This window comes from Peromyscus eremicus, chromosome 5 (genome assembly GCF_949786415.1).
Source record: "Peromyscus eremicus chromosome 5, PerEre_H2_v1, whole genome shotgun sequence".
Lineage (NCBI taxonomy): Eukaryota > Metazoa > Chordata > Mammalia > Rodentia > Cricetidae > Peromyscus > Peromyscus eremicus.
In genome coordinates, this window is record NC_081420.1 from 124,137,001 (window position 1) to 124,206,835 (window position 69,835).

At 49.6% G+C, this 69,835-nt stretch overlaps 3 protein-coding genes across 9 annotated transcripts; 2 read left to right on the plus strand and 1 right to left on the minus strand.

Annotated features, from left to right (window-relative positions):
• Positions 1 to 2,428: 2,428 nt before the first annotated feature.
• On the plus strand, positions 2,429 to 7,294 carry Ndufb7 (NADH:ubiquinone oxidoreductase subunit B7). Its single transcript, XM_059262655.1, has 3 exons — positions 2,429 to 2,612; positions 6,744 to 6,912; positions 7,110 to 7,294. The coding sequence occupies exons 1-3, from the start codon at positions 2,501 to 2,503 to the stop codon at positions 7,240 to 7,242; spliced, it is 414 nt and encodes a 137-aa protein (XP_059118638.1). The 5' UTR covers positions 2,429 to 2,500; the 3' UTR covers positions 7,243 to 7,294.
• An 82-nt stretch (positions 7,295 to 7,376) lies between these two features.
• Positions 7,377 to 50,061, minus strand: Tecr (trans-2,3-enoyl-CoA reductase). 6 transcript variants are annotated; one of them, XM_059264356.1, is made up of 14 exons: positions 49,880 to 50,061; positions 34,540 to 34,616; positions 9,946 to 9,996; positions 9,419 to 9,470; positions 9,069 to 9,116; positions 8,878 to 8,981; positions 8,683 to 8,798; positions 8,498 to 8,603; positions 8,348 to 8,420; positions 8,225 to 8,268; positions 8,072 to 8,129; positions 7,909 to 7,997; positions 7,693 to 7,738; positions 7,377 to 7,609 (listed from the first exon to the last, which is right to left on the minus strand). In XM_059264356.1, exons 1-14 carry the CDS (start codon positions 49,938 to 49,940, stop codon positions 7,482 to 7,484), a joined length of 1,053 nt encoding a protein of 350 aa, XP_059120339.1. In that variant the 5' UTR covers positions 49,941 to 50,061; the 3' UTR covers positions 7,377 to 7,481. The 6 variants fall into 6 exon arrangements, with proteins under 6 accessions (XP_059120339.1, XP_059120340.1, XP_059120343.1 ...); XM_059264357.1 differs by having other exon boundaries at positions 9,069 to 9,113; positions 49,880 to 50,060; XM_059264360.1 differs by lacking the exon at positions 9,946 to 9,996 and having other exon boundaries at positions 9,069 to 9,113.
• Positions 50,062 to 50,266: 205 nt separating this feature from the next.
• Positions 50,267 to 54,024, plus strand: Dnajb1 (DnaJ heat shock protein family (Hsp40) member B1). 2 transcript variants are annotated; one of them, XM_059264362.1, is made up of 3 exons: positions 50,267 to 50,640; positions 51,934 to 52,514; positions 52,711 to 54,024. In XM_059264362.1, exons 1-3 carry the CDS (start codon positions 50,430 to 50,432, stop codon positions 52,939 to 52,941), a joined length of 1,023 nt encoding a protein of 340 aa, XP_059120345.1. In that variant the 5' UTR covers positions 50,267 to 50,429; the 3' UTR covers positions 52,942 to 54,024. The 2 variants fall into 2 exon arrangements, with proteins under 2 accessions (XP_059120345.1, XP_059120346.1); XM_059264363.1 differs by lacking the exon at positions 50,267 to 50,640 and adding an exon at positions 50,654 to 50,899.
• Positions 54,025 to 69,835: the final 15,811 nt, after the last annotated feature.

Below are 69,835 nucleotides of genomic sequence, written 5' to 3' on the forward strand. Positions count from 1 at the left end.
GCCCTTAATAATTAGAAAGAGAGCATGGAGAGGTATATGGGAGGGTTTGGAGGGAGAAAATGGAAGGGAGAAATATAATTATATTATAAGCTCAAAAATTAAAAACAACAAGCCAGATGATGATGGTGCACGTCTTGAGTCCCAGCACTTGGGAGGCAGAAGCAGGTGGATCTCTGTGAGTTCAAGGCCAGCCTGGTCTACAGAGAGAGTTCCAGAACAGCCAGGGCCATACAGAGAAACCCTGTCTCAAAGAAACAAAAATAAATAAATAGAAAAAACTTTTTTAAAAAAAGAAAAAGGGACATAGAGATACAGATAGTAATGTGTGCATGTGTGTGTATGTGTGTAGAGAGAGACACACAGAGAGAAGACACACACACAGAGAAAAAGTGTGAGTGTGTTTGTGTGTAGCACTGAAAGAGAGAGACAGACAGACAGACAGACAGACAGAGACAGAGAGACAGAGAAGAAATGGAGAAACAGAGAGAAAGAAATGGCTCAGTCAATTTTAAAGTCCTGTCTTGGAACCACAAGAACCCATGTTTGACCTCAAGAAGCCAGGGTATGCTAGCTGATTTTTCTGTCAACTTGACATCACTTAGAGTGATTTCGGAATAGGGAACCTCAGTTGAGAAAATGCCCCCACCAGACTGGCCTGTGGGAATGCCTGCAGTACATTTTTACTGATTGATGTGGGAGGTCCCCATTGTGGGTGGTGGCACCCCTGGGGTGGTGGCCATGGGCACTATAAGAAAGCAGGTTGAGAAAGCCAGTAAACAGCACTCCTCCGTGGCCTCTGCATCAGTTCCTGCCTCCAGGTTCTTGACCTGTCTGTCTTACTGTCTTGACTTCCCTGCATGGTGCACTACAACTTGTAAAATGAACCTTTCCTCTCCAGGTTGCTTTTGGTCGCAGTGCTTCATTACAGCAATGGAAACCATAAATAAAAAACCATGTAAAGGCCGGGCAGTGGTGGCGCACGCCTTTAATCCCAGCACTCGGGAGGCAGAGCCAGGCGGATCTCTGTGAGTTCGAGGCCAGCCTGGGCTACCAAGTGAGTTCCAGGAAAGGCGCAAAACTACACAGAGAAACCCTGTCTCGAAAAACCAAAAAAAAAAACAAACAAAAAAAAAAAAACATGTAAAAAGGACGCTGGGCAAGGCAGCACATGCCCGTAAACCCAGCACAGAGGAGGCAAAGACAGGAGGATCCCTGAGGCGTGCTGACCAGCCAGCCTGGGGAACTAGTCTAGACTCAGGAAGGAGAAGTTCTGAAAAGAGAAGCTTCCCTGGTTCAGGACTTCACTTCAGTCTGAGTCAAATATGCTGTCCCTGATGCATGGATAGAGCAAGACACGGAGCAGGGAAGGACTCACCCTGACAGGTGGCACAGAAGAAGGACTCATCCATCCTTGGAAGCAAGGATGAGAGTGGTTTCTTCAGAAGCTTTGGGAAGACCCGGGGAAGACCAACAGGTCTGCTCACCTTCGTCAGGGTTTGCTCTCAGGGTGCCGGGGGAGAGCACTCGCTTACCGTGTTCTAGCCCAGGGTCACAAAGGTACTGTTTTTGGAACAACTGGGAGGAAGGCTCAGTCACGAACATGATTGCTTTACAAACCCAAGGACCTAAACTCTAAACTCAGTCCCCAAACCCCATGTAAGAAAAATTTGGGTGTGGTGGCACATGCTTACAATTCCAGAACCAGACAGGCAGATAGTTAAATCTCTTGGACCTCCTGGCCAGCCAGCATGGCCTACTTGGGGAGTTCATAGCCAGTGTGAGACACTGTCTCAAACAAGATGGACAGTGCCAGAGTAATGACACCCAAAGTTGACCTCTGACCAGCAAATGTACTCATATGCACACCTACACATGTGCATACACACCGGCACTCCTATGAAAAGTGTTTGGAGGTTGGGAGGTTGGAAGTGGTGGTGTACTTCAATGATAGAGCACTTGTCTACCATGTGCTAGGCTTTGGGGTCTCTTCCAACACCAAAAAGGAAGAAGAAGAAGAAGAAGAAGAAGAAGAAGAGGAGGAGGAGGAGGAGGAGGAGGAGGAGGAGGAGGAAGAAGAAGAAGAAGAAGAAGAAGAAGAAGAAGAAGAAGAAGAAGAAGAAGAAGAAGAAGAAAATTAATTTAAAAAAAGAATGAGCTTGGGAGTGGTTTCCGTCTATAAAATGCCTGCCATGCAAGCATGTGGAACAGAGTGTCCACAATACCCATGTAAACTGCAGGCTTGGAGGCGCACATTTGTAATCCTAGCACTGGGCAGAGAGGGCACAGACAGGCCGCCCCTGGAGCTCCCTGGATAGCCAGGCAGTCCAGCCAACTGGCGTCTGCCACACCTGCCCTGTCTCCTCCAGACCGCCAGGGGGTGCCAGCAGGCCAGGACGGCTTCCCCCACCACTCATCTCCATGACCCGGAAGCCAAGGAACAGTGCTTCCAGGTAGGAGCGAGGTGACCCCGGCTGCCAAAGGAGGGTGAGGCAGAGCAGCTATGGGGGCGCATCTAGCCCGGCGCTATGTGGGGGACGCCTCGGTGGAGCCTGACCCCCTGCAGATGCCCAGCTTCCCGCCGGACTACGGCTTCCCGGAACGCAAGGAGCGCGGTGAGCTCAGAGCGCAGGCGCGACTGCAGACCAGCGAAACTCGGCGCTGCCTGTGTGCAAAGGGTCGGGTCCGGTCGGGAGGGCGCCTGACCTCCATCAACGTGGAGGCTTTGCGGGCATGGCTGGAGCAAAGGGTTGGGACAGGACAGCCGATTGCGCGAAAACGAGGCTGCGCAGGTGCTCTTCGTCCGGGGCACAGCGCGGAGCATAGGGACGTGTTCTTTGCATCGCCATACAGGTGTCGCTCATATTTAGCTACGTACAAGAATACAAGGTCGGGGGTGGGACGGTCATGCCGTGCATCTGTCCCGTCTGGTGTGATGGTGCTGGGGGTGGAACCCAGGGCCTTTTGTGTACATGCACGGCTCTTGTTCTTCCTATGTGGGAAAATCACAGGCTTACAGAGTGACAGCTCTGGGCAGAGTCCCATTTTGGCACTTGGGATGCCCCATGGTAGCAGAGAAACACTGGCACTGTCTTCAGGGAGCCCACTGGGCAAGCAGATCTGACAGAAGCAAAACTTGAGGTGTGGAAGCAAAGGCTAAAAGAAGGATGTATATGGAACTGATGAGGCTCGCTCCAAGGACGGGTGGAGCCCTCACTTGTAAGCAGAGGAAAGACACAAATTTGCATTGCCAAAAGGTTTGTTGTGTAGGCTGGGAGATGGTTCAGTCCCTAAAGTGTTTGTCATGCAAGCATGAGGACCGGAGTTCCAGTTCCCTGTGGAACCGATAGCAGAAGTCTGTCTTCTCACCCCAGGGAGGGAAGCAATGGCAGAGCAAGGTAAGGATAGCACTGAAGTCCAGCTTGGTGAACCAGTGAGCTCTACTGCAGTCACAGGAGCAGAAATGACAAAGACAGCTGCCATCACCAAAAGCCTACCCAGCATGAGGGACCGCTTCTTTAATCTGCTTCCGCCAGGGAGCTTGGTTGAGCTGAGCTGGTCTAAGCTTGGGGAAGGAGTGGCCTGGTGAATCTGGTCCATTTCAGGGTTTCCTTAAGCTGTTGTTTACTTCCTGTTTAAGAAGCTCTGCTCCCTGGCTTGGTGGTGCACACCTTTAGTCCTGGCGCTCAGGAGGCAGAGGCAGGTCAGTCTCTGTGAGTTCCAGGCCAGTGTGGTCTACAAAGCAAATTCTAGGACAGCCAGGGCTACACAGAGAAACCCTGACTTGAAACAAAAACAAACAACCAAAAAAAAAAAAAAAGGTTTTATGTGGGAGAAAACTGTCACACACGTAAAAGGCTGGTGGAGCTATGCATGTGCTCCCAGTACAGGGGAGGTAGAGGTGGTTCCAGGGTCCTCTTTGGCCAGTCAGTCTAGCTAGTAAGTGAGCAAGTTCTGTGAAAACTTGTCTCATAAAATATGGTGGGTGAATAATTAGAGAAGACATCTAACTCGGTCTTCTGGCCTACACACACACACACACACACACACACAGGTCTTAGTGACTGCTCGGTAGGTGATGACTTGTATACAGGGAACCCTCCAAGGGATGGAGTCCAAGGACATGCATCTGGGTATGCTGGGAGGTCGTGTAATCACTCCAGAGTCCTGACCCCATGGAGTCCTTTAGTCCCAACTGAACCTGCAGCCCATCTATCCACCTGACAGCCTGCTTTGCCCACAGTCAGCCTTGAAAATGACCAGCACCAAAACCCTGGGCAAACTCAGCCAGCCCTATGGCCCTAGTATCCAGGTTCCTCCCTCATTGAACCCCTTTCTGTTTATTGTAGAGTCAGACTGGTCTAACTCACAGCCTTTCCCTTCAGCCTCTGGAGCACTGAGGTCACAGCCCCGTGTGCTCAGTGACGCCAGCCTTTGGATACCTCCACAGTTCTTTACTGCCTCTTCCTTAACCTTGGGTATGCTAGGAAAGCAGGAACAGCTTCCCCTCCCCATCCCATGCGTCCTCAAACTCCTCCTCCCCTGTCCCTGGCCTGGCAGAGCCCCCATTTCAGGTGAACCCCCTTATATCCACCCTCTACAACACAAGGACTCTGCTCTGGAATCCCTGCAGTCTCCTGTGGGCATGCCAACACACTGCCTATCCATGGTTAACATCCTCCTGGACTCAGATATGGTGGAGGGACATCATGAGTTCCTAGAGAACACAGCAGGCCTGTCTCAAAAACAAGTGTAAAATCCCATTCTGGCCCACCTCCTCCGGCTTCCCCTTTCACTGAAGGACTTCTTTCAAAGCTCCCCAGCCATATCACTAAGCCCATCGTCATTCCTCAGTTCTACCTTGATCACCTCCATCGCCCTGGACTTTCACTCACTCTTCCTCAGCTCCCTGTTGGATGCCTTGAAGCCGAGGCCCTGTCCTGTCCTGGAGACAGCTCACAACTGCCCTGTGTGCAGCAGTCCTGCCAAATTTCTCTCCAAGGGAAGCCTTAACCTTCAACTTGGGATGACATTGCTGGCTTTTGTTTTCTTTTATTGCTGTTTGTGTTAGTTTTAGTGTGTGAATGTGTACGCACCCATGCGTGTTGGCCAGAAGTCAGCATTCAGAGTGTCTTCCAATCACTCTTCACCTTCTCTCTCCCCAGGACCACCACGACCCTCCACTGCCACCTTAATTTTTAAGACAGGGTTTCATTCTGTAGCACAGGCTGGCCTCAAACTCCAGATCCCCCTCCGCCCAGCCTCTTAAGTGCTGAGATCACAGGAGAAAGCCAACAGGCCCAGCCAGCATTAGCACAGGCTAGCCTCAAACTTAAAATCCTCTTACCTCAGCCTCTTAAGTGCTTAGGTTACTGGTATGCACCCCTCTACTTTTAATGACTGACTCGGAGCTCTGCCCTCCCCTGACGCCCTTCTGTCCTCACTTTGCAGTCACTGGAAAGGACAGCTCCACCTTCCTTGGGTTCAGGCCCAAACCCAGGTGGTGAAGCCCTGACCCCAGTCCTATCGCCTCAAGGCTTTGTCACCGTTCTACCTGGAACGCTCTTTCCACAGGCGTCTTCTCATGGCCCCACTGTGGGAGCCCATTTTCAGGTTTCCTAATGGCTTTACACAGCAGGTCTGCATAGAGAGAATGATTGGACCACGGGCCTGAATGCAGGTGTTTTGTAACTAGCGAGGGGGAGGCCTTTTCTCCACCCCTTGGCAGTTATAAATAGACCTTTGGAATAAAGTTTCTGGGCTGGTGGATAAGGATCCAAGCCCACCCTGGATCTATCCTGTGTGTTTTCTGTGTCTCTCCCCTCTGTTTCTACCTAAGTCTCTTATTCCTCATCCTCAAGAGTCCTGGGGTAAATAAGTGTGGGGGCTGGTCCCCATACCCCCCTTTCCAGCACTCCCTACCCTTGGTTTTTGGTTTTATGTTTTTTTCTCCCCAGTCAGTAAGGCTGCCTTGAACCCACTCTGTAGCTCTCCTGCCTCAGCCTCCTGAGTAGCTGAGGTGACAGGCCTGGAACCACCAGGCCTTCTGTGAGAACATGTTTTAATGCAATCAAAGGGGGCTAGGACCAAGGCACAGGTCTGGAGAGGAGGTAGGCCTGCAGACCCAGCGAATCAGGTCCTGCTGGATTGACAAGGTATGGGGTGGTGGGGCACAATGGGTACACAGGCTGGGATATGACAACTATTCCTAATCCAGTGATGGCACATCCCAGCCCAGAGCTAGATACTTAAAATGTGCACCACATACATGGTGATGTTTATGTCAGCATCAGACCCCATACAATGACATTTCCAAGTCCTATAAGCTAGTGATGAGTCTATCTTGTTCAAGTACACTATGCTGGTTGCACTGGCCCACCTAATGATGCATTCCTGAGACACTTGTCACCACAGCTCTGTCTGGCAGCATGTCCATGCTGGAACTGGCATCTTTCTGTAGTGGGGAAGCAGGGGCCAGAAGGTGAACCCTGAGCTCCACCTCCATCGGGACTTTTTGGAAGACGACATCACTAGAGGAAGGGATGTGAGAGCCCTCTGTACTGTTAGATGCCCAAAAGGAACACTGGCACTCTTCCTTCTGCCAGGGCCTGGCCATAATCCGAATGGGTTCTGCTAAGCCAATGAGGGACACCCTGGTATGTGGCTTCATTTGTGCCATGTGCACCCTGGGGGTTGGTGGAGCTGGGGGCTGGCTCTGGTGCTGAGCGCCTCACCACTCCCCACAGTGATGGTGGCCACGCAACAGGAGATGAACGATGCCCAGCTGACGCTGCAGCAACGTGATTACTGCGCCCACTACCTCATCCGGCTGCTGAAGTGCAAGCGGGACAGCTTCCCCAACTTCCTGGCTTGCAAGCATGAGCAGCACGACTGGGACTACTGCGAGCACCTGGAGTGAGCCTGCCCTGCGCCTGTGCACACCACACCTGTGCACACCACACCTGTGCACACCACACGGGCGCCACATGGGGAGAGGGCTGGAGCCACCTGAGGGGCAGGCCAGAATTCCAGTGGGAGGGTTTCCTGGTGGCTGGGAATGGAGTCGGGCCAGCGCCTGTGGCACTGAGACCCTCTCTCTGTTCTGCCCTCAGCTACGTGAAGCGAATGAAGGAGTTTGAACGTGAACGGCGACTGCTCCAGAGGAAGAAGCGGAGGGAAGAGAAGGCGCAACGGATAGCCCAAGGCCAGGGAGAAGGAGAGGTGGGCCCTGAGATGGCCCTCTAGGGGTCACCCACCCGCCTCTGGACCTATCAGTGAAATAAAAGCTTTGGGTCACCTGCCCAACCCTCATGTGTACTGCTTCAAGGGTGGGAAGGAATGGTGTGGCCCCTGTACCCCTAAAGAACACAAAGCCCAAGTCCAGCTGGAAAAGCAGGTTTATTGTTGCTGCTGGAGAGCCATGGTCACCCCAGGTCAGGGGGAGTAGGTAGACAGTGCTACTTGGTGGGCCCACGAGGAACTGCTCAGAGCAGGAAAGGGATAATGGGCATGCGCAGGGGTGGGTAGTCACGGAACTCCTTCAGGTAGCTGCGATGCTTGCCTTTGGCCCAGATGGTCATCTGGGTGAAGCCCACCAAGGAGAAGAGGGCCACTGTGGGCAGAATGGGATATCAGAATAGGGATGCCCCGCCGGAAGGGAACCAGGGACTCACCACACAGGAACAAGGGACTCACCTGGAACACACTGCGTCATGATGGCAAAGCCAATCCAGGACCCTACCTGTGGACAGCACAAGCAGGGTGAGGGCACAGAGGCAAGCCCAGCATCACATGTATCCCTGGGGACGGAAGGCAGCAGTCTCCCCAAATTCAAGCTTTATTACCCCCCCCAACCCACCCCTTTACCTCATGTAGGACCTCAAACCTGGGATGAAGAAAGCCGTCCCTCACCTCATAAGTGTAGTTGGGACAGGACACCAGCAGAAATAGCCAGGTGAAGGGGTTCTTGGTGGGGTATGGGATCTTCCTGGTTTTGGACCCTGGCATGCAGGACGAGAGTAAGTCAGACCCCTTCCTTCCTTACCAGCTCACCCAGCCCCAGCAGGCCACTCACCAGCTGGCCGAAGGTCCCGAAGAGCCATGTGGATGGAGAAGTTGCCAAGCTGGCAGATCTATCAAGAAGAACAGGGTCAATCTAGAGCCCCTAGCCTCACCCGACCCAGCTACCTCACCTCACCACACTTGGTTGCCATCCCAGCCTCTTTACCACAAAGATGGTCAGCGCCAATTTAACCTGCTGGGCTCCGTAGGCTGCAGAAAAGGGAGAGCCCCGTAAGAGGAAGGTTCATGATGGGGTCACAGGGTGAGGGCACTGTCTGAGACCACTTACTAGGGGGTGTGTAGAGAGGGTGGTTGATGTAATAGGCCATCCATGCAGCAAAGCCCCAATAGTAGGTGCAGTTCTGAAAGAGAGCAGATGTGTTAGCCTAGGGTGGGCGGGTGCTGCTGGTGGGCAGAGCAAAAAGAGGAAGGTGCTCACTTTGAAGATGTTTCTCAAAGGCATGGTTCCGTGAGAGAAGCGGTGCACGAAGAGTGTCTCCAGCAGACGCTTGATGTAGTGGAAGGAGTGGCAGATGCAGGCGAGGCTAGTGGGGATAGCGGACTCAGCTGGGGCTGATGCAACCCTCCCCCCCTCCCCCCCACCCTCTTCCGGGCCCCACTCACTGCACCACTGTGTGCCGACTGGATGTGAAGTCATATTTGTGGCCATAAATGAAGGGTACCCGGAAGTAGAAGAGCAAGTAGATGAAAAGGGGCCCAGCATACTCAGTCAGGAAGACCTGGGAATACCCAGAGACAAGGTGAGGAGCCACCCTAGGGTGGCTGATGGCAGAGACCAGGGAAGGGGTCAGGGCTCACCGTCACCCAGCTGATCTGGGCTCCCAGGTCCCGGAAGAAGAGTGTGGCTGTGGTGCCCACAGGAAGCTTCTGCAAGACATCTTCATCTTTCAGCGACTTTCCCTCTACAGAAATGAGTCAGTATTCAGGTGCTGCCCTGGTATCTGGACCCCAGGAGCCCAAGGGAAAGGCTGGTGGACAGCTGTACTCACTGGGGTCCAGGCGGAGGGACTGTCGGGCAGGGTACCACTGCGGGTCTGCTAGGAGAAGGTGAGGGGTTGCAATACCCAGTCTGGCTGGGTTCAGTCTGCCCACCCTAACTCTGGGACCCCCGGCTCCTCCCACCCTGTGCAAGGACACAGGGCCAAACAGCAAGAGGATTTTGTCCTTTGGATAACAAGAGCATTCCTGCTGGTGGCCACACGGGGGCAGCCTGCACAGTCCGAGGGCCTGACTGTGCTCCAGTGTGCTGACAGGCCACCTCTACAAGCCCCTAAGGAAGCCCAGGTCCCTTCAGAAGGGTGACCGGAATGAGGACAGAAGTGTAGGTGCCTGGACTCACGTGTCTTGGTGAAGAGGGTCTTGATTTCAGCAATGGTGGCCTGAGGCTCCACCTAAGAGAAAACGGAATCAGCCCCACAGGAGCCTAAACCCAGGATCTGGGGCAGGGGTGCCAGGAACAGGCAGGTCAGGATCAAGCCGGCTGGCTTTACAGACACAGGGCCCTTCCAGGCGCCTTGTCCCTTCCCTACCAGGCAGCCAGCTTCCAGCCCCGTGCAGGGACCATGGCTGCTCACTCTAGCTCAGTGGTTCTCAACCTTCCTATGCTGTGACCCTTTAATACAGTTCCTCATGTTGTGGTGACCCCAGCCATAAAGTTATTTCGTTGTTACTTCGTAACTGTAATTTTGCTACTGTTATGAATCTTAAGGTAAATGTCTGATATGCAGGGTCGCGACCCACAGGTTGAGAACTGCAGCTGTCGATGAAGGCAATACCCCTTGTGTGCCCTCTGAAGGACAAGGGGGCTGCCAATCTCTGCACAGCCCTACAGCTCTTGGCGCTTCACCACCAGGGTCACAGTCCTACCTTGTCCAGGAAGCACAGCTTCTCCCTTGTCTTCGCATCCAGAATCTCCACCTCAAAGAAGAGAACCGCCTTTTTATGCTTCTTGGCTACCTTGTGAGGCATGGGCATGGGAAGAGCATCGAGGCCTTGGTGGGCCTCCTTGCCCGCCATGCTCAAGCTGATATCCATGCCACTGCCGGCCCTACTGCTCTGCCTACCAGGCTGTGATGCCCACTGCCAGCCGCCAGCCCCCACCTCCGACCTCCCCTCACAAAGCTGCTCTGAGCTGGGCTGGGCAGCATGATCAAATTCTGCCACGGTGCTGGAAGGAAGCCTGTGTCTGACCAGGCCCAGCCAGTTTCAATGCCAGATGTAACCTGAGTGGCACCAGGGCCAGGCCCGGCTAAATATAAAACCATCCCAGCCGAGTCCCCCAAAGGAGCCACACCACAGTCCTCCCCTGGGGGCTACCCTCATAGAGGCAGTTGGGTGGACACAGGTCCTCAAAAGTGCTAGGGGCAAGAAGATCTCCCAGAGAAGGAAGATCACTCCAGCCAGTGGCAGGGGGTGGCTAGCCCAACCCCAGCCCCAGTGCCCAGCTCTGGAGGACAGGTTACTGGGCCTGGGGAAATGCCAGCTATCTGGAGAATCTGTGAGACAGAGCTTCCATTTCCACTTCTAAGCTGTAAGGGACACTGGATTATTTCCCTTGTGCATCTGTGTTCCCAGGGAGGTGACAAATTCCAGAGTTGTTGGTGAAGCATACCTATCCTAAGTATGGAGAGGAAAGAGTGAGCAAAGCCCTCCACCCCTCTCCACCCACCTCACTTTTCACCAGTTCCACCACACCTGGTTCAAAACCACCTACACGGCAGTCTACCACATCAGGCTAACATCAATGTGCTCACCCATGGATGAGTCTTGCTCCAAAGCCTTCAACGCACAACCCAGGCGGCCTGCCTATACCCCTGGGGTCCACAGCCCCCAAAGGAGAAATCCTAGACTAGAGCTAGACAGTGGTACACAGGAACAGAGTAAGGAGACAGCCCCAGGGGATCTGAGCCATCTGCCCCAGAAGGTCAGAGGAGGCTGCTGGCTGGCACGGTGCTCTGCACTGCCCACGCTGGCCGGGAGAGACCTGAGGGCCCTATGGGGATCCACGACTTCTCATCCTAAAGGAGGGGGCATCACGGGACAGAGAAGCTGGCCACTGCCACCTGCATGCTCCCAACAGCAGAGTCCTAGGGCCCATCCTTCAGCCTGGCCTGCTAGGGGTCCCTGAGAGGATATGCCTGACCCACATGAAGCTAGCTAGCAGGGGGAAGCATGTGCATGTGTGTGTGCATGTATGTGGAGGGAGGCCCCACGAAGGTGACCCTACACACTGAGGCAGCCTTGCAGGGCCTGGGTCTGAACTGAGAGCAAGGCTCCTATGCCAGCCAGTGGCACCCTAGCTGGCTTGCTCATCGATGCCAGAGCCTACATCCTGCACACAGCACAGGAGAGTGCACAGAGATCACCTGCTATCAGCTGCAAACTCTGACTCACCCTGTGGCCTGAGGGGCAGAGGACGGAACCCCACAAGAACAATACCAGACCAAGAGTCATACATTGGACCCCACTAAAGAGAAACGAGAGGGAATGAGTACTTGAGGAGTGTGCTAGAAGGGGCTAAGCGGCAGGGCTCTGGGTTGCAGATATATTAATAGTTGCTGGACCCCATGAGCACTGTGCACATGCTCAGAGTCCATGTGAATCCCAGGAAGGCAGCACAATGTCCACTGGGAGAGAAGGCCACGGAGTTCCTGCTGAACCACTCAATAGCTTAAAATACAACCAGCCCCTCTCCCTACTGGGCCAGCTGCCGGGGAGGGCTGAAACCCTACTCCCTCCCCCAGCTGGGACTCTGCAACAAGGCCAGGAGTCCTGGTGCACCAACTGGCTGCAAGTGGGTGGCAGGAAAGCAGCATGGAGAGGGGCCACACCGAACAGCAATTCCCAAACCTGTGACAAGGACAGGAGTGCCTGAACCAGGTGAGTCAGGGGCCTCCCACGTCCTGCCCAGGCCCCAGATCCCCACAGCCGTCTTCTCCCAGTGGGCCAGAGGCCATTCTAGATGCGATTTTTGCAACTCCTTGAGCCTCTAGAATGATTTCAAAATCAAAAGCAGGATAAAAGCTATGTTAAGTGTACAAAGAGGTTGGCTGGGTGAAAGAAGACAGACTTCCAGGCTGAGAGTGGCCAGGACCAGCCCAGGGCAGACAGCAGCCTGCTGGTGCCTCCACGGCGTGGGGGAGGGGGCGTGGGGGAGGGGGCGGGGGGAGGGGGCGGCAGCAGGGGGAGATGCTCTTGGTGAGTGATGCAGAGGTGTACTGACACTCTGGTGGGGCTGCGCAATAGAATGTGCTGAATGCCACTGGTTGTGTACTTTTGGGGGTGGGGGTGGCACTCAGGGGCAAGACTGACTCTTTAGCCCATGATATCCTTAAACTCCAACACTGTCTGAGCTTCCCAAGTGCTGAGGAATTAGTTGTCTACCACACCCACTTGAACTGTGCACTTTTATTTACAGTCACAGGAACTCCAAAAGCTCTGGGATTGTATGTAGCGCCTCTCACATAGTGAGGCAGGTACTGTACCAGAGTTACACCCCAGCCCCCACAAGCAACAGACAGACAAAGTGTCCAGCAAAAAGGAAAAGACAACACAGCTCTAGGGAATGTAGGATCTGCTCTCTCCCAACTAAGGAGAGTGGGGGGAAATCCATGTGCACCTCTTAGACCTCAGTCCCCACTGCACCCCTCAATCACTGCTACCCCTACCCTGTACTTGACACACACACACACACACACACACACACACACACACACACACACAGGGATCAGCCTAAAGTACAACCCTGAGGGGCACCCGGGTCTGGAGTCAGAGCACAGCAGGGTACTGAAAGGTGCCCATACATGGGTCCTGAACGCTGAGGGCAGGCAGCCAGCAAGCTCTGGCCCCTCCTGGAGAGAAAGCAGCACAGCTGAGTTAAGGAAGGGAACCCTACAGGATAGCTACAGATAAGGGTAGTCCAGGAGGGTAACCTGAGTCCTCAGGCTGGGGGACCCCCTGCTGCTGAAAGCGCAATGGGCAGGGTCAAAGACAAGGGCAGGAGCCCTGGCACAGGGCACCCATGCTGCTTCTGCGATGACAGTTCCACTGTCTGTAAAGAATTCTCACCCACAGAGACTGAGATAACAAGGCCAACCCAGCCAACAGCAGCTCCTGCTAGCCCAAGGTCAAGGACAGCAAAGCAGACTGAGAGGCAGGAAGAAGCCCACCCTAAAGGACGGGAGGGGGATGGCCTTGGCACTCCACTGTGTGGCAAGATCAAGGTTGATGCAATAGAGAGACGCTTGTCCCTTATTCTGAGACTCGGAGGTCTCACTCTTGAGGTTGGCCCAGCCTGCACAAAGAGAAGCATCCCTGCATCACCTGTCCTGGGCCTGGATGTTTTCTGGCCCCTAGAGTGGCCCCAGGGGGAACACAGCTCAGCAATAACCCTAGGGAAAAGTCACCAGGGTCAGGCCTGAGGTCCCCGCACAGCTCCCCCAGGCCTGTTCTGGCTGCTCCTTCACCTCTGCAGGAGCTTTGTCCCGCCCAAAACCACATCAAAGGCAGCCATCTGGTAAGGGCCTCCTGCTCCCTGGGTGATTCTGAGCCTATACAGCACCCTGGTTCTGAGGCACCCTACACAGAGAATGGATCAGCTCACCAGGTGCCAGCCCCCAGAGAAACTGGGGTATCCCTCAATGGTGACCCAAGAGCTGATAGGCTCTGCATGGCCTAGAGGTAGCAACACACATTCCCTGGACACTAAGCTTTAAAAAAAACCACTTCCCATCTATGTGGCCTTGACAAGCTATCCACTTCCTCAGCTGCAAGGGGGGCTCTTTCCAACTGCTACCTCCCATTGTTAGTGTAGGAGTTAGAGATAACAAAAAAGAAAGGAAGCAAAGCACAGGAACACTTAAACATCTCCCATCCAGAATAAATGCCACCAAAAGCAAACACTGGGCCAGCCATGGCAGCACAAGTCTATAACCCCAGCACTGGGAGGTGGAGGCAGGAGGATCAGAAAATGGGAGTTACATACCAAAATTCTGTCTCAGAAAAAAAGGAACGCAGGAGAATACCATATTATTGGACTGACTGCAGCAGAAGGGTAGTGGCCGATGTGCAAGGCAGCCAGCCAGGCACTGGCTGAGCACTCAGGCCCCTGGTCCTGCAACCTTGACTGTATCCATGAAGGGACCCAAGGTCAGAGGGCTGTGAGAATTATGCCCTACCCAGCTGGTGGCAGTGAGCCTGACACAAGCAACAGGGGACCATGTGGGCGTAGGGGACTGAAAGGGGGCGGTGACAGCCAGGAGAGGCTGCAATACTTTCCACTGCCCCCTTGTGCCAACCGGTGGAAGGAGAGGCAGCACAGTCCTAACCATCATGGTCAAGTAAACAGCGGGGGTGCAGGATGGAACCGAGAAAGCCCGAGGCTTCCTCTCGCATCAGAGAGACCTTGGGGAGCTACCACCTGCCTCTCTTCTCTCTCCCTCCCCAGGCCTCGGGCACTGCTCTAAGTACAGACATGGGAACAACACTACCAAGCCTTTCTCTCACTTCTAGCCTCTGTCAAGGGACAGGGTCTAAGGGAAGAACAAACCGCAGCAACTTGTATTGTCACCAAGAGCTGCAGGAATCCAAGATGGAGAAGCAGAGGACAGGGACAGTTGCAGCTGGCATGGTAGCTCATGCCAGTAATCCTAGTAAGCCCTCATGAAGCAGGGTAGGAAGCCACCCAAAGTTCAAGGCTAGGCTAGTCAGAAAGACCTATCTCAAAATAATAATAATAATAATAATAATAATAATAATAATAATAATAATTAGAGCTAAAAACAAGGTAAAGGAACGAAAAGGCTGGCTAAGACCTCCCTGAGAAAGACCTGCCTGAGCACTGGGGAAGGACACAGCCATTCACCCATCTAGGGAAAGAAGTTCCAAGCAGAGGCAACAGCCAATCAAATACAGAGGCCCTAAGGCTGCACTGTGTCCAGCATGCCTGAGGAGCAGGGAGGGGGCCAACATGAGAAAGAACGGGAGGCCAGAGCAGGGAGAGACTCAGCTGTACAAGGCCTGGTGGCCATGGCGAGGCCTTGGCTTTGACCTGGGCTCCAACGGGACTCCCAGAGAGTTTCTGAGCAGAGAAGGGCCACAGTCTCTTTCAAGTGTTCACAGGTGCCGGTGCTGGCGGAACAGTCTGAGGGGATGAGGCAGACAGAGGCTAGGAGACAGTGAGGGATGGGAGAGGGTGCCTAATGGTTGATTCTAGACAGATGGACATGGAAACAACAGGCTCAAGAGAGTCTCAAAGTAGGGATGAAGGAGCAAGAGTGTGACCTGCTGAGCCCAGCAGGAAGGAGCAGCCCCACGAAGGCCAGGCTGAAAGAGTGGGGTCTGCAATGTCGGCATGCCACAAGGACTCAAGATGCATGCGCCTCTTCACAAATGTGCGGGCCCTGCTGCCCCAAGGTTCTCTGCCGATAAGCAGGACCACGGCTGCAGGGCTCCCGTCACAGGTCAGGTTGGTGCAGCCACCCAGTCTTCCAGGTCAGCCACTAACTCGTGCACCTAGGACTCTGGGTATTATTCAACTATGGGACCTGCTCAGTGACTCTAGGTGGGAACACGGGCAGTTACAACCCTGCCCAGACACAAATGCTTCACAAGTACGTCTCCTTTCATGCCCCAGTAGCCTGAGGAAGCAGGAACTGTAGGTGTCTTAGTTATTTTTCTACTGCTGTGATAAGACCAAGACCATTTATAAAATAAAGCATTTAATTTGGAGCTCATGGTTCCAGTGGTTAGAGTCCATGACCCTCACAGCAAGGAACATGGCAGGAGGCAGGAAGGCATGGCACTGGAGCAGTAACTGAGAGCTCACATCTTGAAACATAAACACGAGGCAGAGAAAGACAACTGGAAATGATGAGGGCTTTTGAAACCTTCAAGCCCATCCCCAGTGACACACCTCCAACAAGGCCACACCTTCTAATCCTTCCCAAACAGTTCCACCAGCTGGGGACCAAGTAGTAAAATATGTAACTCTGTGGGGGACACTGTCATTCAAACAACCACAGCAGGCTTCACATTCACATCCCAGATGAGGAAGCAAGGTCCACAAGCTCCGAAGCACAACCAGGTCACCTGGGAATGAATGCCTGAGCCAGGATGTCAGCCCTTCCAAAAGCTGGCCATGAGTTCACAGCGATGCAGAGAGCAAGACAACCCAGCCACAAAGCCAGCACCTCCATGTGGCAGAGCAGCATGCTCTCTCTGCTCAATGCTACAGAACCTCTCTGGTCCTTCAGCCAGCTGTTGCAAGCACTCATGAGGCATAAGGGCATGTACATTCTTCTTAGAGTTATTGCTGAGCCCAGACGACAGAGACCTGGCCCAACTGTTGGCCTAAGCACGGTGCAGGCAGCTTACCAGTCACAGACAGCTTCCCCGTGTTCACCTGAGACTCCAGCTCAGTGTTTCTGGCTGCCATTCCCTTTTACTTTCCAGAAATACCCAGTAACCCTAATAATGTTATGATAGCTGATGACTGGGACACAGCTGCCAGAAAACCAGAACAGACTGCACCTGCTCTAACCCAAACTCGCCCTTCCCTAGCGGTCTTGGCATTTGACTTCATTTCTCCAGGGCGCACCAGGGGCAAGGGAGCGTTCCTTCCCTACCAGGCTCTTGTGGAGACAGTAGTGGGAACAGGCTGCCCAGGGCAGGAACAGCAGAGACACTGGCCACCTATCTTGGCCTGTGACCAGGCCTTCGTCTCCAGTCCCTGTGGCAACATGACAGGAGCCAGGGTCTGAACACCATGTCCACAGGCTCTCAAGTCAGGACTGGCACCAAGTGCAGAAGCCACAGCAGTGAAGTGGAGGAGGGAAGGGTGTGGGGAACAGTGGCTGAGAGCTTACATCTTGAAACATGGGGGGAGGGGAAGGAAGAGGGGGAAGACTGGGCTGGAGAGACCGCTCAGCAGGTAGATGCTTGCCACCAAGCCTGATGACAAGGTTCTATCCCCAGGATTCACATGGTGGAAGGAGAGAAGAGATTACTGTAAAGTACCCTGACAGCAACATGCAAGCACACAGATGTCCAAGCACACCATAGCACACACACACACACACACACACACACACACACACACACTATTTTTTTCTGTTGGGGATTTCTATTTGTTTTGTTTTTGAGACAGGATCTCACTGTACATCCCTGGCTGGCCTGGAATTGGCCAGGTAAACCAGGCTGGCCTTGAACTCAAAGATCTACCTGCCTCTGCTTCTGCCCAACAACATTTTTTCTTTGTGCTGAGTGTAGCAGTATATACTTTTAAACCCAGTATTCTGAAGGTAGGGGAAGATAGATCTCTGTGAGTTTGAGGCCAGCCTAATCTACAGAGTGAGTTCCAGCCCAGCAAGGGCTACAGAGTAAAAGCCTATCTCAAAAAGCAACAAAAAGCTGCACTGACCTCTAGCATCACAAAGAATTAAATAAAAATAAACAAAAGTGAGGTATGGCTGAATGGTAGAGCATTTGACTAGTATATGCAAGGCTCTTAGGTTACATCCTCAGCATGGCACAGAGGTAGGAAGGGACATCCAAGACCCAGTTATCCAGAAGGCAACTCACACAGTCACACACATGGACACCAGCACTACAACACAGTTTACCTGAAAGGGCTGGCCAGTCTCCATTTTCAAATGCATGCAGAATGTATTACCTACACAGGGCACATGGGTGCTACAGAGGAGCCAAGGGCTGAACCAGAACCCCGTGTACCTACTTCTGCTAACCCAGCCTGGCACAGTGAGGCTATACCCAGGCCATCTCCTAAAACCAGAGAAGCCAAAGGCAGGGTGAAGCAACAACTCCATGTTTTCCTATGGCAGGTGAAGGCTACCCTCCCGCCTGGGAAAGTAGAGCTGTCTCCAACACTAGGTAAGGTCAGACAGGCAAATGGGAATGTTCACAATGACTGCTGTGGGCTAAGTGTGGCAGTCATGCCTGAAATCCTAGCACGGGGCAGAGGAAGCTGCATCCAAAGCTAACCTGGGCTACATAGCAAAATACTGTCTCAAATAAAATTAAAAATAAAAAGATTGCTATAGCACCACCCAGTGGACTGGCAGGAAGAACCCTGCCCTAGTTGCCAGAATCAGGAAGTCTAACAGTTGCCCAGCATCTACGGCTTCAAAGGAAGGGCTGAGACCTAGACTTCACACGCAGAAGGCCCTGAACTCAATTCTTACCAGAAAAAAAAAAAAAAAATCTTCCTGGTGGCTGGGCTATATCTCAGTGGACAGCAGGAGCTTAGTTGTGTACAAGGCCAGGGATTTTATCCTCAGCACTTCAGGGCCGGATGGGGCAGCCATCTCCAAACACCCCTATCACACTGATGTGGTCCACCCAGAAGTCCTCCCCAAGCCTACAGTCACTCCCTTGCTCTCCTTCTCTTTCCCTCAAGGGCGTGGCCAGGCAGTATGCACATCTGCCTTACTGCTCTCACAAGGCTGCTGGAGTGAGACTGTCACCCTACTGAGCAGAAACTGCAGCTGGGGAGCACAGGTCTCCAGCCCCAGGACAAGGCTAAGGACTCAGAGGGCTGGACCTCACCTGATTCTGTTCCTTAGTATGGATGAGCCCCCACTGTGGGGGCTGCAGCCTGGGCACCCTCTGCCCTCTCCAGAGGTGCACCTGTCCTCTCCCCGGGCCCTCACACCTATCACCCTCTTGCAATTGGTGATCTAATACAGGCCTCTCTCCATTACAGGAAGACTCTGGCAAGCCAGGAAGCTTAAGGAAGCCGAAGACGCTGAACCTGAGGATGGACTGACTCATCGGCCACTGTCCATTGTGCCCACTGCTGATTCCACCCAAGCCAGCAGGCAGGTGAGTCTGTCCATGAGCTCAGCTTGCCAAACAGCCCTCTAGGATCCTCACTCACAACTCATTCTTAAAGAAAGATTTCTTCTTTTTGTATGTGAAAAACCACAGCACATTCAGGTCTCTGGAGATTCAGCCATGGAAAGAGAGAAGCTTGCTGAGTATATATATAAGGTCTCGTTTCAACCCCAGTATAAAAGAGAAGCAACAAGAAAATGAATATAGTAAGTAGTTCTATATAATATATGAGAAGGTAACAGGACATCCAAAGTGAAGCATGAAAAAGAGAAAGGGGTGTGCTGTGTGCATGAGGCAAGTGTAGATTTTTACATAAAGTGGTCAAGAAATGCCTCCCTTGCCATACTGAAGGAGTAAAGAGCTCAAAGGCAGCCATCCTCAAGGGAAGAGCAGCTGTGCACAGACCTGAAATGAAGCACAGCAGGGGCTCACACTGTAGCCTACAGTCATGTGCACGAGAGAATGGAGAGGTGTGAACAGGTGACATGGCAGACGGGCCCCCAAGGGTGGGGTGAGGATTTGGTCTTCTACTGTGAGTGGGAGCTTTGGAGAGCTCTGGACAGAAGAGGGTAAGGCCTGACTTGAGTTTATTTTTGCTTGCTTTGTTTTGATTTTTAACACAGGGTTCACTGTGTAGCCCTGTCTGACCTAAGAGCTCACTCTATATGCCATGCTTGTAGTGATCTGCTGCCCCCTGAGTGCTGGGATTAAAGGCCTGAGCCACCACCCCCAGCTCTGGCTTGGGTTTTTAAAGGATCCTTTTGAAAATCAGTCTGGGGACAGAGTCCAGCTCAAGGCTGGGAAAATAATTCCCTCAAAATTCCAATGGTGCTAGGCACGGTAGCACGTAGAGGTAACTCCAGATAAGAAACCACATCTCAAAGACTCTTACACTGTACTTCCCTCAAGTCCTATGCATGTGTGTTACTGAAATTACTTTGGAGCTTGACAGTATAGCTCAAGAGTAAGGCACAAGTTGCATGCACAAGGCTCTGGGTACCATCCCCAGCAATGAGAAAAAAAATAATAATAACCAAAAAAAATTTTTTTTCCCCTCAGGTTAGGGTGGGAAAATGATGGCTTTGGTGAAGAAACTGGCTAGCTCTGGCTAACGGGCCAGCTCTGGCCACTACTGGGGTTTCACTGTTGCTTTTGTTTTACTTTTGTTCTTGTGGGGGAAAAAAAAAAAACCTAACTATATAGCCCAGGCTAGCCTTAAATGTCCATTCCTTCTGCCTCTGTCTAGAGTGCCGGGATGCCAGGCTGCTTACACCTGGCCCCACTGTACATTTTTATAAAATCAGGAACGACTTTTACATTGTTTGTTTGTTTGTTTTTCAAGACAGGGTTTCTCTGTGTATCCCTGGCTATTCTGGAACTCGATCTGTAGACTAGGCTGGCCTCGAACTCACAATGATCTGCCTGCCTCTGCCTCTGGAATGCTGGATTAAAGGTGTGCACCACCACTGCCTAGCTGACTTTTACATTTCTAACTGATTTATTTCAAGACACATGTATGCAAATGGAATTCCAACATCTAGGTCCATACAGAGACTTCTGGAACACCCCACCAGGCCTGCTGGTTGGCACCCCAGCAGCTCCTGCGCCTCAGGAGCCCACCTGAGGAGGGGCTGCTGGGCCAGGCCCAAAAAGCCTAGCAGATTGATCCTGGCCCTCTTCAGACCAAGCATGCCAGCCTGGCTTTAGCCTACCACTGTGGTGGGGCTGAAGCCAGACGGGCAGAGGGAAAGAGCGTGCTCACGTTTGACAAGAAGGGCCGAGGAGAGGGAGGCACAAGGGCACGGCCTGCCATTAAACAGGAGAGGACACTGAGGTTGGGAGGGAAGCTGAAGGTGGGACTCAGGTTTGGACATACTATTTTGTCTTGTTAGTTTGGGAGTTTTCATTTTCAGTTGTTTAGTTTTGTTGTTGTTTCGTGTGTGTGTGTATGTGTGTGCCCATTAAACACACACCTGGAAGCTAGGCATCCCAGCACTGGGAGGATGAAGCAAGAGGATCTCAAGTTCAGGCCAGCCTGGGCTACATGGCAGAATCTTTATCTCAAAAATAAAAAGAATACACCTGGATCTGGATGTGCTCCAGGTGTGGCTCTCAGTGGCAGGGTTCTTGCCTAGAAGACACAAGGCCCCAGATCCCATCCACAGCACTTTTAAAAAAAAAATGTATTTTACTGTTTATTATCACTACTCCTGCTTGAGCAACGAGAGTGATTTATCCCACCTTATTGTGGGGAGGCTACACATGGGTACTTGTGTGTGTCTGTCACATGTTTGAAGAGGTCAGAAGACAAGCTCAGAAGACAAGCTCAGTTGTTACTCCACCTTGTTCTTCTGAGACGGGCCTTTCACTGGCCTACAGCTCACTGATTCCACTACTCTGGCTGGCCACTGAGTCCCAGGGATGTCTCTTGCCCAGCACTGGGATTACAGCCATGCACCCGGGTTTTTCACACGGGCATTAAGAATGAAACTCAGGTCCTCATGTCTGCACGGCAAGCACTTTACCAATTGAACCATCTCCCAGCACCCAATTATTTTATTAATTTGTTCATTTCTTAAGGACCATGTATATGGAGGTCAGAGGACAATTCTGTGGAGCTGGTTTTCGACTTCCATCTTTTCTTGGGTTCTAGGGGCTCGAACTCGGGTCCTCAAGCTTGCATGGCAAGCACCTTTATGCTAAGCCACCTCAGCAGCCCTCCCACCACCTTTTCCTTATATTTATTTATTTTATGTATGAGTGTTCTGCCTGCATGTAAATATGTGTACAACGTATGTTCCTGGTGCCATGGAGATCAGAAGAGGATGTCATATCCCCTGGAACCGGGATCATAGATAGTTGTGAACACCAAACTCTTACAGGTCCTCTGTAAGAGCAACAAGTGCTCTTAAATGCTGAGCCATCTCTCCAGCCCCTGCCACCACCAACATTAAAATTGACATGTAATTTATTTTTACCTCAGAATGAAGTTACTTGTAAATGACATCATCTCTAGACTACTGTACTGAACATTTTATGTAAACATTGATGGGATTCTATTAGTCTATAACATCTAAACAGTAAGTTAATACCAAAATATTATTACCTTTAATCCCAGCACTCAGGAGGCAGAGGCAGGTAGATCTCTGAGTTTGAGGCCAGCCTGGTCTACAGAGTGAGTTCCAGGATAACCAAGGCTACACAGAGAAACCCTGTCTTGAAAAAAAACAAAAACAAAAACAAACAAACAAAAAAAAAAACCCGAAGCCAGGAATGGGTGTGATGTGGATACTTCAGGAAGTTAAGGCAGTAGCATCAGTGACTTCCAGAGAAGCTGCTGTAATCTGCCTTGAGGCTGAGTTTCTCTCTCCTCCCTAACACCCTGCAGCACGTCACTAGAGGCCAGCCTTCCCTGCTGATCAAATGGAGACTGTGAAGTGAGGCAGGATCTGCTGTAGGCCAGGCTTGCTGAGGCCCCTGACCCCCTGCCTCTGCTGTGCTGAGACAACAGGATGCTGCCACCATAGCAGGGTCTTCACTGTCTTAATGTCAACACTAGCTGTGTTCAAAGGCATAATGGGGAGGGAGAGAAAAGAAAATAGAGTTGAATAAACCACCCCAGTTCCTCAGCCCAGACTGCTGCGTTAGCTGCAGGATGCCCTGCTTCATCTATGATGGGAATGTCCACAGTCAGGGCCAATGGTGTACACCTGCTATCCCAACACCTGGCAGGTTGAGGCAGGAGGATTGCCACGTCAGCCTAGGTTACAATACTGAGACCCTATCTCAAGAGCTAACCTAAGAGGCTGGCAAGTACAAGGACCTGAGTTTGACTTAAGACTACGGGGGAAAGCCAGGAGTTTAATCCCAGCACTAAGGTATAGGCAGGATTGTCGCCTAGGTTACACAGTGAGACTCTCTCTCAAAAAAGAAAAGAAAAGAAAAGAAAAGAAAAGAAAAGAAAAGAAAAGAAAAGAAAAGAAAAGAAAAAGAAAAGAAATGGATGGATGGATGGATGGATGGATAGATGGATGGAAAGGTGGGTGGATGGATGGACGGATGGATAGATGGATGGGAAGGTGGGGGGGTGGGGGGGTGGATGGATGGGTGGATGGATGACATCACTCTGCCATAGTGGGCAATCTGGGCTCAAGTCCCAGTCTAGCTCCATGGCAGCTGCAGGGTCAGTCAGGCCATGCAGGCAGTGTTTGGTACTGCACCACTCAGCTCTGTCTGAGGCTCACTGCAGTGGCCTCCTTCAGTAACCTAACTTCCAGGGCTCCTCAGGACAAGTCTGGGCAAGAAAAACCCCACAGCCCTAGAAGCCAGACCCTAACCCTCAGCAGGGGAAAGAGAGCAGAGCAGAGAGGGCAGAGAACCAGAGGACACAGGGTTGGGGAACCAGGTCTGCAAATGTGAGCTCCGAGCCACGGCGGCTCCCTGGGAGAAGTATGGAGATCAGGAGGCTTGGAGCACAGCAGTCTGGGACTAACGGAGCAAGTCACCGTAGTGCCTGGACGGGTTTGGTTCTTAGGAGCCTTCTGGATGCTGGGGGAGAAGGACAACAGTGGAGCAAATGTAGCTACAAAGACAGTGTGAAAGGATCAGGGGCCCTGGACTAAGAAAGGTAAAGAGGGGGGAGTCGGGGGAAGGGTACCTTTTTCCTGGCTCCTGGGACACCACTAACTAGCACATGCCACCAGTTTTCAGAAAAAAAAAACAAAGTGTGTATGTCAGAGCTAAGCAAGGTGAAGCATGTCTGTCATCCTGGCACTCAGGACACTGAGACAATGAATCAGCATGAGTTCAAGGCCATACTGGGATAGTAAATTCCAGGAAAGCCTCATCAATAGGAAGGTTAAGCTGATAATAAGATGCTTCCCAATTTAACATTAAAACTTTTGTGCGAGCCGGGCAGTGGTACACACCTTTAATCCCAGCACTCGGGAGGAAGAGGCAGGTGGATCTCTGTGAGTTCAAGGCCAGCCTGGTCTACAGATCGAGTTTCAGGACAGCCAGGGCTGCACAGAGAAACCCTGTGTCAAAAAACAAACAGTTTGCTGCTCCTGTAGAGTTCCATTCCCAGTGTCCAAGTCACAATGGCGGCTCACAATGTCCTGTAATTCCAACCCCAGAGGAACCAATGTCCCCTGCTGGCCTCCAGCTCTAACAATGGAAAAAAAAAAAAAAAGCAAGAAAGGAAAGAAACCGGGAGGAATGGCAAACCACAGAGCACTGAATCAAGGCTTAACTGTCTTCACAGGGACGGGAGCCGGGTCCCGTACTCAAAGCCAGATGGCCACGCGCCCCAACCCTGAGCCATACCCTCTGAGGCCAGAAGGTGGTGTGTTCTCCTCTCTGGTGGGCTTCTAGGGAGATGAATCACGTGGCTGCCAACTGGGTCAGTGACCAGAAACAGACCCTCACATCATCAAGAGATCCCAAAGCTCTGAGGTCAGCTGGAAACTAGCAGGAAGCCAGAACAGGAACACACAGATAGACAGTCAGTCAGTGTCTGTCTGTCTGTCTGTCTGTCTCTCTCTCTCTCTCTCTCTCACACACACACATACACTAGGGGGAAAAAAAGAGACCTAGAGAAAGAGAGAGAAGAAAAAGGGTTACTCTAAAACATGACACCATTGGGTTGGAATGTGACTCAGCAGAACGCTGCACAGTGCCACACAGTCACTGGCAGGAGGACCACACGTTCAAAGTCATTCTCAGCTACAAAATGGATTCAAAGCTAGCCTGGGCTACAGGCCTGTGTGAAAAGGCATGTGTATGTAGCAGACATAATCTCAGCACCCAGGAGCCCAAGACAGAATCACAAGTTCAAGAGCATGAACAGGCAATAGCCTGATTTCACAGGGACACATTTTTCCTTGTCCTTATTCCCTGGCATTACAGAAGGCCTGCACACTCCCTATGCAAAGATCACACCAGTTTTAGAAGGGACTTGAGAATACTTGTTCTTCATCCTCAAGGTGCTAGAACCAATCCCCTAGGACACCAAGTGACAGAGTAACGCTTCTGCTATACCTATCCCTAAAGATTCTGATGCTGTGGGGCTTTTTTGTTTTTTTTTGTTTTTTGTGTGTTTTTTTGTTGTTGTTGTTTTTGGTTTTTTGTGTTGTTGTTTGGTTTTGGGTTTTTTGTTTTGTTTTGGTTTGGTTTTTTTGGTTTTTCGAGACAGGGTTTCTCTGTGTAGCTTTGGAACCTGTCCTGGAACTCTGTAGCCCAGGCTGGCCTCAGACTCACAGAGATCCGCCTGCCTCTGCCTTCCGAGTGCTGGGATTAAAGGCGTGCGCCACCACTGCCCAGCTCTGATACTGTGTTTTGACAGCACCCCTAAAAGTGACCTTCCCCAACCTCCTCCTAACCAGAGCTCCACCCACCATCTACACACACACACACATGCACACATGGGTCAGACTCTGGCAGGGTCCTCCAGCACCAGAGGCTGCCTGATGCCCGTACGTACTTCCTTCCCTACCTAACTTGACAGACCAAGATTCCCACAGCCCAGCCAAAGCTGCTATTCCCTTCCCTGGGCGACAGGACTCTGAAAGTACCAAGAAGGACACAGGCCCTTGCATTCCCCAGGGCTGCCTGTAAAAGGACATAAGCTCTGCTTACAGCCAAAGCTACGCACAGCTTCCTAGCTATTTCCAGTACTTTTCTCTCTTGCAAGCAAGTCTGGGAGAGGTTGAAAATAACCAACAGTGGCCCTGTGCCTTTCCAATACAATGGTTATGTGAGGGCCCCCAAGGACTTAAAGATAAACTGTCCTCGGATAGTAGCACATTAGACAAAATCAACAGGTAAGAGTTTCACCATCCCTGGCATGAAGTCCACAGGTCCCTAGGGAAGCTACAAAATCACGCCCTGCCCAGCCATCCTGTCAGCACAGGCCTCCCACAAGGGAAGCTGGCCCTAGACAGTGTCTGCTTTCTCAGCAGGGCTCAGAGTAAGGACTGGGACCACAGGCTAGGCCAGAGATGAAGACAATCCCAAACCTGGGGTCAGAGTACTGCAGGATGCCGGCCAGCAGGGCATTAACACTTAAGAGGATATAAAGAGCTCAAACTCCAAAATTAGTAGTCATCCAGTTGATAAAAGGGAAATAAAAAGATGGTTTCTCAAAAGAAGTACAAATGGCCAAAAAAAAAAAACAAAATGAAAATAGGCCAGACTTGGTGGCCACACCTTTAACCTCAGACAGGAGGAGGGCAGGAGGAGCTCTGTGAGTTCAAGGCCAGCCAGCTGGTAAGGGCTTCACAGTGAAATGTAGGTACAAAAAACAAAACAGAAAAAAAAAAAACCACCCTAAGAACCAGATGTGGTGCCACACCTTTAATCCCAGCACTCTGGAGGCAGGCAAGGGGATTTCTGTAAGTTCAAGGCCAACCTGGTCTACACAGTGAATTCGAGGACAGACAAGCCTATAGTGACAGCCTGTCTTTAAAAAAAAAACAAAAAACAAAAAAAAACCAAGAGGGAGAGAGAGATGACTGTGAAATAACTCAGTGACTGGGAGCAACTGCTGTTCGATCACGCCCCTTGGTCAACAGTCAATCTGCATCCTAACATCCATGTCAAGTAGCTCAGACATCTGTAATTCCAGCTCCAAGGGGTCTGATGGCCTCTTCTGGCTCCCACATACATGTGCACAGACACACATAAATAAAGAAAGATGGCTTTTGTGTTTTGTTTACAAAAACTGTAGCATGATGGTGCACACCTTTAATCTCAGCACTTGGGAGACAGATGTAGATCATTTCTGTGAGTTTGAAGCCAGCCTGGTCTACTACAGAGCAAGTTCCAGGACAGCCAGGGCTACACAGAGAAACCCTGTCTTGACACCACACACACACACACACACACACACACACACACACACACACACACAGAAAAGGGTTAGCAAACGGCTCACTGTAAAAGCACTTCCACGCAGACCTGGTAACCTTAGTTCACTCTTAGGATCCCACAGTGGAAGGAGAAAATCTATTTCTGAAAATTGTCCTCAGACCTCAGCATGTGAGCCATAACACACACACACACACACACACACACACACACACACACACACAATCGCGTAAAAATAATAAACCAACACCCACATAATGGCTCACAACCACCTGTAACTATAGTTCCAGATGATCCAACCCCCTCTTCTGGCCTCCACAGACACCAGACACACATGTGGTGGACATAAAGACATGCAGGCAAAACACTCATACACATAAATAATTAAATCAAAAATTTAAAGGGGGGGCACACTGGTGACAAAGCCTTTAATCCCAGCACTCTGGAGGCAGAGGCAAGTGGATCTCTGTCAGTTCAAGGCAGCCTAGTCTATAGAGTGCATTCCAGGTCAACCAGGGCTGTTACACAGAGAAACCCTGTCCCAAAAAGCCAAAAATAAAAAAATAAAAAAGTCAGGGTGCAGCTGTAGAACCTTCATGGCTGTTCCAGGCCCTGGGTGTGCTCCCCAGTGTCACAAAGGGCAAGGAGCATAGGTAGGTGGCACCTCAGGCAGCACACAAGGACACAGATTTGCCTTTACCTGACGATTTATAACTGGGAACTTAGCTGCAGCCAGGAAGAGTGCCCAGCACCTCACCATCCCTCAGCCCGGCCTCCTGCGTGAGAAACATAAGTAAACTAAGTGCCCTAGGACAGGGCAGGCGACCCCCACAGGCCATGTCCTTTACGATCACACGCCCACTCCTTCCTCGGTATACGGTCACCAAGGCTGACCTGAACTCTGCCACGTGACAGCTCAGCTTCCCCGTATGTCAAGAGGATAAGAACCATACCTGCTTCCCACATATTAAGGCTAGACCACAGCAGAGTGGGCAGAAGGACTGGAGTGCACAGCAGTGAAAGAGTGAGCTTTGCGTGCTCCAGCCCCGGCTCCTCCCCAGTACCAAAAAAGAAAAAGGTAGCTAGACGTCTTGGTGCAAGCCTTTAATTCCAGGATTCAGGAGGCAGACAGAGCTCTGTGAAGTCAAGGCCAGCCTGGTCTATACGGTGAGTTCCAGCTAGTTAGGGATGCATAGCGACACCTTGTCTACTAAGTGTGGGGGGGGGCACACAAAAGAGAGGCTAAAGGCACTGAGCACATGTGCACGTTAGCACAGCTTTACCATGATTATGATGGCAAGCTACACTCTCATAACTGGGGCAAGCACCCCCAGCTGTTAAAACATTCTCATCTGTCACTATCAATAGCACCATGAGGTGTTAAGACCTGAACTTGACCAACCAGCTTTCCCACCCAGCCAGACCTGCCCGTCAAAGGGCAGGACTCCCTACCAAAGCCAACAATGTTATCAGAACTAGAAGTCTCTTCTGAACCAGCTCTATGCAGTGGCCAGTGTGGGCAGGCCACTTGCTCCTCTCTCTCTACTCAGGAGTCAGTGAGGCAAGGCTCTGCTGGGCTCTGGGGGGCTCTAAGTTGCCCACAGTGTAACTGAGCTAACAAGTGCACATCACCACCATCAGCTCGGCTCCTCCCAGGGTCCTGCGGTCTCAGCTCAGCCTCCTCCACTGTGTCTCGGCCTCCTCCCTTCTCTTCTTTCTGCTCTGCCTGACTCAAAAGCCTTGAGCGGCAGCTGCATCACCAGGGACCACCGTAGGAAGTAGAGATCGATATCCTGGTACTCATCAATGTGCAGTCAGGGCAGGCAAGGAGGTAGGAAGCTTGCTGCAGCACCAGCCCCTTTTCAACGCATGAACAGCCCCACAGCGGCCAATTAAGCTGCCAACCTGATGTCCCTGAAAATGCAATAAGAGCCAATACACATTCTTCAAATCCATTATGTCATTTCAGGATGAGAAGGCTAGAGAAGTTAAAAAATTTGCCCATGAGGGCTAGCTAGAGAGCTCAGTTTAAGGACTGGCTGTTCTTCCAGAGGAGTAAGTTCAATTCCTACCACCCACATGTCAGCTCACAACTGTCTGTAACTCCAACTCCAGGGAATCTGATTGATGCCCTCTTCTGGCTTCCAAAGGCACCAAACATGCATGTGGTGCACAAATATATACATGCAGGCAAAACACCCATACCTATACACATAAAATAAATTTTTTTTTAAATTCTCACCCCTGCCAGAGGCAGAGAAGGATCTCAATCCAGATCTGCTGCAAAGCCTGAAAGTCTTGCTGTCTTCCCAGGACAGATAATCAGCACAAATACTGTTACTCAAGTCAGGGCCTGGCCCAGGGCAAGCCCCTGTCCAGGGTCAGTTCCCATGTGTGCAATGCAATTGTTAACAACGCTGTTACCTGCCCCAGTGTACTGAGCAGAGGCACAGCTAAGGATTCTAGAGGGAAAATGTGTAAACTGAGCCACTCCCTGCCCAGGGCATGAGCCATACCCGTGATCATGGTCTGAGGCATGCTAAGCCAGGAAAGGTGTGAAATGCTCACAGCAGCCAGACCCAACAGCACACACCTGTACCAGCACAAAAAAAAAAAAAAAAAAAAAAAAAAAAAAAAAACTAAAAAGAAGTATGGCAGGCGTAGAGGTTCGTGACTTTAATCCTAGCACTTGGAAGGCAGGAGCAGGCAGATTTCTTGTGAGTTCCAGGACAAAGCTGCCTAAGAACAGTATCTCAAAAAAAACAAAAACAAAAAACAAAACCTAAATACATCGCACACAACCCTCTCCTGCATACACATCCTTGATGGTATTATTTCCAGCCTCATCAGAATGCTCACTAATATTTACGGTCCTTTCACCATCAAGCAGGTTTTGTTCCAAGGAGCAAGCACAGACAAGCTAGAGTTAGCCAATCCACCATTTCATCAAAGGGCCATGCCAAACTTCAGCCTCAGGCCTGGCCTCAGTGCTTGCACACAGGCCTGCTTTCTTCTTACCTATCACCTACCAGTTTTCTGCCTCTGAACAATTGCCTCAGAGCACCAGGCATGACACATGCCTGTAATGCCAATAATCAAGGTCATGGCAGGAAGAACACAAATTTAAGTCAGCCTAGGTAACGTAGTGAGACCCTGTCTAAGAATCCAAGGGGGAGCTGAGCATGGCACCACAGCAGCACTCCACAGGCAGAGTAACAGCACAGTGGTTTACAGGCACTTGCTCAGTTTGGATCTCAGAACCCACATAACAGCACACCCGTGTATCCCAAGTTGTGATGGACAGAGAAGCAGCCCTGGGTACTGCTGGCCTCCAGCCTAGCTCCAGGTTCAGGAAATGACGCTGCTTCAAAACTCAGGCCAATAATAATAAAGTGCACTGACACCCTCCTCTGGCCTCTGCACAGGTCCATGCACACACAGGTGTGACATACACCAAACACAGATAATATCAATGATGATAATAATTGTTTTAATTTTTAAATCAAGGACTAGGGATGCTGCTTGGTGGTAGAGCACTTGTTCAGCACAGTAAGAAAGGCCCTGGGTTCCAATGTCTAACATTAAAAACAATCATTTTTTTTAAATGCCTCTTGACCAACACTCTACTTTCAGAATTTTCATACTAAATCCCTGGAGGGAGCCAGCCAAGTAGGAACTTGCCTGAGGTAATAAACTGGTCTAGAATGATCTATAAGATGGGTACCTTTATAGCCTGCATGGTGATTCACACCATTCCATGAGCTTGAGGTCAGCCTGGGGCTACAGAGATCTCTCTACACGGACAGACTCTCGTGAGATTCATAGGCAGATTTACAAGGCACAGTAGCCAGCTACAGCTACCACAGGGATCGTCTCCAATGTCATCTCCAGTGGAAAAACACTAATAAAAAAAGACCTGAGCCTAGAACAGCAGCTCTCACATCAACCCTGCTGACTTTACACCAAGCCCATGGCCAACCTGTTCTAGAAGTTTCCAAGGCCTAGGCCTTGGAAGGAGTTCTCTCTCCTGCTAAATAAGCTATGAACCGAGCTGATATGAAACTTATCAAAAAGTCACAATCTCTCCTCCAGGTCGAATCCTGTCCCCCGTGCCGTGGGTCTTCCCTGTGACACTAACTGACCATGTGACAATGAGGATGACCGAAACTTTTCTGAGCATGACATTTTAGGGTTCTTGATCTGCGTATCTATTATGTGCACCTAGTTTATGCAATGCCCTAAAGACAGAAGAGGGTGCTGGAGCCCCTAGAACTGGGGTTACAGATGAGTTAGACCACGAGTGGGTGTTGGGAATTGAACCTGGACCGTCTGGAAGAGCTCTTAACCTCTAACCCATCTTTCCAGCCCCTGAGCACCAAGCCTGTCTATCCCGTCAACTGCCCCTCAGGCTGGAGGTGCAACTCAGTGCAGAGAGCTGGATTGGCATGTACAAGATCCTAGGTTCCATCTCAGCACCACAAAGTCCAAGAACAATCAGTGTGCATCACGCTATCTGAGGTATCTGTCTATGGGTAAAAGGTCTTTCTTTTTTAATTCAAGGTATTCTAGAAACTGGTTCTCTCCTGCCACCTTGTGGGGTTTAGGGATCAAACTCAAGCAGGCCTTCAAAAGGTGCCTCTACCAGATGAGATATCTCACTGTCTCCAAGGAAGTCTTTTGAGAGAGGGAGGCCTTCCAGTGGACTGCATGCTGCCTGGGGGCAAAGGATGGACTCAGTCCTTCAAAGGTATCTATTATTTTGCTTTTTTAAATTGCATTTTTAGCCAGGCATGGTGGCACATGCCTTTAAACCCAGCTCTTGGGGTAACAGGTAGATCTCTGAGTTTGAGACTAGCCTGGCCTACAGAACAAGTTCCAAGACAGCTAGGGCTACACAGAGAAACCCTGTCTCAAACAAATTACATTTTTTTTTTTATTGTACTACATGCACACTGGTGCTACAACCACGTGTGTGGAAGTCAGAGGACAACGTTGGTTCACGAAGCCATCTTACCAGGGTGGTCTGGAACTCACTGTGTAGCCAAGGATGACTCTGAACCTCTAATCCTACTGCCTTCCCCTGCAAGTCCTGGAATCACAGCATGAGCCACCATGCCTGGCTTCTGCAGTGCTGGGGATGGAGCCCAGGGCCTCCTGCATGCCAGTCAAACACTTCAGAAATCTATTCTTTAATGTGGAGAACTGACACTTCCCCCAGATCTTAACTGTGAAAGGATCGCTTCCATTTTTATTGGTCCGCACCAACAGTTCGGCAAACTGAGCTAGAGGACAATAGATGCTGCCATCCCCAGCGATGGCCTCAGTGGGCACTGGGCATATGTCAACAGAGAATAACAAAACACTGGGAAACAACTCTGCCCTCCAAGGTCGCCTTGGCTGTCTGTCTGTCTGTCTGTTTGTTGTCTATTTTGTTTGGTTGGGATTTTTGAGACAGGATCTCTAGCCCATGTTGGCATCAAAGTCACTATGTAGTTGAAGATAAACTTGAAGTCCTGATCCTCCTGCCTCCATCTCCCAAGAGCCAGAACTAAAGGCATGTGCCAGCTTGCCTGGCTTTACTCAGTGCCAGGGATCCAAGCAGGGCTTCAAGCACATTAGGAAAGTCCTCTACCAAGTGAACTGCATCCCCGTCCCCCAGTTTGGGTCTTCTCTGCCAACAAGAGCTCTGAGGACTCTGACACTGGACTACCCCAGCCACAGGGCTCTGAGAACTACGGCAAGGAAAAGACTGACACACATCAAAATGACTGACTGAAAATTCCATCTTCCACCTCTGCTTTTCAAACTGAACATGGCTTTTTCCCCAGGGCAAGAGAGGAGGTATGAAAGGGGAAAGCACACCAGAAAAAAAAAGCTTCCTTTTGAAAGTAAAAAGCTGAAGGAGGCATAAGGATTAGACCCCCACCTCCTGGTTCTTGTCACCATGCTAAAAAAGATAAGAGAATTTCTAGATTAAAGGTTTCAAAGGACCTGGGGAAATAAATAAGTATTATTATTTTTTAATATTTTTATAATTTTATATTATTATACTTATTACATATAAAAATAATCAAAATACAGATGATGACCAGAAGTAGCGGTATTCAACTTGTTTTTGTTTTGTTTTATTTTTTTGTTTTCGAGACAGGGTTTCTCTGTGTAGCTTTGCGCCTTTTCCTGGAACTCACTTGGTAGCCCAGGCTGGCCTCGAACTCACAGAGATCCGCCTGGCTCTGCCTCCTGAGTGTGTGCAACCGCCACCCGGCTTCAACTTGTCATAAAAATAAAATTATCAGCCAGGCATTGGTGATAAACGAAGGTGGTGGCAGAGGCAGGCGGAACTCTGTGAGTTCGAGGCCAGCCTGGGCTACAGAGTGAGTTCTAGGACAGCCTGGTCTGCAGAGTGAGTTCCAGGACAGCTAGAGCTGCAACACAGAGAAACCCTGTCTTGAAAAACCATAAATAAATAATTATAAATTAATAAAATTATCTCCCATGCATTGGAGATTCCTAAAGTATCGCAATTTGCAGAGACAATCAGTGGTTGCCAGGGGCTAAGGCAGTGGAAAATAGGGAGATACTGTATAATGGAGGTCATAAGAGGCCTGCCTAGCAGGAGCAAGGCCCTGAGCTCCATCCCTGGCTCTACAGCGGCACAGGCAAAGAGGGAGGAGGAGAAAACAATCTAACCTCACTCTAGTCTAAAAAGGCTGGAGATGGACAGTGGTGACATCTGAACAATATGAATAGACTTAATAACGCTGAACTATACGGTGAAAATGACTACCGAGGTAAACTGGGCAAATTTCATCACAAATTTAAAATTTGGGGAGAAATACAAGCAATCTCTCAATTTGTTAGCTTTCATTTTCAGAACTGCATGGCTCGTGGTATCTTCTTTCCCTCTCTGTGTTCTGAAGATACTAGCTGGGATCTTTCGACGACTCACTTGACATCTCTGACTTTCACATATATCATCAGGAAGCGATTAAGTAAGCATCCTACCTCAGCAGGACCATGAGTTCGAGGAAAAGATAACAGAATCTCAGGAAAACGTCAGTCAGCCCTTACCAACGCATTCTTACTATGAATGTGAGCAATCGGTTAGTGTTTTATGATAGTTACTTAAAAGTCAGCAATAACGAAACTAATAATCAGTTTGATCAAAAAGAACATCGTTTTAAGAGGAAAAGGGACCCAAGATTGAGTCAGAAGACGTAAGCTTCCAGAATGATCTTGCGCGTGCAGATTTCTTCCCCAGCGATCACGGGCTGGTTGACAGTGGAACCAACTCCCTCGCCGCCCAGGCATCCATAGCGAGGAGTGGGTGCGAAGGTCGGAAGAGGCAGGCCAGTTGCAGAGCCCCTTCCCGAGCCCCAGGCGCTGACATTGTGCAAGGATTGTGCAAGAATCGCTCGCACCAAGAACAAGTGTTCCGCACTGCACTTCTCCTGAACACCTGCCACTCGGGTCACCAAGAATGCTGCAAAAAAGCTGCAAGCTTCTCCCAGGCCCTGCAAAACCCTAAGAAAAGGCATTCTCCCCCCCCCCCCCCCAAAAAAAAGCCCTGGGTAGCATAAATATCTCCTTGCACATGCGCAATGGGATATACCAGCAGGCCCCGGGCATACTGCGCCTGCGCCATCGGCGGGGAGCCGGACCATAAAAAAAGGGTCCCGAGGTCCTGAAGGGGACTATGCGGTCTGTCTGCCGCAGCTACGGCTCGGGCCCCGCACTGCTTACCTCGTAGTGCTTCATGGCTCCCCCACAGGATGGCGCCGCTCCGCTGCAGCTCAGGTGCCGCCCTGCCGCACGGAACACTGGCGGAGAACACACGCCGTGAGCTGCGTTCCCCTAGCTCCTCCGTACGCGCCCCTCCGTACGCGCGTCCCTCCGGCCAATCAGCGCGGGGTGCACCCACCGCTCGCGCCACATGACTAACCAATCAGCGCCCGAGATCCAACGAGGTGGGGTTAACCCCCTCTTTCATCTAGGCAGGCAAGATTAAAACCCGGCCACCGACCAATGAAAAGGGAGCCTCGGCGCAGCGCGCCCTCTGGCCCCGCCCCTTGCAGTGGCGCTGTGGAAATGCAGCAAAGCCAGGCTTAGGTCAATGCACCAGAACCAGAGCAAAGCGCCGAGTGACCTGCAGGGCTGTGGCTACAGGGCTGGCAGCACTTCGGGGTGACTTCTAAGGTGCTGAGAGGCTGAGACGCCTAAGAGGTGAGACCTCAGATATCACCAGCGCGACTCTGGAGAAAGGGAAAGAAAGCCTGCACCGCATTCTGCAGCGGCTTCACTGCCCTTCCTAAGACAGCCCCGGTCAGTGGAGCTGGCCCTAAGAGTAAAAACCACGTTTGTCTCTGCCTATGTGATGGTGTGTGATGTTTGTCTCTGCCTATGTATATGGTTACTACTGACCCCACGTAGCTACTGAGCCCCTGAAATACGAAATGACAGGTGCTGCCCGTCTAAAACACATGACATCAGAGAACAGTGCAGCGGGCGATGACATGGCTTTATCTGAGAAAGGCACTTGCAGCCAAGCCTAAGGAACTCAACTCAACCTAGAGACCCACAAAACGTAAGGCTGGAACAGATTCTGACAAGTTCTCTTCTGACCTCCAACAGGCACCATGTTGTGCAAAACACACTCATAAATAAATGTAATTTTTTATTTTGTTTTGTTTTTCGAGACAGGGTTTCTCTGTGTAACAGCCCTGGCTGACCTGAAACTCGCTTTATAGACGAGGCTGGCCTCAAAGTCACAGAGATCTACCTGCCTCTGCCTTCCTAGTGCTGAGATTAAAGGTGTGCTCCATCACGCCTGGCTATAAATGTAAATTTTTAAAAGCATACTGCAGCCAAATGTGACAACACACACCTTTAGTCCCAGTACTCAGGTAGAGGCAGGCAAATCTTTGTAAATTCCAACCAGCTGGATGTACATAGCCACATCCAGGGCTACATAAAGAGGTCCTGTCTCAAAAAAACAAAATGGGGGAGAATCCACAAGCCTGCTCAGTGCCACGAGGAGTGAGTGGGTGGAGATGGACACACACACAAAACACACACACACACACACACACACACACACACACACACACACACACGCCCAGAGTCATTTGCTTGGAGGCACCAAGGCAGTCAGGTGCCATTATGGTGCAAATATATGGTGGGGTATGTGAGAGGGAGAGAGAGAGAGAGAGAGAGAGAGAGAGAGAGAGAGAGAGAGAGAGAGAGAGAGAGGCCAAATGGGTGCTGTCCCGGAGAGAGGCAGATCTGAAGAGTTGAAGGCAGTGAGGAACGGGCTGATGCGGGAGACCATGGTGACATCCAGTCCTGGGCTGCTATCAGGGGCCATGTTTGGGTCCATGGCCCTGCCACAGCCTCAATCTGTGTTGATATCCATGGCGGCTGTTACCACTGAAAGCCTTGCAACTGCAGAGGCCGCCGCCCGGAGCCACGTTGGAGTCCAGGGGCCATGCTGTTGCTGGGCCCAAGCCAATCTGAGAGGTCTGCGCTGCTACTCAGGCTCAAGGTGCTGCCGATGGCCATGTCTGGGTCCATGGTCCTGCTGCAGCTGGGGGTCTGTGTTGACGTCCATTGCCCCTGTTACTGATAGAAATTCCCACCACGCCCCCACGGTCGCGCATGCCCGGCAGGACACTTAGTCATTTCCCGGTCATACGTCCTTCATGACCCATGACCCCATAGCTGTGTGGATGCATAAAGCACGCAGCGCAAACACGTGATCTATGTGCATGCGTGGAGTAGCCATGTGGGCTTGTGTGGCAGGTGCGGCTTGGTCTTTAAAATGACCCCCGGGGTGGAGAGGTGGCTCAGAGGTTAAGAGCACTGGCTGCTCTTCCAAAGGTCCTGAGTTCAGTTCCCAGCAACCACATGGTGGCTCACAACCATCTGTAATGAGATCTGGTGCCCTCTTCTGGCCTGCAGAGATACGTGCAGACAGAACACTGTATACACAATAAATAAATCTTTAAAAAAAAAAAGCCGACCCCCCCCATCTCCCCTTCTCACACCTGTCCTTTCAGCAGGCCTGATCACATCTATCCTTTTCTCCTCATCTTCATAAAACTTTTTTTTTTTTAATAAAACTCTTGTTAGTGGATTCTGTCGTGTTTCGTAACTTTTCCTCGCAGGGTAAGAGCACCCCTAAAAACCAACAGTTAGAACAGGGGCCCATGTGGACCACGTGTTGAACCCTGCATTGAAGCACAAGGGCTGACCCTCACTGAGCTGACTCTGCCCCTCACTGGCTGGGAAGAGCCGTCCCACCTCACAGGAGTGCTGACCCCACCCCTCGAGGGCCCTGGGATAATGGACTCCCATGACCCTGGCAGAGAGAAGCTAGACCAACCCCTAATATGAGAGCTGTGCTCCTCACCTCCCACCTCACCCCCACCCGGCACTTGGGGAAGCTGGTTCCGCCACTCACCTAAAGGGGGTGGTCCCAGTAGCCTGGTCAGGGTCAGAACAACCCACATACCACCCAGACACACATCCAGGGCTTTGAGTTGGCACTCCCCAACATCTACCCCACCTGTGACCTGCTGAGGCACATAAAGGACTGGTCCTCTGGAGCCATAGCCACAGAGTCTCCATGACTCAGACAACGACAGGATTTTGGAGAGGAGATTCAGTGAGGGTTCAGCACTGATGGCGTACCAGAAGCCAGAGGCCTTGAACCTGACCAACAACACACTACACAATGAACATTTGAAAGGAAAGCTGTGTGGACAAAAGGGTGTGCTGCATGACTCTGCTGTGGATATCGCTATATGTAAATAAACTCTGATTGGCCAATAGCCAGACAGGAAGTATAGGCGGGACTAACAGAGAGGAGAATTGAGAAAGGAGGAAGGAAAGGGGAGACAGGCTGGAGCCGCTGCCAGGACAAGGAAGATGTAAAGTACCGGTAAGCCACGAGCCACGTGGCAGTGGTAAATTATAGATTAATAGAAATGGGCTGAATATAAGAGTAAGAGCTAGACAATGATAGGCCTGAGCTAATGGTCAAGCAGTTTAAATAACATAAGAGTCTGTGTGTTTATTTTATAAGTGGGCTCTGGGACTGGCGGGACTTGGCGGCAGGAGCTGGAGAGAAATTCTCCAGCAACATGACACACTGCAGCTCCCAACGCCACCAAGACAAATGAAGAGGTGATGGAGAGGCAGGAAAGATGGAGGAGTGAAGCAGATTTTTTTTTCTTGTTTGCTTTATTTAGTTTTTGTTTGTTTGTTTTCACATTCGTATTTGCATTTTTTATTTTTATCTTTTATTATTTGTTTTTTATTTTTCTTTTGGTGGGGGGCACTACAAGGGTGAAGGGAAGATACAGAGGGACTAGAAAATGAGTGGGATTGGGATGCATGATGTGAAATTCCCAAAGGATCAATAAAAAATTATGTTAATAAAAAACCAACTAAACAAAAAACAATCAATAAATAAAGAGTATACAATTCAGGGCTGAGAATATCATCACTTGGTAAAGTGCCTGTCTAGCTTGCATCCTCAGGACCACGCACACAAGGTGTACGTTAAGAAGAAGAAAATAGCCAGGCGGTAGTGGCGCACGCCTTTAATCTCAGCACTCGGGAGGCAGAGACAGATGGATCTCTGTGAGTTCAAGGCCAGCCTGGTCTACAAAGTGAGTTTCAGAACAGCCAGGGCTACACAGAGGGAAAAAAAAAAAAAAAAAGCTGCCCTGGTTATTTTTGTTGTGCTTCTGGAGACTAAACACAGGGCTTCCATGACACACCCAGCCCTTTGAGGTATTTGTTTGTTTGACTGATTGATTGATTTTGATTTGGGTTTTTTTTCTACATCTTTTCTATTATTACGTTTTAGTGTGTGGCTGTGTGTTTCTGCATATGTGCGTACATGTGTGGGGAGGACAACTTACAGAAGTTGGGTCATCCTTCCATCATGTGGGCCTGAGGGAATGTTGTATAGCCATTTCCTCCAGGACATAACATTTCATCTCTTAGGAAAGCTCATTAAGACACAGGATGCACCGGGTGGTGGTGGTGCATGCCTTTAATACCAGCACTCGGGAGGCAGAGCCAAGCGGATCTCTGTGAGTTCGAGGCCAGCCTGGGCTACCAAGTGAGTTCCAGGGAAGGCGCAAAGCTACACAGAGAAACCCTGTCTCGAGAAAAAAAAAAAAAAAAAAAGACACAGGATGTTGCCCGCTGTGGTGCTGCACACCTTTAATCCCAGCATTTGGAAGGAAGAGCAGGTGGATCTCTGTGAGTTCGAAGCCAGCCTGGTCTACAGAGCTAGTTCTAGGATAGTCAAGGCTACACAAAGAAACCCTATCTTGAGGGGGAAAAAAAGAGGGGGAGGAGGAAGAGGAGAGGGAGGGGGGAGGAGGAAGAGGAAGAAGAAAAAGGAGGAAGAGGAGAAGGGGAAGGAGGAGAAAGGAAAGCAGGCTAAGTCATGGAGGACAAGCCAGTAGGTTGCATCAGCTCCTGCCTCCAGGTTCAAGCCCTGCTTGAGTTCCTGTCCTGACTCTCTTCAGTGATGAACAGCGATGTGGTAGTGTTAAGCCAAATAAGCCCTTTCCTCCGGGGTGGTTTGAGTAAGATTGGCTCCCATAGGTTCACAGATTTGAATGCTTGGTTACCAACGAGTGGCACTGTTTAAAAGGGTTAGGAGGTGTGGCCTTGTTGGGGTAGGTGTGTCACTGGGGTGGGCTCTGGGGTTTCAAGAGTCCAAGCCAGAGCCAGGCTCTCTCTTCCCGCTGCCTGCCGATCCAGACACTGAACACTCAGATACCATGTCTGCCTGCATGCGGACATGGTTCCTGCCATGAGGATAACAAACTAATCTCTGAAACTGTAAGCAAGCCCCAACTAAATTCTTTCTTTTATAAGAGTTGTCTTGGTCATGGTGTCTCTATACAGCAATAGAGCACTGACTAAGACACCAATTTATTCAAGCAGCAGTGACCCACACCTTTAATCCCAGTCAGGAGGCAGAGCCAGGTGGATCTCTGTGAGTTCTAGGCCAGCCTGGTCTACAGAGTGAGATCCAGGACAAGCACCAAAACTACACAGAGAAACCCTGTCTTAAAAAACAAAAACAACAACAACAAAAAGACACCAACTTACTTTTGGTCATGGTGTTTCATGATAGCAACAGGAACCCTGACTAGAATAAGGGGCAATACACAAAATCAACTTACAAAAATCAGTGGCCTTTCTATGCATCAACAATAAACACACTGAAAAAGAGATGATGAACACACTCCCATTCACAATAGCCTCAAAGAAAAGAAAATAATTAGGAACAAATGTAACCAAGGAAGTGAAAGACCTCTATAATGGAAACTTGAAATCACTGACGAAGCAGGTTCAGGAAGAGCACTCCAGATTTCAGGACATATTATAGAAGAACAGTAACAACAGCGTGACACCAGTACCAAAAGCAACCACGGAGATTGGTGGGACGCAACACGGGTCACAGCCATCTGAGAGCCGAAAAGATGCCCCATACGTACCTGAGAGAAAAGGGAGCATTTTCAACAAATGATGCTGGGAAAAACAGATGTCCACATGCAGAAGAATGAAATTACACTCGACTCTATCACCTGGCATAAGAATTAACTCCAACATGATCAAAGACCTAGATGTGAAGGAAACCTGGGACATCTGGAACACCGAGACTGTGGAAGCAAGCATAGGCAGACTCTACATGATACAAGTAAGAAAGGATTTTCTGAACAGAACTCCATTTACCCAGAAATTATGGCCTAAAGGAGAACCCCCTCCCCAAAAGCAAGGCCATAAAACAGCCCCAATGCTTCAAGAAACCTCCACCCAGGGAATTCTGGAAAGCAGCTAAGCCCTCTCATACATCCTGGAGCTCTGAAGTAGCAATTAACTTATCCCCACCCTGCAGTTTCAAAACAGTTTATCTAGAAAAGCAGTTCTGGGCCTAGCTTCACCAGGTCCCCCAACACTCTCTCTCACTCTCTCTCTCACTGTGCCTCTCTGTGTCTCTCTCACTCTCTCAGTGTCTCTATCTGTCTCTCTGTCTCTCTCTCTCTAGCTCTCTCACTTGCTCATGCCCCATCTCTTGCTCATTCTCTCTCTCTCTCTCTCTCTCTCTCTCTCTCTCTCTCTCTCTCTCTCTCTCTCCCTCCCTCCCTCCCTCCCTCCCTCTCCCTCCCTCTCTCCCTCCCTCCCTCCCTCTCCCTCCCTCCCTCTCCCTCCCTCCCTCTCTCCCTCCCTCCCTCCCTCTCCCTCCCTCTCTCCCTCCCTCCCTCCCTCCCTCCCTCCCTCTCTCTCCCTCCCTCCCTCCCTCCCTCCCTCCCTCCAAACACCGTTCTCAGCCCCTGAACCCCCTATCCTTCCATATCCTTGGATACTGAACTGCAGGGATTGGAGGCACCAACCTCTCAAACAACACAAGTTTTCTCTCTCACTGTTTTGAGGTTTTACTATTTTCCTCTACTAACTTATTTTCTACAAGGCCAACAATTGACAAGTAGGATCTCATGAAACTAAAAGCTTCAGTACAACTAAGCAAACAAGTGAAGAGGAAGTCCAGAGAGTAGGGAGAATCTTTGCTAGTTATACATCTAACAGAGGATTGATATCCAGAGAATACGAAGAACTCAAAAAAACAAAGTCAAGAAAACAAATCACCCAATTAAAAAAAGGACTATGGGTCTAAACAGAAGAGTTTTTAGCAGAAGAAATAAAAAAAAGGCTAAAGTATATATCAAAGTATTCATCATCCTTTAGAGTTCGAGAGTAACTTGGAAGTTTCATCTCACCTCAGTCAGAATGGCTAAAATCAATAAAACAACCATCAACAAATTCTGAAGAGGATGTGGGAAAAGGTGAACCCTTATTCATTCTTGGTGGGAACGCAAACTGGTGCAGCCACTGTGGAAATCAGTATGAGAACTCTCAAAATGCCAAAAAACTAAATTTGCCGTATAATCCAGCCACACTGCTCCTTGGCACCATCCCACTCCACAGATAAGTTGCTCAGCCATATTTGTTGCCACTCTACTCACAATAGCTAGGAAAGAGAAACCACCTAAACGTTCTTGAACTTTGCAGGTAAGTGGATGGAACTCGAAAAGATCCTATTGAATGAAATAAGCCAGACCCAGAAAGATAAACGCCACATCTTCTCCCAAACTGAGGTTCCTAGCTCCAAATCTTTAGATTTGAGTCCATAATCTGAACTGCAGAAACTTGGAAAGTTAAAAAGAACCATGGTGGGGGGGGGGCTAGAAAGGGGAATAACAGGGCCCAAGGGATATGAAGGACAAAATGGGGGAAATGGGGGTGGCTTTAATTTCAGGATGGAAGGAATGTCAGTACAGAATGAGAGAGAGGGAAGAGAAATGAATAACTCTAAGGATGTTTGAAAAAGCCATAGTGGATCATATTATGCTTACTTAAAATTATATATAATACAATGAGTGTACATATAGTCTCAGTGAAGTTGTGCCAGTTGGGAAACTAATGCACCCTCCAAGATTGCAATAGATACACTAGCTGACAGAAACCTCAGTGCCAGGCATGAGAAACCCTTTTTCTTTTCTTTTCTTTTCTTTTTTTTTAAAGATTTATTTATTTATTATGTATACAGTGAGTGTTCTGCCTGCAGGCCAGGAGAGGGCGCCAGATCTCATTGTAGATGGTTGTGAGCCACCATGTGGTTGCTGGGAACTGAACTCAGGACCTCTGGAAGAACAGCCAGTGCTCTTAACCTCTGAGCCATCTCTCCAGCCCGAGAAACCCTTTTTCAAGACTCCCAAAACAAAATACAGACTATTGCTGTTGCCCTTGGTTACTTCCCAGCTAGAGATGCTGAACACACCATGCAGTTCAGACACAGGACTTAAGAGGGTTTGAGCTGGACTGAGCCGAGAACCTCCTTCCTGAGGACCAGCTTTTATAGTAACAGAAGGTGCTGTGCAAGCTGCCAACCGAGGGAAGAAACCAATAGTCCTACCTGAATGAAAAAAGGAAGTAAAAAGGAAGGACATGACTGCCCTAGGTGCGGTGGAGGAGAAAGTTCATTGTAGATAAGAGGGGAGTGTGCGCAGAGCCTGGGACATCTGGGAGAGTCCAGAGTGGACATGACCAAATGTGGGGAGAGGGATCCAAGTGCAGCAGCCAGGCCAAAGGTACAAAAAGGCAATGGGTAACCGAAATGTCTGGATTATATAGGAAAGAGCCTGTGGGAGAAGAGTAGCTCAGTCTCTGGGCTGGAGAGTCCAGTGCAGAGGGCAGGGTATGCCAGCCACACCCTGTAACAAGTAGGGACTGAGGAACGCTGGGAGAACCTGGAGGCCAGGTCTGCTTCCATATGTTGAACAGGCACCTCAGCCATTTGTACGGGTTTGAAACTTAACACTACCCAGCTATGTGTGAAGCTATGCAGCAGTGACCAGCAGATCCCTAAAGGTGCACTTATACCATAGCAGTAAAAGCAGCTGTCTAATTGAGTTTAAAACCTGCTCAGCAAGAAGGAAATTACGTCTAGTACTATAACCCTAACCGACTCCAGGTAGCTAATGAGGTCATAGATCTTAGAGGACCTGCTATTGTCTCTACTAAACCTGCATAATTCCCAGCCGCATCACAGATACTTATCTTTATGCCCACAGACAAGTGTGGCTCTCACTCATCAAAGAAGCAGATTCTCTGGGTAGTAAACAGAGGTCATTATAGAAAGCCACAGCTGGTCCAAACGCAGAGAGCAACTGATCCTGGGATGCCTAGACCCAGTGGAGAGATCTAAAATACAACCCCCACATTGAGGAAGAGAGAATGAAAAGATGAGTCGGAGGACCAGGAATTCTGTTGTGTGATTGTGTATCCTGGGAAATGACAGGGACCCACGATGGTACCTCAATAATATGGCTGCCTAAATAAGACTTGAATAATGGCATCACCAAGACTCCATCACCACATGCTAATGTGGAAGAGGAAATTTCATAGGGTCCCCCAACACACACCTTTAGACAAAGAACTACAGACAACTTAAGATTCTGAGAAAATTAGTCTTCCTCAGGGATGAGCTCCCTCATTGATTACCCACTACTAAGTGATCAACCCTGAAATCATGTACATATAAGCAATAGTAAACAGACTCAGTGGTTTCTTCTTTGTGAAATCACCAAATGGGACACTGGTACAGCAGGAGGACCTAGAGGGCCCAGGATTAGAAGGCCGCAGTTGCTTCCTCGGAGGATTTAGTAGCAATCTTGTGGTCAAGACCATTGGGCTCATGGAGGTAAAGCCGAAGACAAGGAGTGGTTCCCTGTCACCAAGTTGGGCCACCTGGTTAAGGACATGAAGATCAAGTCCTTGGAGATCTGCCTGTTCTCCCTGCCCATTCAGGAACCCAAGATTACTGACTTTTTCCTGGACCATCCAAGGGGCCATCATCTTGGCCAAGCTGTCCATTGTCCCTATGTGGAGAGGTACTTGGGGGAACTAGACTGGCCAGCCCCACAAAGTGACAGGCTGCTGTGGCTCTGTGTTGATGCATCTCACCCCTGTCCCCAGAGGCACTGGCATCGTCTCTGCTTGTGTGCCCAAGAAGTTTCTTTTTTTGTTTTTTGTTTGTTTGTTTTGGTTTTTTCGAGACAGGGTTTCTCTGTGTAGCTTTGGAGTTTGGAGTCTGTTCTGGAACTTGTTCTGTAGACCAGGCTGGCCTCGAACTCACAGAGATCCGCCTGCCTCTGCCTCCCGAGTGCTGGGATTAAAGGCGTGTTCCCCCACCACCTGGAAGAAGCTTCTAATGATGGCTGATATTGATGACTGCTGCACATCATCCAGCAGCTGCAACCTGGGCAACTTTGCCAGGGCCAACTTTGATACCATCTCCAAGCCTACAGCTACTTGACCTCTGACCTCTGACCTCTGGAAAGAGACAGTGTTCACCATGTCTCCTTAACCAGGAATTCACTGACCATCTTGTAAAAACACACACCAGAGTCTCTGTTCAGAGGACCCAGGCTCCAGCTGTGGCCACCACCAAAGGTTTTTATACAATAAAAATAAAGTGAATTAAGTCTACTAAAAAAAAAAAATGACCAGGTGGTGGTGGCACATACCCTGAATCCAAACACTTGGGAGGCAGAGGCAGGCAGATCTCTGTGAGTTCAAGGACAGCCTGGTCTACAGAGCTAGTTCTAGGAAAGCTGAGGCTACACAGAGAAACCCTGTCTCAAAAAAACAAAAAGGAAAAAATGGACTCAGTGGGTTGTAACAATAATAATTAAAGGAAGAGACCATGAATTTGAGAAGAAGGATATGCGATGGACTGGAAGCGGGAGAGGAAGGAGGGAAATGATGTAATGATACTTTTTACTTTATGTGTGTGAGTGTTTGGGCTGTATGCTTGTAGGTGCACCCCATACATGCCTGCTGGATTCCGTGCAACTGGGGTTACCGATAAGTGCGAGCCACAGTGTGGGTGCTGGGAACTGAATCTGGGTCCTGTTAAGACCAGCAAGTGCTCTTAGCAGTTGAACCACTTTTTCCAGGACCCTGAACTTTAATTTGGGGGGGGGGGGGGAATGGACAGCTCCAGAATATCTGAGGCTGACCTCTGACTTCTATTCACGATACACACACACACACACAAACACACACACACACACACACAAACACACACACACAAACACACACACAAACACACACACACAAACACACACACAAACACACACACACAAACACACACACATACACACACACAAACACACACACACACACACACACACATCACCAGCCTGTAATTCCAAGTAGTTACAAAGCTGAAACAGGAAGGTCATAAGTTCAAGGCCAACCTGGGCTAGGTAGCCAGATCATAACTCCTCCCCCACAAAAAAAGAAAAACCACAAAGAAAATCAGTGGCAGAATCATTCCAGTGAAAATCAAATTTGGGTTTGATTTCTGGCACAAGCTTGAGGCAGGAGGGCACTAGCTAGCTCAGTAGAGGAAGGGAGCAAACAGAAACTAGACCTTTATCTCATCTTCAGTTCACAGATGTAGGTGACGAGTCCTTAAAGGTAGCTAGTCCCTGAGGACAGGGAACAGGGCGGGACCAAGGGGTGTCAGTGCTGGTGACCCATCCAATAGGAGTGCTGAGAATTGAACTGAGTCCTCTCTGAGAACAGTATGTGCTTTTAACCACTGAGCCATCTCTCCAGTTCCTAGCTTGGGCTCTTTGAGGGAGACTCTCAGCAAGGTCTTACGATCCTCCAGCCTCAGTCTCCTAAGCAGCTAGACTGGCAGGGCTGAAGTCCCGGGCCTGGCTTCCTGTTTTGGATGAGGGTTGCTGGTGCTGGGAATCCCTTGTCTGCCTCACCTGGCTTCCAGTAACTAGGCCATCAGCAGACAACAGGTCCAGCCCCGAGTGGAGAATGGTCACTTTGTTCAAGCCTCTCGCTGTGCAGCAGCTTTGTCGGGGCCTGTCTGAAGACAGAGCGCTTCCCACTGTGCCCTCGCACACCTAGCAGGGCTGACTCATTCCTAATGATGGTGGGTACATCCATTGTCACTTGCTGACTAACTCCAAGCAGCCGAGCAGCAGGAGCTGACCTGAGTTTTGGAGAACTCAAGGTCACTTGGATGGCAAGAATCTGACTTCAATAGGACAGCTCTCACAGTGCCGTGGGATTCCCCACACTGGGTAAGGGAGGTGGTGATCTTCCTGGGACTGCTCCGCATTGTTTCAGAGTGTGTGATCCTGGCACAGAGCTGTCTGAAGGAAGCTGTGAAGCCAGGCTTAGACATGCTAGAGCTGGTTAGTCACTTTCTGCTGTGTCAAGAGCTCTGATAGATTCTGTAGCCCCACCCATCCCACCCACCTGTAATTCCAAGTAATCATGAGACTAAAACAGTAAGAACATAAGTTCAAAGCCAGCCTAGACTTTGTAGTGATATCTTAGCCAAAAAAAAAAAAAAAAAAAAAAAAAAAAAAAAAAAAAAAAGAAAGGAAGAGAAGAGAAAAGAAAACCACAAGCCAGGTGGTGGTGGTGTTGGGGGCAGCGGGGGCAGCGGAGGCAGCGCACGCCTTCAATCCCAGCACTGGGAGGCAAAGGCAGGCAGAGAGACCTCTGGGTTCGAAGCCAGCCCAGTCTATAGAGGACATAACTGTTCCAGGACAGTTATGGCTACACAGAGAAACCCTGTCTGGAAACAAAACAAAACAGGAAAAATTTTTTTAAAAAAATTTAAAAATAATGAGAACATTTCTTTCGTCCTCAAAGAACTCCCATGCACCCCATTTGCAGCTATTTCCCTAGGAACTGCTGATCTACTCACATACTTTTGTCTTTTCTAGAAGGTCACAGAAAAGAGAAGCACAGAGCCTTTAGAGCCCGGCTTCTTTCACTGACACAATGCCTGTGAAGTACACTGGCATAGCTTCCTGTATTCATGGTCCTTCTCTTTTTATGGCTGAATAATATTCCATTGTGTGGATGGATCACAACTTGTATAACCACTCAGCCACTGAAAGACATTCAACTTCTAGTAGTGTTGGTAATTATTCATAAAGCCTCAGTAAAAATAAAATACCGTTTGTTACATAAACTTAAGTTTATTTAACTTTTTAAAAATTATACTTACTTGGACTGGAAAGATGGCTCAGCCATTAAAGGCTAGGCTCACAACCAAAAATACAAAATTATACTTACTTTGTGTGCATGTGGGAGGGGTGCACACACATGTCCCAGTTTGCATGTGGGTAAGAGAACAACTTCAGGGAGGCAGTTCTCTCCTTCTGCCATGTATGTCCCGAGGACCAAACTCAGATCCTCAGGCAAGAATCCTCACTCGATGAGCCGTCTTACCAGCCTTTGAACACAGGGCATCTGTTTTGTTTCTTCCTCGGCTTTTTTTTATCTTTGAACACAGGGTATCTGTTTTGTTTCTTCCTTGGCTTTTTTTTTTTTTTTTTTTTTGACACAGTATCTTGTTATGCATCCCAGGTTACCCTAGAATTAGAGATCCTCCTACTTCAGCCTCTTTAGTGCTAAAATCAAAGCTATGTGCCACCATGCCCAATTTGAATATAACTTTTTATTGCACATAGACTTCCCCCTAGGAATGCAGTGGTGCCTAATAGAACTGCCATGCTTTTGAACATCTTTGATGGACAGGTAAGACGTTGAAGAGAGCAATAGTAAAATTCTTTTATTTTTTCTTTTGTAATTTGTTTTTTTGCTTTGTTTTGTGTTTTGAGACAAGGTCTCACTATGTAGCTCTGATTGTCCTGGAATTCACTCAGTAGACCAGGCTGGGCTGGTACTCAGAGATCCCTACTGCCTCTGCCTCCTAGTGCTAGGATTACAGGCATGTACCACCACCACCACCAGGCTGTGTTTGTTTGTTTTCCATGCCTGTTTTTTTTGTTTTTTGTTTTTTCGAGACAGGGTTTCTCTGTGTAGCTTTGCGCCTTTACTGGAACTCACTTGGTAGCCCAGGCTGGCCTCGAACTCACAGAGATCCGCCTGGCTCTGCCTCCCGAGTGCTGGGACTAAAGGCATGCGCCACTACCGCCTGGCTTCCATGCCTGTTTTTAAACGACTGAAACTTTCTAATAAAATGGTGGCTGGTGCTTGTCAGCTCAACACTTAAGGAGATTGAGACAGGAGAATCAGAAGTTCAAGGCCAGCCTGGGCTACCTAAGTCCAAGACAAGTCTGGGCTAGAGGGTAAGACCTTGCCTTAAAAAAAAAAATAGTTCACAGTAGTAACTAAAATACACCTTCTTGACTATGTCTCATCATTTAAGGGATGTTTCCAGCCTTGAGGTTGTCCCCAAACACAAACATTTCCTATGCACAAGAGACCTTAGTAAAGCCCAGACAAGCCCATCCAGAGGCACATCTGCACGTCTCTACTAAAGCCATACTCGGAATGTGAAGAAGTCCCCATGCTCTGGGCTTTCCTCTAGGACAGCTCTTCTGTTCTTTATGCACTTTTTATTTCCATTCACCTATTTTGAGGCAAGGTCTTACTCTGTTAACCAGGCAGGCTTCACACAGGACTCCTCCCGTCTCAGCTTCCTGCTGGGATTACAGGAATGTGCCACTGTGCCAGGGTCTCTTGTTCTCTAAGTAACATTAACTACTTCCAAGTGACTGGTTCAGGACACCCTCTGTTAAGCTACTGGGTTCCCTAGTCCCAAATCCATCTTGAGGGTGGGGGGCTCAACTGTGTTTAGATAGAGTCCTTTTCAGTTATCTTGGGGTTAGTGTGGTCAGGAAAACCAGAACACCCACCCACTCACCCACCCCAACCACTCTTGATCAACCATCAACAGAAGGCTAAGGTCATCTTTCTCAGGCTACCCAAGGAAGGCAAGGATCATCAGGGCTCTTGTGCATCAGGTCTGCCAGAGAGGGGGCATCAGCGTTGTCCACTAAACAAGATGAATAGTCATCCCTTTGTTCCTGGTCTGTCTTGAGCACCTTCACAGACGTCGAATAATGTCAACTTCCCATATACAGCAGCCATTCCCATTTTACAGATGAGCACAACTGAGGCCAGAATGGCTACTTTACCAGCCCAGGGTCACAAAGCCAGGAAGTGCTGGGATCTGGAACGAGGCCTATTCTCTAGCTACAGAGTCAGGCTTTCATGCTCTGACTTCCAGGCAGTTCCTCTCCTTGCAGGAACCACCACCGACTACCCCAGCCTTTCTAAGCTTTGGCGTTCCAGAAGCACTTTCGCCTTCCGCACTCAGCTGTGTCCTTGACCGCCATCATCCCAGACTTAGAAAACCCAAAGATTCAAGTAACAGAAGTCCTCCGTCCCCCCCCCCCACAGCAAAAAAAAAACACCCACGTCAAAGCATGTGGAAATATTTAAGAGCACCTAGTGGGTCTTGAAAGCGATGCAAACCCACGCAGCAAAATCTGATCTCTGCTCTGGTGGTAAACTCAGACAGCAAAGGAGGTGACATTTACCACGAACGCCAAGAACCCAGCTAATTCCAGGAGGAATTAGTAGGAAGTAAGAAAAGCCTGAGTAGCCGGACTGGGGCGATCCCTTGCCAGACCAGCCTCACCTCGCTTTACAGTAACGGCCCGTACGGGGACCACTGGCAGAAGAGGGCGGGGTGCGTGCATTTACCCCGAGGTTACAGCAGGGGAACTTGGACGTACGAGTCAGGCAGCTACAAGTCACCCGGCAGGACCGTCCAGCCGGTTCAGCACCTAGGGACTGGGTGCGGCGGTCGGGAAAGACCGGCCTCTATAGCCCCGCCCCTTCCTCGTGATGTCACCGGCCGGCAGTGAAAGCGGGCCGCGATTGGCTGTCTCCACCGCGGAGGCGGGACCTCAGCCGCGGGGCGCGCGCGCCCCAGGGAGGCGTTGACCAGGGTAGAGCGGGAAGAGGCGTGGCCCCGCGCGGAAGGCCGTTGGCAGCCTGGTCCCACCCCGGATGTTCTGCGTCACGGAGCGGGCAGCAGCGATTGGCCGGAGTGGCGCGGCGCCGCGGGAGGGGCGGAAGGTTCTGGAGGGCTGGCGGGATCTGGAAGCTTCCGCCGGACGGGTATATAGAGTCCGGGACAGGGCAGCTGCGGAGCCGGAGGCGGCGACAGCTGGGCGGCGGTGGCCATGGGCAAGGACTATTACCAGACGCTGGGCTTGGCCCGCGGCGCGTCCGACGACGAGATCAAGCGAGCCTACCGCCGCCAGGCGCTGCGCTACCACCCCGACAAGAACAAGGAGCCGGGCGCCGAGGAGAAGTTCAAGGAGATCGCCGAGGCCTACGACGTGCTCAGCGACCCGCGCAAGCGCGAGATTTTCGACCGCTACGGAGAGGAAGGTACGCGTGCGCGCGGCCGGGGGTGGCCCGCCGTTTGACAGGCGGGGAAACCGAGGCACTCGAGGCCTCGGCCAGGTATAGACGGCCCGGCGGCCTTGCCGCCTCCGCCCTCTGATCGGCGGCCTCCGACGGGAGGAGGAGCTTTGGGCGCGCCGCTCGCACAGAAGCTTCTAGCACGTCTGTCGCAGCCCCTCCCGGCCGGCCGCCTGCACGGCGCCGGAACGCTGCAGACGGAGGGCGGCGGTCGCCATCGCCAAGGGTGTGAGAATTTGAAAATTGCCCGAGTGTTTCGTTTCTCTTGCCCCGCTAGCCCGCAAGCCCAGTGCTTAACCCGGAGTTGAGCCTTTCTGGTTGCAGCGCGGAGGAACTTATTTGTAAGGTGTTGTGCATGGCTGGGAGGACGGGGCAGTCAGGTAGACCTGGCGGCACCCACCGCTGGAGGCCTTACTCCTGGTGTTACGAAGTGAAGGGGAGGGATGTGTTTCCTGCTCCCGCTGCCATTGGCAGTTAAAGACTTGGGGTTAGTTCTCACCTACTGGAAACAAGCTTTAAAAATGTAGATATAACCGCTCCCACTGCGGTTCCCGGGGCTTTTTTACTAAAAGCAAAACTTGTTGAGCCGGGTGCGGGAGCTCACACCCTCACTTTAGAGGCGGAAGCATTGTTGTGAATTTGCTGCAGATCTGAGCTACCGAAAGAACAGGACGTAGTGACAAGTCCAGCTCTGGGATGTCTGAGTCGGGAGGATTGCCTCGAGGCTAACCTTGGACTACTGAGCAAGCTCAGGTGCTATGTAGCACCACAGTGACACGTGCAGAATCTGATTCTTTTGAGACAGGATCTCTCTCTCACTGTGTAGTTCAGGTTTTTAGTTTTTTTAATTTATTTTTATTTCTATGTATATGAGAATATGTTTGCGTGTATGTATGTGCACCATGCACAAGCTTTGAGAGAAGAGGGTGTCGAATCCCCTGGACCTGGAGTTAGACAGTTGTCTGCTGCCATGTGGGAGGTGGTAATCGAACATGGTTCCTCTGCCAGAGGAGCAAGTGCTTTTAACTTCTGAGCCACTTCCAGCACCTTGTGCTGGAGCCTTGGCAGGTCTGGAACTTGCAGAGGTCAACCTGCTCCTGTCCTCAGCAGTGCTGGGATTCCAGGCATTCGGCACCATGCCGGCCTCTTTATTTTAAGGGTTTTATGTTTTATAAATGTTAATTTATTGCAGTGCTGGAAATGGAAACCAGGGGCCTTGACTCTCCTCCAGTGACCCTGACTTCTGATTTTGTTTTCCAGGCCTAAAGGGTGGTGGCCCCAGTGGTGGTAGCAGTGGTGGTGCTAATGGTACCTCTTTCAGCTACACATTCCATGGAGACCCTCATGCTATGTTTGCTGAGTTCTTTGGTGGCAGAAACCCCTTTGATACCTTTTTTGGGCAGCGCAACGGGGAGGAAGGCATGGACATCGATGACCCATTCTCTGCCTTCCCCATGGGCATGGGTGGCTTCCCCAATGTGAACTTTGCACGTGCCCGCCCTGCCCAAGAGCCCACCCGAAAGAAGCAAGATCCTCCAGTCACCCATGACCTCCGGGTCTCCCTTGAAGAGATCTACAGCGGCTGTACCAAGAAGATGAAAATCTCCCACAAGCGGCTGAACCCTGATGGAAAAAGCATTCGAAATGAAGATAAGATCCTGACCATCGAAGTGAAGAGGGGCTGGAAAGAAGGGACCAAAATCACCTTTCCCAAGGAAGGGGACCAGACCTCCAACAACATTCCAGCTGACATCGTCTTTGTTTTAAAGGACAAGCCACACAACATCTTCAAGAGAGATGGTTCCGATGTCATTTATCCAGCCAGGATTAGCCTTCGGGAGGTAAGGCGCTAGGTGGGAGGAATCATGAGAGGAGATGACTGCTATGAGGAGCAGTGGGGGAGACTGGCTGGGGCTCTGCTGTGCTAGCAGCGAGGGTAGATGTAGGGTGGGGTCTCAGCTGCACAGGTCTGGATGGCCTGGAGGAGTCCTGCTTCCTAAGCCAGCTTCCGTCTGACATAGTCCTTTTCCTTCCTAGGCTCTCTGTGGTTGCACTGTAAATGTCCCCACTCTGGACGGCAGGACCATCCCTGTTGTATTCAAAGATGTCATCAGGCCTGGCATGCGGCGGAAAGTTCCTGGAGAAGGCCTCCCTCTCCCCAAAACACCCGAGAAACGTGGGGACCTTGTTATCGAATTTGAAGTCATCTTCCCCGAAAGGATTCCCCTGACCTCCAGAACCGTCCTGGAGCAGGTTCTTCCCATATAGCCACCTGCATTCCCCAAGGACTGAGCCAGGGACTTCTCCAGAGCTGCAGATTTCCGGACCGTTCACTGGTTGCATACAGCGGGAGGGCCCAGGGAGGGCTTTTGCTCTGCCGAATGTTTTCCACAGAATATATTACAATCTTTCAAAGTCGCGCACTAGACTACAGTGATTTTTCGAGCGCTAGGCAGGCGGTGGGAAGAACAGCCCTCCTGAAATGGACCCACCCTCTGCACCCCAGCTCCTGACCAAGGGTGTGAGGCAGGCCTGCAACTGGACTCGCCCCCTGTGCTGTCCTTAGTTTCTGGCTGTCATGTGGCAGTGGCCCAGCATCTCTGTTGGCAGACCTGTGCACTAGTCAGTCTCCACTGTGTGAGAGGTTCTTGTTTTATTATGTATTTGTCCCACGCCTTGTTCCTCCTTCCCAGAAGAACCCTGTCTTGTCTTGGCTATCTCAAATTGAGACCAATTCAGTAGGACTGCCAGACCAGCAGCACAAGCAATACCTGGTTGCAGGACCACAGGGCCAGCCTCAGGTGAGCAAATCTCACTGCCACCTCCCTCTAGGTTTGGGACCTGGACAGCCAGGAGATCCCCTGGACCTCTGGCTCTGTTGAAGTCAGATGGCTGGCTTATGGCCACAGTATTTGTTAGTCGGTCGAAAGGTAGTCCTTGGCCGTACCTGGGACTTCTCAGGCCCAGGTGATTTTTTTTTGTGTGTGTAATGGACTCTGAACTCTCAAAAGGATCTAATCCTTTTGAATTTTGCACAGCCCTAGATATAATCCCTTTATATGAAGGGGTCTTTGCTTCTGATGAAAGGAGCACTGTGGAACGTCTGTAAATATGTTTTTATAATTCCATTCAAAGCTGGTGTGCACAGATGAAAGCAGTCCCTGTCAACTACTGCTGTCTGTCCAGGGCTGTGATGGAGTCAGACCTTGGGAGTGAAGGTGTCTGTTCTTTGAAGCTAGCCCGGTGCTCTGACATTCGATTCATTGTAAGTTGCCACTACCAACACGAGACCAAAGTGTGTGACTTGTCATTATGCAGTGTGACAGCATTAAAGACTGATGGTAAACCTCAGGGGAGCAGTCCTTGGACTCTGTTTGAGGGCTTTGCTGGGGGCGGGGGAGGCGTGGTGAGAGTCCTCATCTAAAGAAAACTGGTTCCCTTCCTGGAACATGTAGGTTTCCCCGTTCTGAACCCCAGCATCACTGGTAAAGGTTGGGGTGAGGGCCTGCCCTGAGCGCCTTTTCTGCCTTGCAAGGCTCTTGGCCACATCTGGGGACCACCAGAGCTAGTAACCACCAGGGCTAAAGATTAAAATACTATCTGCCCGAATCCCCACTGGCAACTAGGTAGGCCTGGCTAGACCAGAGCTAGGATGTTAGGCTAGCTGCTTGGAGGTAACCCAGGGTCTGTTCTGCCCTGTGGGAAGTTGGGGGGGGGGGACCCACTTCCTGTCCCAACTTTATGTGAGTATCCTAGGAACTTCAATCTCCTTAAAGAGCTGCATAAATTATAAAGCAGATGGGACATAGACTTACAGGAGTGTGTTGGTTTTGTTTCTGTGCTGTGGTGCTGGTAATGGAACCCAGGGTTTTGTCCTCTAAGCTAACTACAGCTACTGCATGCTGCAGACTGCTCAAAGGTAAAACTTGTTTTAAAAAAAAAACTGCCTGGCAGTGGTGGCGCACACCTTTAAATCTCAGTGCTCAGAGAGGCAGAGGCAGGCGGATCTCTGTGAGTTTGAGACCAGCCTGGTCTACAGAGCGAGTTCTAGGACAGCCAGGGCTACACAGTAAAATCCTGTCTCAGGAAAAAAATAACATTGCATAGACAGTCCATCCAAGAGCCAGATGTAAAGTCAGCTCTGAGAGGACTGAGCCAGTAAATAGAGAGTTCAAGGCCAGATGGGTTACAAAGAGCTAGGAATATGGCTAAGCTATAATAAGAATATTGGTCCAGCCTATGCAAATCTACCTAAAAGCGGCTTTTCTCTCCCCACCAAGACAAGTTAGTCCCAGTAAGAACAACCAAAGAGAATTCCAGAATGTTTTTTTTATTTCATAAAGTTAAAATAGCTCCTCTAGTTGCCCTAGCACATACCAGGTGCTCAATTACCACACATGCTGTGGCTGCAAACGTCCACCAAGAATGATACCTAAAGAGATGACCTGTCATGTGATCAACTTCTGCACATGTCCTTGGGAACTTGGTAGGGAAGTGGTGTTATACCCACAAAACAATGTCCACAGACATACCGTTTTAGAAACCCACAAATAGACTGGCCAGCAACCTAGGGAGAGGGAGATTCTCTGGGGAGCATATTGTTATTAAGGGACAGGGCACATGGATCAGCAGTACAAAGCACTGGTATGTGTGAGTGAGGCCCTGGGTTATATAGCCCTGTACCTCAGAGCCTTTGACATGGTCTAAGAGGGGAGCAGGGCACCAAAGACATAGAAACGTTTTTTTGTGCATTCAGTAGAGTTCCTGTGAAGGCTCAGTAGTTAACAGCACTTGCTCTTGTGTAGGGCCCTGGTTCAGTTCCAGCACCACGTGGTAGTTTGTATCCACCTATAACGCCAGTTCCAGGGGATCTGACACCCTCTTCTGGCTTCAGGCATCAAACATGCACAACTCATAAGATTGTGCCTGTGCTTATGTAAGCGCAGTTTCTGAGTTTTCAGTTTCATTTCTTGGCTGCCATTAGCACACTAGGAAACTGGAAAGGGCTCACAGAGATAACTTCACCCACCACCACCAAATGCTCTGTTTTCTCGGGGTTTCTGAGATGCTGCACAGAATGCTGCTATCTCTTTAAGGCTTTCCCCCTTCCTAGGGATAGCACAGCAGTAGAGCTGCTTCATTCTAAAAACTCTGTCTCTATCTCATTAGCTCCAGTTACTGGATGGCTTTTACCTCCAGCTCAAAGTTTTGCTTCCAGGTCTGAATTCCAGCTTGACCTTTTTCAAGCTGTATGATGTTGGACAAGGAAACTAACCTCATTATGCCAATGTTTCAGCTGTGAAATGGGTATAATAATAAGACCTTTTTCTGAGCATGGTGTCTTATATTGAGCTACTTGCAAAGTCAAAACCAGCCTCGGAAACTTAGGCCCTGTCTCAAAAAAGTAAAAAGAACTGGGTGTGGCACACACCTTTAATCCTGGCACTCAGAAGGAAGAGGCAGATCTCTTGAGTTTGAAGCCAGCCTGGTCTACATAGTGAGCTCCAAGACAGACAAGGCTACATATTAAGACTTTCTCAAACAACAACAACAAAAAATAAAAGTCAGGCTGGAAAGTTGTCTCAGTGGTCAAGAACCATAAATTTGTAGAAAGCCAGGGGCTGAGAGATGGCTCAGAGGTTAAGAGCATTGGCTGCTCTTCCAGAGGTCCTGAGTTCAATTCCCAGCAACCACATGGTGGCTCACAACCATCAGTAATGAGGTCTGGTGCCCTCTTCTGGTGTGCAGGGATACATGCAAGCAGAACACTATATACATAATAAATAAATCTTTAAAATATATATTAAAAAAAAATTTTGTGGAAAGCCCAAGTTTGGTTTCCAGCACCCAGGTCAGGCCCCTTGTAGGGGATTCAAAGCCCCCTCTGGCTTCTGAGGGTACCTGTGTTTACATGTGCATACCCACACAGACCCACACACAACATACTCATCGTTTAAAATCCTTAAAAAGTAAAAAGGGGCCGGGCATAGTGTCACATGCCTTTGATCCTAGTACTCAGCAGAGCCAGATGGATCTCTTGAGTTTGAGGCCAGCAGCCTACATAGTGAGTTCCAGGACAGCCAGAGCTACATAGTGAGACACCCGCCCCCATGGGGAAAAAAAAAAAAGGTTAAGATTAAGTGGGTAGCTTAGCAATAAGGTGCTTTTCCAGCATGCACAAGGACCTGAATTCTATTCCCTGCACTGCAAAAGTATAAAAACGTGTAACTGCCTCTCTTGTAGGTGTGTAAGGATGTCCCTATATGTAAATGGCACACACAGCAGGCAGGTACTGACAGAACGGTATTGTATATCAGCTCCACCCATACACCTTCCCAAAGACAGACTTCCTGGATCAGTGCTGTTGCCAAGTGCCAGGAACCAAACCCAGATGTATTGCTGACCTCAGTAGAGGTCTGCTGAAGCAGATGCCACAGCTAAAGTAGGCCTACTCCCTTGCCACCTCTGGACAGAAGCAGAAAATAGGTACCAAGGCTGGGCAGCCCCGGGTTTGAATCCTAGCTCCAACACTCTGTTTCTGTGTGCTGTTGCATAGTGATTCCACTCTCTGCTCCTCTCAGTGATCTTTGGAAAATGGAGGAAATGGCTGGATCCCAGCACTCTGGAGGCAGAGGCCAGCCTGGGCTACCTAGTGAGACCCTCTCTCAAAAGGTCGAGGAAACAAACACTGGAAAGACGGCTCAGTGGTTAAGAGCATGATTTTCAGCACTCTTGTAACTCCCAACTAGCTGTAACTAGTTACAGGTCTGGTGGATCTGATGACCTCTTCTGGCCTCAGTGGGCACCAGGCAAGCACCTGGTGCACAGACACACAGGCAAGCAAAACAGCCAATGTAAGAAGGTTCAGGGGCCCAAAGAAAGAAACCACCACTCCTACAACTGGACAAGAGGACGATGCTTGACCAAGAGGGTCAGCTCAGAAGAGACAATGCTCTTGGTTTTATTCTACTCTGTGATTGCATCTTCTCCCCGTTGGTTGGGGCCCATCCTCACTGTCTTATCCTATTGGCTAGTCTGAAAAGACTTAGCTGACTGAAAATGAAGGAGGAACGGGACACAGGAGTCACTTCAGGCCATCAAATTCCTGGGATGCAGCAGATGGCCTTTGTATAAACAAAGGTTTTATTAGGTGAGGGGGATTAAAACATTTGCACAAAAGGTTTACAAGGTGGGAGAAATAAAGATTTTAATTCCTAAGCCTTTGATAGAGAAGATTCATCCATTATTTCTTACACCCTTACACATGAATTAAAATAATAAAAAATTTTAAATAATAAGTTGAACTCTGGGGCTGGGTAGTTAGCTCAGTCAGTAAAGTGCTTGGCACCCAAGTATGAGAACTGCAGTTCTGGTTCTGAGCTCTCACATAAAAGTTTAAGGGAATGGCAGGCTGCCTCTAACCTAGTGGACACCTAGGATAAACTGGCTGCCTACACTAGCTAAAACTAGGAACTGTGGGTTCAGCCAGAGACTCTGGTGGAGACTGGTGGAGAAAACAATGTCAACTTGGGGCCTTTACACTCACACACATGTACATACACCTACACATTCAAATACACCACATACATGCAAAAGAAAAAACTCCCGGAATTACAATCCCCATCGTTCAGAGGCTGAGGCACAAAGGACATGAATTCAAGGACACCCTTAGCTACATGATGAGGCCATCTTGTGAGGTATCTACCAGGGAAGACTGCTCAGACACAGGTTCAAGGCAACAGAAGTCTTCATTGGCTGGCTGGCTACCACACTGGGTATTTGGGACCCTGATGGAGTCCTGAGCCTTTCTCAGGGTGAGCGCACAAAAACCACACCCTAAGTTGACACACTTCAGTTAACAAGAACAGTTAGTCAGAAGCAGAACTACAGAAGCCAAAAAGCAAGGTTAGTCCATTTAGTAACTTTCCCAGAATTATGGACTTTGATGGATTAGGTCTCTTCGAATTTTGGCAGGTGGTGCTACCTACATGCTGGGTTCCATGGCCTGAATGGTACTTCCATCACCGAGTTAGTTGTCCTAAGGTCTGGGGGCCTGTTACTCTGTCAAAAAACACAACCCAGATCCTAGGTCATGTTGAAGGTCAATGAGAGCCATGTGCTTAGCACACAAGAGGCCATGGCTGTGATCCCCAGCGAGGCAGCGAGAGGAAAAGGAGACAGTTCCTCAGGTTGAACAGAAGGCTGCTTTCTGTTCTGTCACTCGCTGTGTGACAGTCATATGGTGAGCTTGGTGCTGGGAACAGGAGTGAACAAAACTGTCAGGAACGCCTGTCTTTGAGCTGGTGAGATGGTTCAGCTTTGTAGAAGTGCCTGTGACCATGACTGTCAACATACGTTTGACACCCAGAACCCACATGGTAAAGGGGAACCAACACCCTCAAGCTGTCCACTGGCCTCCACTAGAGTGCCATGGCATGCACATACAAGCATAATAAGTAAATAAAAAAATAAATATTTAAAAATTTTAAGTTTCTGTCTTTGGGCTAGGCCCTGGCTCAGTGGCAGAGCGTCTGTGTAGCACCTAGGAAGCTTTGGACTCCAGATCCATCAAGGAAAAGAAGGAAGGAAGAGAAAAGGGAAAAGGAAGGGAGAGAAAAACTCCATCTAGCACACGTGAGACCCTGGGCTCCACTCCCAGCACTACAATAAACAAATTAATAATCCCTATCCTTGTGGGGCTGATGGTCAGGTGGGAGTAGATGAAAGCAAGAACATATAAATAAAGCATCCAATCTGCCAGAAATCAACGAGCGCCGAGGTGCTAGAGGCGCAGTGGGTGGAGGGTGTCGGGTACATTTTTAAAAAGCAGCATATCCCTTGCCAAGAAGGTGGCATTTAAGCAAAGACCAGGGGAGTGCAGAGGAGCTGTGCAGACACAGAAAAGAGCACCCAGGCAGAGGAGCAGCTGTGCAAAGGCCCTGAGACAGGAGGATGGGGGGCAGAGCAGAGGGAGTCTTGCAGGGTACAGGCAAATGATGCAATCCTGGTAGGCTGCAGGACAAATTTGGGCACTTCCTGTGAGGAGGTAGCTTGCTGGGGTTGACGGTTAGAAATTGTTTCAGGTTTCATTTGCTTGTGGCAGGGGCTCCAGGAGCACATGGCACAATGCGCACGTGGTCGGAGGACAACTTCCGGGAGCCAGTACTCCCTTTCCCACCATGTAGGTCTCAGGTCTTCAGGCTTGGTCCAAAGTACCTCTACCCACTGAGCCATCCTGCCTGGTGTCGTTTTTTTTATTGCAGCATTAACTTCAGGTCCTTGAAACACATCATCAGAACCTTGAAATCATGATAGCAGAGTGCAGAATATTTTCTTAATATACAGGCTTTCAAGTGTAGCAAGCATGCCTGAGGCAACTACCCAGGCCCAGAGCCAGGGCTATGTGTTGGCCCACCCCAACATCCACCCCATCTGTGATCTGCTGGACCACGGTGTGTGTGTGTGTGTGTGTGTGTGTGTGTGTGTGTGTGTGTGTGTGTGTGTGTCTCGGGAGGGGGGGGTCCTGTGGACCCAGGACTACAAGATCTCCACAACACAAGGCAGCAAGGGGATGTCCAGGAAGAGTCCCAGTGAGGGTCCAGTGTCGACCGTGTAGCAGAGAGCAGGGGCCTCGGGAGATGCCTGCACGTAAAGATGTGTGGATAAAGGGGTTTATGCATGACTCACTCACTGTGTCACACTGCAGCTTCCCTGATGAGATTTTCCCTGTCTTCCTTTTTCCCCTTTTTTTAATCTTAAATTTTATTTCGGCAGGGGGAGGTTTCAGGGGCAGGGGGCAGATGGGAGGGGACAGGAGATGGATGGGATTGGGATGCATGATGTGAAAGATACAAAGAATAAATAAAAAAGGAAAGCAAGGGAAAAAAAGCCAGGCATGGTGTTGAACACCCTTAATCTCAGCGCTCTCGAGGCAGAGGCAGGCAGATCTCTGAGTTCAAGGCCAGCCTGGTCTACAGAGTGAGTTCCTGGCTGGCCAGCCAGTACTACACAGTGAGACCCTGTCTTCAAAACAAAACAAAACAAATACAGAATAAGTTAAAATTTATTTTTGAATATGTAAATTATAAGTAAAAAATGTTTAGTGTAGTAGGCTTTTGTGGATCATGGCACACACTTGGAATCCCAGCACCAGGAAGGCAGAGACAAGAGTCTCCCTACAGCTTACTGGCCAGCCAGGTTAGCCAGATCAGCAAGCCGCTGGTCCTTGAAAGACCTTGACTTGAGAACTAAGGGGAACAGTTGCTGAGGAAGGACTTCTGAGGTTGACCTCTGGCCATCACATGCACACACTTACACATACACATACACACACCCAGTGGGGAAATGTAGGCTTTCAAGCTCATGCACTCATCTCAAACAGGCCCGTACCTGTGTTCACTGCCTGCCAAGTTCATGCTTGCTCCAGGGGACTGGAGTCCAGTTTCTCTGAGTTCTCATACTCTGTTGTTCAGCCAAAACACCTTCTTCTTCTTCTTCTTCTTCTTCTTCTTCTTCTTCTTCTTCTTCTTCTTCTTCTTCTTCTCCTTCTTCTTCTTCTTCTCCTTCTCCTTCTTCTCCTTCTTCTCTTCTCCTTCTTCTTCTTCTTCATCTTCTTTTTTTTTTTTTTTTTGGTTGGTTGGTTGGTTTTGGGTTTTTTTGTTTTTGTTTTTGTTTTTTTGTCTTTTGTTTTGTTTTGTTTTCGAGACAGGGTTTCTCTGTATAACAGCTCTGGCTATCCTGGAACTTACTCTGTAAACCAGGCTGGCCTCAAAATCATAGAGATCTGCCTGCCTCTGCCTCCCAAAGGCGTGCCCACCATCACCTGGCAAACACCTGCTTCTTTGACCCGAGGGGCAGAGACAGGAGCTCAGGAGAGGAGTCCAGAAAGCCCTCCCTGTCCTGGAGCAAACTGGGTTTCCCTTGATGTCACCAGCCGTGTGTCTATGATGTCACCAGCCGTGTGTCTATGATGTCACCAGCTGTGCCATCTATGATGTCACCAGTCATGTGTCTATGACATCACCAACTGTGCCATCTATGATGTCACTGGCTGTGTGTCTATGATGTCACCAATCATGCCGTCTATGACGTCACCAACTGTGCCATCTAATAAACCACGCATTTACAGGCTCACTGGTGCTTGGCCTAGAACTGCCTCCTGAGTGTTTGTTGAGTGACCAAATAACCTAATGACTCAGAGCAGAGCATGTGCATCTGTCCCTCGGCCACCCATGTCACGGAGGGTGCAGCAGAGGGACAGCAGCCCAGGGCCTGTCTCCCTGTCCCCAGGGTGAAGTGGGCAATTGCTCCGGCCCCAGGAGAGCCTCTCACCCTAGGGGCTTTGTGAGTTTAGTCAGGGAACAGGTCCTGAGGGGCACATCTAGTGGCATGGTGGTTGTGGGGTGTCTCATGAATGCAGACTTGGGGGATTAAAAAGTGTTTAGTTGCTTCTTATTGTTAGTGTGATATGTGTGCTGGAGTTCTTGGCACAGTGTGGAGGTCAGAGGACAACTTTATGAAGTGGAGTTTCTCTTTCCACTTTTGTGGAGTCACGGGTGCTCTGCCTGCTGAATTGTCCTGTCAGCCCCGAGGCTTCAGTCTCCCAAAGTTACAACAAATTGTCACAAAATAGGTATGAGCAGCAGAAGTTCAGGGGCTGGACACGTGGCTTGGTTAAAAGCATGTACTGCTCTTGCAGAGGACCTGATTTCAACTTTCAGCACCCACATCAGGTGGCTCACAACCACCACCTCTGGCCTCTAAGAAGACCTGCAAACACACACTTATTAAACATGCACATGATTTAAAAAAAAAAAAACAATAAAAATGAACCATTTTTTAAAGTAGAAATTTGGGCCTGATTCAGTAGTGCACAAATGTGATCCCAGCACTCCAAAGACTGAGGTAGAAGAATCGGGAGTTTAAGGTGAGACTGGCATAAATGTTGAGACTCTATCTCCAAAAATATAAAAGTAAGGGCTGAGTTGTATCCCCAGAGCCAAGAAAGCCTCTGGCCTACACTCACATGCACGCACATGAACACACACACACACACACACACACACACACACACACACACACAACCTAGAATCAAACAAAAACGTGCAGCACCCACTGAATTTCTTGACTTGTGGTTCTGGGAGACAGGAGGCTTTCTGGGCTCCATAGTCAGCCACCCTCACCTGGGAAGTTTCAGCACCCCAGAGACCCTGTCTCAAAACGCAACATAAATGGTGCATAGGGACTGACATTGGAGGTTGTCCCCTGACCTGCATGCACATGTGCACACACATCCAATTCACGACTCAATGACTGGATGAATGATGCACTTGTCTGACAAGGCCCTTATCCACGGGCCCTGGGGTGAGGGATCTTAGAAAAGGCCTAGGCATTCAGGCAGAGAGACAGAGTCCTCAGGGTGCAAGAATGGCCCCTGATGTTCAAAGCCTTGGGCTTCTGGCCATAAAGGGCACAGAGGCAGCAAGGCCCACGCTGCCCGGCGTCGATGACAGGTGGGTGGGTGGCCAGGCCTGGACAAAGGACAGGACTCACAACTACCCGCCGGGCTGGCGGCTGCCGCTGCGCAGCGGTAAGACTAGGTGCTCTGACTTGGGGAAGATCGCGACCACATCGGGGACAGGAAGGCAGAGGGCAGAGACCGGCTCTGGGCGGGTGTGAGCTCGGGAGGACCTGGGTGGAGTACAGGAGAGAAGCAGGTGCTCCCTTGCGCCCTCTCGTGGCCGCGGGGAAAACACTGAGGTTGTGACGGCCCAGGTGCAGCGGGGATAGAGGGGCACTAGATGGTAATCAAGGATTAAGAAAGGATATGTGAAGTCTTGTTCAATAGTTGGGAGTGAATAGAGGAGAGCTTCCGAGGTCCCAACCCTACTGAAGAGGTTTTGGTGGGTTATAAGCCGCAGCCCTTATCCACAGGCCCCGGGGTTTGGCCATACCTTTGCTTTATGGAGAAGACAGCACCGTTCAGCTTGGCACGGCAGTTTGGAGTCAATTTTCTTCAGGGATGTGGCCCATGGTAGGACACTGATGACCCCACATCCATGCACATATTGAAAGCGGCAACTGTACTCAGTGGGTTGAGAAGAAGGAGGAGGAAGAGGAAGAGACATGAAGTTGAGATGAAGATGTGTGTATGGGAGTCTTGGGATGAGCTGGGGGGCGTGTGAGGGGTGGAAATTCTTCCTCCCTCCCTCCCTCCCTCCCTCCCTCCCCCCCCCCCTCTCTCTTTCTCTCCTGGTTGTCCTGGAACTCTGTAGACCAGGCTGGCCTTGAACTCATAGAGATTTGCCTTCCTCTGCCTCCCAAGAGCTGGAATCAAAGGTGTGCACACCACACCCACCTGCAGCAAGTGCTCTAAACCACTGAATCGTCTCTCCATTTTACTTTGAGACAGGAACGTACTGAATTACCCAAGCTGGTTTTAAACTCACTCTGTAGTCCAAGGAGACCTTTAACTTACTATCCTCCTGCCTCAATCTCCCAAGTAGATGAGATTTGTTTTGTTTTTAACCACTGAAATGTATATTCTCTTTGTTTGTGGGGTGTTTTTGTTTGTCGCGCGCGCGCGCGCGCGTGTGTGTGTGTGTATGTGTGTATGTGTGTGTGTGTGTGTGTGTGTGTGTGTGCGTGTGTGTGTTACCAGGGATCAAGTCTAGGTGACTGACACATGTTAGGCAAGTGCTGTACCACTAAGCCACGCCTGCCACTCGACTAACATTTTTCTCTGCACTGCCCGTGGTTCTGCAGAAGAGAGTGTGGAGCCCCACTGTGGCCGGGTTTTGCAGAGCTTCCTAAAACCAGCAGTCACAAGCAAACGCTTAGCTAGCTGTGATGCTCACTGAAACAGCAGCTAGGTGGGAGTGGGGCTCAACGGTAGAGGATACACTGAGCAGGCCTTAGGTTCTGGGTCCCACTGTCAGCACTGGGTGGGGTGGCCTCACCCCCACACTGCAGCATCCCTCGGCGTTGTCCCTTCTTGGACCACCGGTCCTCATGTCTTCGTTTGGGTCCATCTCACTCCTCAGAGATTCCTGTTGGTGCAGGGGTTGAAGTGAGGCCACACTCATGTGTCATACTCACTCTGAGCCTGAGACCTCCTCTGTAATTCAAGGGAGGCAGGTCATAACCTAGGGAATCTGGGATTCTTCTGTGGGAAGATTCGTGAAAAGCGGCCTGCATGGAGCCTGGCACACACTGAGGCCCAATACAGGATGCTGTCTACTGGGTTTCTAGCATGATGACAGCCTTTACCGTGCCCTCAGCCCAGTTTGGCAGCTGGGGCTCGTTAAGCATCTCTCTTTTTGTTTGTTTTTTTTTTGTTTTTTCGAGACAGGGTTTCTCTGTGTAGCTTTGTGCCTCTCCTGGAACTCACTTGGTAGCCCAGGCTGGCCTCGAACTCACAGAGATCTGCCTGGCTCTGCCTCCCGAGTGCTGGGACTAAAGGCGTGCGCCACCACCGCCCGGCACGTTAAGCATCTCTTAACTGTCTGTCACTGTTGGAGGTATCTGATGCGAAGCTGCACAGTTAGTCCTAACAGGGTTTTAGCAACTTTAGGAGGTGGCTGCTCTCATTATTCTCCTTCTGCAGATGAGGAGAGGGAGGCACAGAGCTCCAGTTAGTGAACAATGCAGACAGTGGATGAAGCAAGACTGGGTTCCATTCCACCCTGAGCTGGAAAATCAGAAAAAATGAAGCGTGAGAAAAGTAGGACAATTGTGGTGGCGCACACCTTTAACCCCAGGCCTTGAAAGCAGAGGCAGGTGGATCTCTGTGAGTTCAAGGCCAGCCTGGTCTACAGAGCGAGTTCCAGGACAGCCAAGGCTACACAGAGAAACCCTGTCTAAAAAGAAATGTGGGAGAACAGCTGATTTGTGGCAGTGGGAGGGTTTTTTTGTATATTTGTCTCTGAGACGGGTCTAACGTAGTCCACATAGCTGAGGATGACATTGAATTGATGCTCACCACTGAGGACTGGGATCCCACTCCTACTTTACACAGCAGTTGTTCTCAACCTGTGGGTTGAGACCCCTCTGGGGGTCAAACAACCATTTCACAAGGGTCCCCTAAAACCATCGGAAAACACAGATATTTATGACTCATAACAGTTATGAAGTAGCAATGAAATAATTGTATAGTTGGGGGTCACCATGACATGAAGAACTGTATTAAAGGGTCGCAGCATCAGGAAGGTCGAGACAGTGTTGGGATCGCACTCAGGGCCTATGCAGACTAAGCATGGACTCTACCACTCAGTATTCTCCAGCCAAACACAGACATTCAGACATGTATGCGTGTGTGTGTGTGTGTGTGTGTGTGTGTGTGTGTGTGTGTGTGTGAGAGAGAGAGAGAGAGAGAGAGAGAGAGAGAGAGAGAGAGAGAGAGAGAGAGACAACAATATCAGGTATCCTTTCCTTGGCTCTATCCACTTTGTTTTGTTGAGACATGGTCTCTTGCTGGCTAGGAACTCGCCTCATAAGCTGGTCAGAAGGCCTCAGGGCTCTGCCTGTCTCTGCCTCCCCAGTGCTGGGATTTCAAGCTTTCATTACCAAGCCTGGGTTGTTGTTTTTTTTTTTTTTTTCTTTTGGTATCTGTCCTGGATCTTGCTCTGGAGACCAGGCTGGCCTCAAACTCAGAGAAATCCGCCTGACTCTGCCTCCTGAGTGCTGGGATTAAAGGTATGTGCCACCACCGCTCAGCAAGCCTGGGGTCTTTAACATGGGTTCTAGGGATCAAACCGAAGACCTTGTGCCGACAGGGCACGTGCTTTGCTGCCTGAGCCCGTCCCTCAGCCCCCACTAGCCGTGAACATTCTTAAAACCCCAGTGGCACAAACCAGGGAATATATGAGTTGTATTACACTAAAATCACAAGTTTCCTTCCACACCTGTGGAGATGGAACAGCAGGTAGAGATGTTTCCTGCACAAGCCTGGAGTTGGAGTTCTGTTCTCAGACCCCATTAAGTTAAAGTGGAAGGAGAGAATGGATTCCAAAAACTTGTCCTTTGACCTCCACATGTACACCATGACTTCTGCCCCTTCCCTACAACATGCACTGTGCCCATGTGCACATTCATAAAAAAGACAGAGTGACTGACTGAAGAAAGAGAGAAAGAAAGACAGAAAGAAAGAAAGAAAGAAAGAAAGAAAGAAAGAAAGAAAGGAGAGAGAGAGAGAGAGAGAGAGAGAGAGAGAGAGAGAGAGAGAGATGGGGGGAGGGAGGGAGAGGGAGAGGGAGGAGAGGGAAAGAATTTTCAAGTATAGTGGTACCCATCTGAAGTCCCAGCTACCGGAGAGTCTGAGACAGAAGGATTGCTTCAGCCAAGGATTGAGAGACCAGCCTAGGTGCACAGTGAGAACCCATCTTAAACATATACCCATGGGGTTCACTGAGAGATGTCTTAGGGGTTAAGAGCACATGTTGTTCTCGCAGAGAGGACTCTTCTTCATCAGATGACACAACTGTCTCCAGATCCAAAGAGTCTGATGCCCCCTTATGGCCTCCTTGGGCACTGCACTCATATGTACCCACACCCACCACACATAAATAATTAAAAATTAAGGGCACCTATGGAGAACCACCCCCCTCAAAAAAATTAAGGGCCTAGCAGTGATGGCACATGCCTTTAATCCCAGCACTTGAGAGGCAGAGGCAGGCAGATCTCTGTGAGTTCGAGGCCAGCCTGGACCACAGAGTAAGTTCCAGGAAAGGCGCCAAAGCTACACAGAGAAACTCTGTCTCGAAAAACCAAAAACCAAAAGTAAAAAATAAGTTACAAACCAGTTTCCCTTATGAGCATATATGCAAAATTTTTCAATAAAATACTTGCAAACCGCTAGTGGTGGTGGTATTTGCCTTTAGTCCCAGCACTCGGGAGGCAGAGGCAGATCTCTGAGTTCAAGGCCAGAATGGCCTACAGAGCAAGTTCTAGGACACCCAGGACCCTGTCTCAAAAATCAAAACAAAGAAACAAAACACTTGCAAGCAAAATCCAATAACACATCAACAAGATCATCCACCATGATCAAGTAGGCTTCATCCCACAGATACAGGGGTGGTTCAACATATGTAAATCAGTAAATGTAATCCACCACATAAACAAACTCAAAGACAAAACTACACGATCATCTGATTAGATGCAGAAAAGGCTGTTGACAAAATCCAACATCCCTTCAGGGTAAGAAGCCCTGGAGAGAAATACCTCAACATACTAAAGGCAATTTACAGAAAGCCCACAGCCAACACCAACCTAAATAGAGAGAAACTCAAAGCAATTCCACAATTCAGGAGCCAAACATCTTATAGAGGGCTAATATCTAAATTATGTAAAGAACTGAAAAAAACTGGACAGCAAGAAAACAAACAACCCAATTTAAAAAATGGTGTATAGATATAAACAGAGAATTCTCAAAAGATGAAACACAGAGGTAGGCGGATCTCTGTGAGTTCGAGGCCAGCCTGGTCTACAAAGTGAGTTCCAAGATAGGCTCCAAAGCTACACAGAGAAACCCTGTCTCAAAAAAACAAACAAACAAAAAAAGATGAAACACAAATGACTGAGAAACACTTAAAGAAATGTTCAACATCCTTAGTCATTATGGGAATGTGATTTAAACTACTTTGAAATTTCATCTTATATCAGTTGGAATGGCCAAGATCAATAAAACAAATGACAACTCATGCTGGTGAGGATGTGGAGTAAGGGGAACACTCATCCATTGCTGGTGGAACTATAAACTTGTACATCCACTGTGGAAATCAGTGTAGCAGTTCCTCGGGAAGCTGGGAATCAATCTACCACAAAATCCAGCTACACCACTCTTTAGCATATACCCAAAGGATTCTACATACTAATGCAGAGACAATTGCTCATCCATGTTCATTGCTGCTCAATTCGTAATAGCCAGATATTGGAAACAACCTAGATGTCCATTAACAGATTAATGGATAAAGAAAATGTGGTACAATTACATAATGGTTTATTATTCAGATGTTTAAAAAAAATCGAGATTTTTCAGGTTAATAGATGGAGCTAAAAAACATTCTAAGTGAGGTAACCCAGACCCAAAAGACAAATATTGTGTGTATTTTCTTATATGTGGACGTTAGCTGTTAAGCCTTTGATAGGCATGGTACAATCCATATAACCACAGAGGTTATGTACAGAGTAAAGGACTAGAGTGGGGAATCTCCCTAGGAAAGAGAAATAGAATATATAGTTATGGAGAGACAGGAGGGAGACTGGGGCAGCAAGATTAAATTGGGAGGGAAGAGGAAGCTAAGGGAGTGAATACAGGAAGGAAAAACGTACACTAAGGGCCATTTGTGGGGGAAACCTACTACTGTAGAAGCTTCTGAAAATATATACATATATGAACAAATGTAGTCAGACTTTCCTTTGGGCCTCCAGCTCTCAAAAAAAAAAAGACACAGAGACTTATTATTAATTATGAAAGCTTGACCTTACCTTAGGCTTTTCCCCAACTAGCTCTTATAACTTAACTGAATCTGTTTCTATTAATCTATGTTCTGTCATGTGGCTCAGTTACCTCTTCCTCCTCTATATTGTAGGTCTGACTTCTTCAGTGTCTTGCTGGTGTCTCTTTGCAAGCCTCAATTCTTCCCGAGTTCCTCTCTCTCCCTGGAAATCCTGCCTATTCTCTCCTGCCTAGCTATTGGCCAGTCCGCTCTTTGTTAAACCAATCAGAAGGTGCCTTAGGCAGAGACACATCTTTCAGTGTACTAAAAGATTATCTCGCAACAAACAAAATCTAAATGGAGTCACCAAATAATGGGGGAGGCAATGTCCCAACTAGACATCTTTCACCACCAAGTGAAATCTCCGGTGCCAGAAATAGGTTACATCTAATTGAGTCGTTGACCAAAGGGGTCCCATGGGAACCCCCAGACAATCAGGCTATTGCCAAGGCTCTTGGTTGCTGTACACAAACTGAGAAGACCTTATTGCTGAAGACAACACCTTCATATCTCATTGAACACAGAGAAGTTGAGCTGGTACCAGCTAGATCCTTCACCCCTACTGACAAGAGTAGTGGAAGGTACTCTTCGTGCTACCAGAGGAGGAAGGTAAACACCAACCCAACTACAAACCCCTTGACCTACAATGATGATCTGCCTGCAGGACA

Excerpts from the sequence above, each read along its gene's own strand:
- Dnajb1 (XM_059264362.1), top strand. The coding sequence starts at position 50,430 with ATGGGCAAGGACTATTACCAGACGCTGGGCTTGGCCCGCGGCGCGTCC. Across the intron at positions 50,641-51,933 it reads CGACCGCTACGGAGAGGAAG|GCCTAAAGGGTGGTGGCCCC; the intron begins GTACGCGTGCGC and ends TTTGTTTTCCAG. Across the intron at positions 52,515-52,710 it reads CCAGGATTAGCCTTCGGGAG|GCTCTCTGTGGTTGCACTGT; the intron begins GTAAGGCGCTAG and ends TTTCCTTCCTAG.
- Tecr (XM_059264356.1), bottom strand. The coding sequence starts at position 49,940 with ATGCACGCACCCCGCCCTCTTCTGCCAGTGGTCCCCGTACGGGCCGTT. Across the intron at positions 34,617-49,879 it reads GGCCGTTACTGTAAAGCGAG|TGTTCCGTGCGGCAGGGCGG; the intron begins GTGAGGCTGGTC and ends GTTCTCCGCCAG. Across the intron at positions 8,604-8,682 it reads AGTCGGCACACAGTGGTGCA|CCTCGCCTGCATCTGCCACT; the intron begins GTGAGTGGGGCC and ends TATCCCCACTAG.
- Ndufb7 (XM_059262655.1), top strand. The coding sequence starts at position 2,501 with ATGGGGGCGCATCTAGCCCGGCGCTATGTGGGGGACGCCTCGGTGGAG. Across the intron at positions 2,613-6,743 it reads CCCGGAACGCAAGGAGCGCG|TGATGGTGGCCACGCAACAG; the intron begins GTGAGCTCAGAG and ends CACTCCCCACAG. Across the intron at positions 6,913-7,109 it reads GACTACTGCGAGCACCTGGA|CTACGTGAAGCGAATGAAGG; the intron begins GTGAGCCTGCCC and ends TTCTGCCCTCAG.